This window comes from Rhipicephalus microplus, chromosome X, assembly GCF_043290135.1.
Source record: "Rhipicephalus microplus isolate Deutch F79 chromosome X, USDA_Rmic, whole genome shotgun sequence".
NCBI lineage: Eukaryota > Metazoa > Arthropoda > Arachnida > Ixodida > Ixodidae > Rhipicephalus > Rhipicephalus microplus.
In genome coordinates, this window is record NC_134710.1 from 435,488,272 (window position 1) to 435,560,360 (window position 72,089).

The 72,089-nt window shown below is 44.9% G+C and overlaps 1 protein-coding gene and 1 pseudogene across 1 annotated transcript; one reads left to right on the forward strand and one right to left on the reverse strand.

The window, feature by feature from the left end:
- Positions 1–25,304: 25,304 nt before the first annotated feature.
- Positions 25,305–28,330, forward strand: LOC142776586 (uncharacterized; annotated as a pseudogene).
- Positions 28,327–29,274, reverse strand: LOC142776587 (uncharacterized). The gene is made up of 2 exons (XM_075880498.1): positions 29,055–29,274; positions 28,327–28,508 (listed from the first exon to the last, which is right to left on the reverse strand). Exons 1-2 carry the CDS (start codon positions 29,257–29,259, stop codon positions 28,327–28,329), a joined length of 387 nt encoding a protein of 128 aa, XP_075736613.1. The 5' UTR covers positions 29,260–29,274.
- Positions 29,275–72,089: the final 42,815 nt, after the last annotated feature.

Genomic DNA, 72,089 nt, shown 5'->3' on the forward strand with positions numbered 1-72,089 from the left:
TTATTTCCCAATTAAGACGTGTCACCTGCTGAGAAGGCACTGCCCTGTTTAGTTGTCTTTCTTGTTTTATAAAACCATACACTCAACCAGCTTCTACCTTTTAATAAATCAATATGATAATATAAATGTTTTATAGCGAGATTACTATATCGCGTGTTTATTATAAACAGTAGTTTATAGTGTGCAGAACAATTGTTCATGTCCAGGCAGTGAGCGTTTGTAAAACACTGAGACAATTCATTCCTTGATATACATTTTTTGCTCTCTCTTTAAGCGAGTTGCAATGCACTGATCCGTAAGAATTCCTACCGAAACTAACCATGTTGGTAATGCATCTTAGGAATCTATCTCCTTGCATATCAGTGTATATTGCAATGACGTCAGCATAGGCATGTTTGTTTTGTATATTTTAATGTGTAAGACGAGATGAGGCAAACACATAAAAGAGCTGATCATGCATACACAAACATTTCAGACCTAATATACACAATTGCTCTGTAGGAATGTTCAGCATGTGCAGTCTTCAACACAGAACGTTTGGTCTGTTCATTTTACATGAAATATTGAGCCACAAATAAAATTTTAAAAGAGAGCTGCTGACTATATTTCAGAACATGGTGCCATAGTCACGTGTTTTTTTTAATTTTGAAGCCCATAAATACTGTGCGTATCAGCACGTCTGAATTTTGTCTTGTAAGTAGATATTTTAGATAAAATTTAGCGCTGAATAAACACACACAAGAGAATAGGAGACACAACTTGGTTGCTAAGTTTTAACACAATGTTTATTTACAGATGTGTACTAAGGATGGGGAGTTTATTGATTGATTGATATCTGGGGTTTAACGTCCCAAAACCACCATATGATTATGAGCGATGCCGTAGTGGAGGGCTCCGGAAAGTTTGACCGCCTGGGGTTCTTTACCGTGCACCCGAATCTGAGCACACGGGCCTACAACATTTTCGCCTCCATCGGAAATGCATCTGCCGCCGCCGGGATTCGATCCCGCGACCTGTGGGTCAGCAGCCGAGTACATTAGCCACTAGACCACCACGGCAGGGCAAAGATGGGGGACCACTGCCACTGTAGCTTAGCTGGTTGACGAACTGAGCCAACGAGTGGCAAGACATGAATTTTCGTTCCTTTTATTTTTTCACAATAACATACAATAACACAAATAACATTCCGGATACATTCTTCGGCATCATTTGTTATTAGTTCTTATTAATTATGTATGTAGCACGGCTGCATACGCTACCCCTGAATTCTTCTGCCACAAAATTGAGTGAGTAAATGTTACGAATCATACCACGGCGATGATACACGGAAACATTATTGTTTGGCGCAAGTTTTAGATAATAGATGACCTAATAAATATAAGAAGGTGCTTGGCGTATTTTTTCCCCGTTTAATCTATCTCTGCATAGCTTGCAGGGCTTTCGTCGTTAGAAGATAAAATAGAATGCAGTTGCAGCATGCGACAAATCATTGCGACTTCACTTGTACTGGGCGAATTTAGACTTTTTTTTGCAGCAGTGAATAACCTCTTTTAGTGAATTAATTTTATCCGTACTTGGAAGAGATATGCAGGAAACCTTAATGGAGCGTCAGATTTCCGTATGTCAAACTATATGAGTGCTTTGCTTAGACCTTGCCTTCTGCACATAAAAAAAGCATCAAATGGCCCTTGAGCTCCCAAGTCCCCGTGCTTACTAGAGCGGGTATGTTGACTACTATATCCAGAGGTAAATGGCACCAAAGCCACAACATAGCTGCATCTTGCCTGCAAGCAATTGAATGAATTCTCGAAAACTCTCTTGGGCATTTTCGATGCAATGTGTTAACGATTGTTGCATGTGCCTACATGTACAAGCTCTATTTGTGACGTTGCCCCGTTTGCAACTAGAAAATCAATTACCCAAGAATCGAAGGTGTGTTCTTTGATATTTGCACTATGCAACTAATGTATGTGAATTGGAAATATAAAAGTCTAGGCTGAAAAAAAAGGATTAATCCCAGAAGGTAGGAAAGGGCACAAACAGACACGCTTAATAAAACACATCAAAGGCAACAAGACAAACAGAGACGCTAATTAAAAACGCAACAAAGGCAATTTGTTGCATTTGGGTTGTCGTGTGGTATACGACCTTGTCTAGCCGTCTTAGTATGCTCAATAAAACTTCATATATTTTGCCCTAGAGCACCGGTTTATTCACTTATTTATTTATTTATTTATTTATTTATTATTTATTCATTTATTTAGTTGTTCTATACTGCGGACTCATAGCCTATGCAGGCTGGTTAGTACAAATACAAAAAAAGTTGCAATGACACAGCAACATTTAAGGGGAGCAACGTTATTTTGTAGCTTCATTGCATGTATCGCTAATGCAGTTCCATTCAATAATGGTTCTCAGAACATTTGAAAAATTAAACAGGTCAGTTTAAGAAAAATATGCTGTTCATGCTTTTGGATGATGGTGGGCCTATTAGTTATGCAGTGCTAAAGACTGTGATGAATCCAGAGCTGGCTTTCTGCTCGGAATTCGATAGAAATTCTTATTTCGCGTATTGCCATTGTGCCTGCAATAAGAGAATAATATTGCCTTGCAATAAATCAAAGAGTGAGCACGACATGAAGGATGTCTTGAATATATGGTGAGGCTGAGGCTGAGCCAGACAACCAGTCAAGTGTGGTAATTATGAGCATGAATAAATGCCCCCCTGCACGGGAGCGAGCAGCCTAACCACGCCTTAGATGGAAACGGGACATCGAACGAATGGCAGTTGTGGGCAGTGGGCCAGCCTTACTTCGCATGCACAAAATCTGACTCAAGCACTCCCAGAACGTTCTCATGCGCTAGCGCGTTGTGGCCTGTATAAGAGCTGGGTAAGATGCTTTGGCCTCTCTCCACTCCACTATCTCACCGATCATTTGATGGCGTTAGAGAACGATATTCTGCAGACGCAAGACAAACCAGCGTGTTGTATTCTAGGCAGAACGCGTTCGCACGTGCTAGCATGAGCGGCCCTGCTTAAGTGGCTGTATATTAAATTGGCTGTAGCCTCTTCCGCTAACACTCTCTCTCTCTCTATCGCGTGATGGCGTCAGCAAATTAAATTATGCATATACCAGATCAATCAAGGTGCTCTCACATGGCGGGCATTGTACCTGCGTGATTCTCCAACAAGGGTTTGTGACGAGTAACAGCAGCACAAACTACTGTGAATGCATGGTGTGCTCCACATGACAGAACAAATTGACATAGGGTGAGGCGCCAGTGATAAACGGAGCTTTATTGAACCCAAGCGCTACTTTGCATGCTACTCATTCTTCTCTTTATTGAGAGCTGGTGTAATTTTTTTGTTGTCTCGTTTAAAAAAAATTGCGCAGAAACTCCTGTGCACATGCATACGTGCACACACACCCCGAAACACACACACGTTCACACATAAAGTGAAGCAAATGCCCGCATTTAAGCAATGTTTCATAAGTGGCGTTTATTTGTGCTGTGGTGCTTATCTCAAATAGCGACGCAGCTTGTAATGTATAGTATCATGTCATTCTTCATAGGTGAATAGTATTACCAAATCCAAGTTCAGGAATAAGTTTGACATAGGTACATTGTGCTGCTCACAGAAGCCAGCTTTTGACATGGTACTTCTCTGACTAAAGGGGAGAAGGAAACCATTTTTGAAATCCAACATCACGTGTTCTCAGCCAATGTTGTCTTCAAATGCATGCATGTCATTTTGAACGTATTTTCAAATAAGTAGAGTTCCCGTGTCACCGGAAACCCCCTAAGAAAACATGTGTGTTTGGCTAGGCACCATTCTTCAAAACTGAAACAGGACGGCACCAAAACCCATGCCACATCTCCCCCTTTCTCCCGCCAACGCTAATGAATATGTTATTTGTAACCTTTATGGGTTATATTTTAACAACTATATTCAAACGTTTGACCTCTAAATTAAGCTACCAAAATTCCCAGGGACATTCTGCTTTCACTAGACGACTCGAGGAAAACAAAAACACCTCTTTTTTTCCCTTTAAGTCAATGCATTTGTGGCTTTTATAGTATAGCCAAGATTGGTCCTACCCTATCGCGCGAAAAGTTTCTACACATCATGTGGTTTCGCACTGCGTCGAACATCAGAGGCACATTATTTTTATTTATTTTTTTTGCGTTGGCGGCATGCTTTGAACACCTCACGTCACGGTTTATGAGGTCCGAGTGACGTCGTGATGATGTAAGACATTTTGGTTATCAAGAACGCCCTTTGCATTACTCATTCTAGACATTGCAGGAGTATGATCCGAATGGTCCAATTTCGCCATTGATGAACTATTTGTGGCATTTGCTTATGTGTTGCGAACTGCAGAACTGCACTATCTTTTCAATAATCATCGTGAAAGCGTGCGAAAATGACGCCTATTGATTCCTTATCAAATTTCCGTGTACTCTTACACTACCTCTTTAGAAAACTCATCCGAGACGCCAATATATGCGTGACAAATTTTATTTCACCATAAATTAACTTACCCATTTGTCTCACTTCTGCTCGGCAGACGATAACTAACTGTTTCTTGGCGTCAACGTAAAATCTATCCGTAATATTTAGCCGCTAATAGATATGTCAGTGTTCGTATTACATACCAAGCATTTCTTGCTCAAATTCGGTGACTTTGAGCATATCTATCTATCTATCTATCTATCTATCTATCTATTTATCTATCTATCTATCTATCTATCTATCTATCTATCTATCTATCTATCTATCTATCTATCTATCTATCTAGCCACCTACTGTTTCAAGGGGCGAGGCTCTTTAAAGTGGCACCCGTTCGACCCTTGTAGTAATGCATATCATGTATTAAGGCTGGTGCACACCGGCGACTAGCAGCGGTCGCACGACCATTTGCGACTCGTCGCAAACGCTCGCTAAGCTACTGATTTCTCTAGTCGCTTCCTGATCGACTTTTCAGTCCCGCGACTGCAGTCGCGAAGCTTCTAGAACCCATCAGCGATGCTCAAATTTTGTTCTTTTGATTTTTCATCGCACTGGCTTCCTGCCGCTAGATACAAGCGTGTGCTTTCTTCTGTGCCTGTGGCACAATGGCCACCCCGGAATACTTGGCTTGGAGATGGCGGGGCGCAGGAGCTCGAGCAAAGTGTCGAGTTTACGTGGAGGCATTCGCAAGAAGCTAAACACCGTGAAAGTAACGAGAAAATAAATTGTGCGCTATCTTTTCTCCGTATTCAAAAAGGTTTTTTATCTTGAACTTGTCACCGCTTTCAATGCAGCGTGTTTGTAACGCGTTTGTGCTTCATGCCTTGGCAACGACTTAATACACCACGTTTAAGACGCGTTTGTGCTGTATTGTCGGCTGTGGCAAGTCAATTTAACTTCAAGGACTGTTTCTGAATACGGACGACTCTCGGAAATACTCCTCGCCGTCTCAGCGCAGCCCGCCGGAGGCAGGCGGCTTGCATGGCCAGTGTTGTGACTCCGGGTCCTGCCGGTCTCGTTTTCGGTAGCTGGCCCCGTCGCAGGATCCATCGTCCAACAATTCAGTGAGAAGAAGCGCCCGAACGAACAACAGAGATTTATTTACATGTGGAGAAGTGGTCAACTGACCCAAAGAGAGAACAGTGAGTGTGATACAAAACGTCTTCGGCATTTTATAGCGCCGCGCCGTTGACACTGGGCGCCCCGTCCGCATCGTCAGCCAATACGGTGTCTCCGGCACCTCGGCCACGAGAGAGGGGGAAACACACCTCACAACACATGGAGTGGCCCAACCTAACACGAGGTCCATATATGATCACGGCGCTCTAAAATGTTACCAAACATGGTCACGAACGCACAGCAGACCCCGGAGCTCTCCCGGCGAGGAGGAACCCGAATGGGGAGGTGGGGGTGGCCGCCACCGTCGGTGAAGAACCGGTTCTCCCCCAAACTCTTCCTGCTTGGCTCCCCAGGGCTGGTCGTAACAGTCTCTCGCGCGGGGGGGGGGGGGGGGTGAAGATCTCGATGGGCTGAGGTTTGCAGCCACTGTCCGGAGAGATCAGCGCCGGCAGTCGGTTTGGTGACGACCGTCTTTGATGAAGTAGAGGGCAACACCTGCTTCATTGAGGGCTCAACAGACATCACATACGCACATGAAAACACAACTACTCAGCCGGTGAGCGCCGGACAATTCCGCCAAACTCCACCAGGCAATTTTCCCCTTTAACTGATATTAAAGGAAATACACAATTTATTCAAAATGTTACTCACACTTTAAGGTGACACAAAACAACAACACTGGAAGCACGCCGAACCCGAAACCCTGGATAGCCGTGTCTTCAACGTTTTCAAACAAGTACACCTAAAAGAGTAAAAAAAAAACAATCACTAGCTCTTGTCTAGGTCAGGGAAAAAAATGCCAGAGTTCTCGAGACATCCTCTCGCGTCAGGGGCATCGACTTAAGCCATCAGCGTTGCCATGGAGTACACCCTTTTTGTAGCGTATTTCAAACGTATATTGTTGCAAAACGAGGATCCAACGCAGCAGGCGGCCGTTCTTAGAGGACATGGTCTGTAGGCAGGTGAGAGGACAGTGGTCCACTTCCACAATAAACTTGCTTCCGGCAATATAACAAGCCAGTTTCTGGACTGCCCAAACCAAGCACGCACATTCCTTTTCGCTAGCGCTGTAAACCTGCTCGCGAAGGGTGAGTTTCCGGCTAACATAAAGGACGGGATGCTCTTGATCCCCCTCATCCCTTTGACTAAGAACTGCCCCCATGGCTCTATCACTAGCGTCGCATTGGACTATGAAAGGCCTCGAGTAGTCCGGTGAACTAAGCACAGGTTGGCTCTTAACACTCGTTTCATCACGGAGTGAAGCTTTTCTATCGAGTTCGACTGCGGATGGTACACTGAACTATGCAATAATTTCACGCCACACCGCTCTAGAAAGGTTGTCGTTAAGGCACTCGTGAAAATGGTGCCCTGGTCTGATTGTATCTCAGCAGGAAAGCCTACCCGGGCAAACACAGACAGAAGTGCGTTCACTACTTCGACGGAACTTAGCTCTTTTAGCGGGACCGCCTCTGGAAATTTAATAGCTGGGCAGATTAAGGTCAGCATGTGACGGTAGCCTGAAGTTGTCTTGGGCAAAGGACCTACTGTGTCAATTACCAACCGATGAAAGGGCTCCGTGATTACGGGTACCAGCTTCATTGGAAATTTCGCCTTATCTCCCGGCTTACCCACTCGCTGACACACATCGCAAGATTTTACAAACCTCTCTACATCTTTAAAGCATCCAGGCCAGTAGTACTTCTGTAAAAGACGATTTTTCGTCTTCTTTACGCCTAAGTGGCCTGACCATGATTCTCCATGCACCAAACTAAGCAAATCCTGATGATACGCCTGAGGTACGACTACCTGGTCAAATTCTACTCCTCACCTATCTAGATATTTTCGATAGAGTATGCCGCTCCTCTCTTGGAATCTCACATTTCGTTTGGCGATTCCCTCTTCCGAACTGTCCTGGAATTGCTTAAGCGTCGGGTCCCCCTTTTGTTCGGTTATTAATGAAGCGGGACTCACCTGCAGCAGCCGACTGAAATTATCCGAAGTTGGCATGACACACAACTCTTTTGTATTTCCTAGTACCTGGAATGTGTCACCCTCTGTGCTATCCTCTGTACTACCAGGAATCGGCTTGGGAGCAACGGCATTATCTATTTGCTCGGTCAACGAGGCGTAATTGACCCCTTCCAATTCGGGAGGAGGTTCATCGTCGCCTTTAGGAATGGTTGCTTCCGCGACTACGGCTTCTGCAGCCTGTTCTCGCACAAGTCGATTTGTTACCGTGGTGTCCAACTCGCAACCAGGCCCGTGTTGCTTTGAGGCTTGTTTGCCTCAGTGAATGTTGCTCTTGCAGCCAGCGCACGTGCCTTCGATCTAGTCAGTGCCTGCACTATGCCTTCTCCCAACGTTAGACCTTTCTCCTTCAGCATTTGATCTGACTTATTTGAAAATAATTAAGGATACTGAGGGGGTAGATATGGCGAGACCGCGGCTTCCGTTTCCAACGTACCAAATGCGCCTTTAAGGACAACTTTAGCTACGGGGAGGCACTGACTGTTTGCTTCCATGGCTTGTCTAATCCAGGCACAGTGTCCTGAATACTGTCCGGACTGAACAAAAGACGGATGAACTACGTCCATAGTGGCTGCGGAGTCTCTAAGAACCCGACACTGCTTGCCGTTCACGGTAAGGTCGTACATATAGGGCTCTAACAACTTCATGTTCTCGTCGGCTTCATTTATAGATAAAAAGGCCACCTTTTCTTTCGGGCAGTGTTTCACGAAGTGCCCTGTTTCATGACAATTGAAACAAGCAGCCGGTTTTCTCGCCTCAAATTTCCTTTTGCTTGCCTCTGCCGACGCCCCATGGTTAGATGAATTGTTTTCCTCACCCTTTTGTGCGAGACTTGTCGGTTGTTTTCTAAACGGCGCCTTATTCGGTAGTAGGAATTTTTCCCTTTTTGGCTCGCTGTTTGCCCCGAGGGCGCGGCGCGTAACGAATTCTTCAGCGAGCTCTGCGGCTTTCGTTACGGTGTTCACGTCCGGTCTATCCTGCACCCAGAACCTCACCTTTTCTGGTAACCTTTGATAGAATTGTTCCAGACCGATACACTCGAGCACCTTGTCATGATTCCCATACGCCTTTGCCTCTTTGAGCCACTCCCCCATGTTGGCCATTAACTTGTAAGCAAACTCCGGGTATGAATCAGTGTTCTCTTTCACGGCGTTGCGAAATTTTTGTCTGAAACCTTCCGCTGACAACCTGTATTTCTTGAGAAGGCTCGACTTTACCTCACTGTACTCGTCAGCCTCCTCTTTCGTGAGGCGCGCGATTACTTCTGAGGCCTCCCCCGGAAGTAGGGACAACAAGCGTTGAGGCCACGTATCCTGGCTGAAACCTTGCCTTTCACAAGTTCTCTCAAAGTTGACGAGAAACAGCCCAATGTCCTCCCCTAGCTTGTACGATCTCATTAGGTCCGTCATTTTGAACCTGACCCGCTCTGCGGTACCGGATGCCTCGCTGCCTCCTGTTCTACTATTATGGCTAATCTCTAGCTCGAGGCGCTTCATTTCAAGCTCGTGCTTTCGCATCTTATCTGCCTCGGCTTCTGCCGCTTTCCTTTCGGCCTCGGCCGCGGCCGCCTTTCTTTCGGCCTCTGCCGCTTGCCTCTCCTGAATCTCCTCGACACATTCTGACAGCTCGTCATCCTCCGCCCCCAACGCGAGAATCGCCTCTATCAGCTCTGGCTTTCTTTGAGAGTCCAACACCTCCAGATTCAACTCCCTTGCAAGAAGCAACAACATGGACTTTCGCAGGGATTTCAGATTCATGGCTGCCTCCAGTACCGCTGTCTCTGTTCCACAAATATTCCTGTCCTGCAACTAATTAACCTTGACGGCAACGACAGCTCTAGATACCTGCCTTGCCTCAAGTTTTCCGTTAACTTAGTCTACAAATAAAGCTTCAAAAGCTCTTACACGGAATCCTGCCCTGTCACTGTTAACCTTGACGCCACTGACAGAAAGAGTTAACCAAGCTATCACACAATTTCTGCCTGACGCAAGTTACCTGTTAACCCAATGACCAAGACAGCCCCTCTCTACCAGCTTTTACTTAACACATAGAGTAAATGCCTGGTAAAATTTAACAGAGAAAGCCGGCACTCACCCAGTTCGCAGTCATGTCTCCGGCGTCGTGCCTCTCAGAAGTGCCGTTCGATTCCCTCTGGAAGTCGATGAGCTCGTGTCCTCCTTCTCCTGTCGTCCCGTTGTTGAACTTCGGGCTCACTCCGTCCAGTGGTCGCTTTCGGGGTTATCGGCATCCCGCCGCTGCCACCCAGTTGTTGTGACTCTGGGTCCTGCCGGTCTCGTTTTCGGTAGCTGGCCCCGTCGCAGGATCCATCGTCCAACAATTCAGCGAGAAGAAGCGCCCGAACGAACAACAGAGATTTATTTACATGTGGAGAAGTAGTCAACTGACCCAAAGAGAGAAGAGTGAGTGTGATACAAAACGTCTTCGGCATTTTATAGCGCCGCGCCGTTGACACTGGGCGCCCCGTCCGCATCGTCAGCCAATACGGTGTCTCCGGCACCTCGGCCGCGAGAGAGGGGGGAAACACACCTCACCACACATGGAGTAACCCAACCTAACACGAGGTTCATATATGGTCACGGTGCCCTAAAATGTTACCAAACATGGTCACGAACGCACAGCAGACCCCGGAGCTCTCCCGGCGAGGAGGAACCCGAATGGGGAGGTGGGGGTGGCCGCCACCGTCGGTCAAGAACCGGTTCTCCCCCAAACTCTTCCTGCTTGGCTCCCCAGGGTCGGTCGTAACACCAGCCAACTCCCACGAGCGAAAGGATGGTCACACCCACTACCGGCATTTTTATTTTTTTATGCATTTGTGATGCCAGCGCTGACACCATGACACAGCACATCAGCACCATGACAATGTCTTGTTCTTCGCTTGAATCGAACCTGACGCTGTTGGGAACGCTGTGCGAGAACGGACGAAAACAATAAATGCGACAAGCCTGCTTTGCTCCGCTCACTCAGCTGGCGGCGATCAGCTGATCAGCGCAGGTCTCCAGGGTTCTCGCTGATAACTAGATCCGGACGTGACTCTCCGCTTTTGCGACTTCCGGTCGCTTGCATGCAGCCCCTGCCGGTGTGAACATCAGTCGCTTTTTTGTCGCCAGTCGCATATGGTCGCGTGACCACTGCTAGTCACCGGTGTGTACCAGCCTTTGACCTGCGAGGTGGTGCCGGTGGGAGATTTCTTTTGTGCGTTGTTGAACAATGAAAAAATCGTAGCGTGCGCGTTAACTAAAAGCCGAATTCTCCTGTCTCTTATTCCCCATTAGCAGTCATTGGCATGTACATTGAGCACTATCTGACAAGAAAGGGTTGCTACGTTATACTCGCTGGACGTTACCTCCTTGGTTTTAGAAAGGTTCAGCGAGTGTTTGGCCGCAGCGCCATGAATACAGTGAACTAGTATATACCATGAACTCAAGGTGGTTAAAGGTGGGAAGTAGACACGAAGCGCAAGATGTAAGAAAGTGTGCGTGTGCCACCTCTCGTTTAGTCCTTGGAATGTCCGTTGAATGGCGGTGCACGTGCGGAATATATGTTGAAAAGATGCGAGACGGTGGTACTTGGAGTGTTGAATAGATGGACGAACGGACACACAGACAGATGCGTGGACAGACTCACGGATGGCTGCACCGAGGGATGGACGCAGGGGCGGGCGCAGGGGCGGATGCCTGGGCGAACGCAGTGACGGACGCACGAACAGCGCACGCATGGACGGGCGAATGCACGCAAGGACGCTCACACAGACGGACGCGTGAACAGACGGAAGCAAAAACGAATGGACGGACGGATGCTTCCCCCCACTCTTCATTATTCACTCCGTTAATATACTGCCATTTTTTTTGATGAAGCCGTGTACGATGTACTCCATTGTAGCGTGCCCCATTTAGGAGTTTTTCTTGTACTCTTTTAAATATTCTGTGAAAGTAAATATTTATTAAACAAAAAACAGGTTTAAAACAACAAATTTTGCTAAAAACCTGCGTGGTTCAACGAGATATTGATGTTGATCTTTAGAATAATAGCGTAGTGATTTTGAAACGCGTTTCTGCTCTTTACAATAAACAAAAAATTGGTAAATCCCACGTACTAGTGCGAATCGATGATATGTGAAGCACGAATGAGGAAGGTTTATATGTCAGTTTAAAATGAGAACAACGTTACGAGGTGGAGGTAATTTATGCCGTAGATAACTTTTATGTCATAAATATTATGTGCGAACGTGCTATTTACCTTCATCATCTATTCACGCAACCTCATACCAAATTTGGTATATGTGGAGCTAGCGAAACGGCCGCGAGCGTGCTATGAGCCTAGCATGTAGTCATGTTTTACATGACACGCATATCATGATTATCATGTTTGCACCAGTCACATACCTTCGTTTTCCATGCACATCCCGTGATAACGAACTTGGAATATATGAAGCTAGCGAAATAGCGGGGAGAGCATCATGGAGGGCCCAATGTACAGTGACGTGACGTGGACGAACGCACGCTGAGCGCAGCGACGCTACGCTAGCTAAACACGAAAGTTCTAAATTTTGACGCAAGACGCGACCAGCGTCTGTCGGCACAGCCCGGCGGCAACCGGTGCGAATTACGAAATGCTGAATTTCGTACCAACGACGTTACCCAGAATGCACCGCATCTGCCTAGCTTCGTGGCGAATGGACGCCGGGCGTGCTGAACGCGCATGCGTCAAAGCAATGCAGTGCGGCGCGAGCCTGCGAGTATATGCCAGGCAGATCGGCGCCTGCAGCATGGCATCACCGGCATGACGTGACGAAACGAACGCTGGAGCACACGCGCACCGGGTCCCGTCTACGTGTATTGGTGCCTTGAGTGTGGCATGTAGTCATGCACTTACGTGACACGCATCTCATAGTTATTATTTTTGCACCAGTCACATACCTTCGTCGTCCATTCACGTGACGTAATACCAAGTTTGGCGTATATGAATCTAGCGAAACCGCCCCGAGTGCATCATGAGTGGGGCATGTAGTCATGTTACATGACACGCATGTCATGATTATCAAAATTGGACATGTCATTTACATATGTCATTCGTTCGCAACACGTAATACTGAATTTTTGGTACATGTGAAGCTAGCGAGATGGCCGCGAGCTCATCATGAGCGTGGCATGTAGTCATATTGTTACATGACACGCATAACTTGATTATCATGCTTGCACTAGTCACATCGCTACGTCGTCCATTCACGTCCCGTAATACCAACATCGGTGTATGTGAAGCTAGCGAAAGGGCTGCGAGGGCATCATGAGTGTGGCTTGTAGTCATAATGTCACATTGCACGCATCTCATGATTTTCATGTTTGCACCAGTCACGTAGCTTCGTCATCCATTCGCATAACGTAACGCCGAATTCGATATATGGGAAGCGAGCTAGACGGCTGCCAGCGCATCATGAGCGTGACGTGTAGTCATGACTCATGACTTACAAGACATGCATGTCATGATCTCCACGTTAGGGTCTGTCGCTTGTGTTCGCCATGCAGCCACGTCATACCATACCAGTTTTTTAACATGTCATGCGAACGAGAGCACCTCCAGAACAGCAAGACCATGAAATGTAAATCATGACATTCATGACATAGATGTCACGATTTTCATGTTATGACTTTTCAAGTATACTCGTCATACAGTCGTGTTATGCCATACCAAGTTTGGTATCGATACCATTATCCAAATGGCCAGGAGAGCTTAAAGTCGTAGGAGGCTAGATAGATAGATAGATAGATAGATAGATAGATAGATAGATAGATAGATAGATAGATATCTGTGATATCTATGAGCCACGAGCGCATCATGAAGGGCCCAATATACTCCAATGTAGTGTTGACGCGCGCGGACGCTCAGCACAGCGACGCTATACTTTAACAAAACGTGAGAATGCTATAGGCTGACGCCAGGCGCGACCAGCGTTCGTCGGCGCGGCACGACGGCAACCGGTGCGAAACGAGACATGCTGCATTTCACGCCACTGCCTTACCCAGAAAACACTGCGTCTCCCTCTTTTCGTGACGAAGGGACGCCGGACGCGCTGAAACGCGCATGCGTCAAAGCGACGCAATGCGGTGCGCACCTGCGAGTATATGGCTGCACCGGCGCATGGTGTGGCAACTCCAGCGTAACACGATGAAATGAACGCTGGCGAGCATGCGCACCGCGGCACGTCGAAATATATTGGCGCCTTGACTGTGGCATGTAGTTTTATTCTCAAAAGACACGCTTCTCATGATTATCATGTTTGCACCAGTAACATACCTTCGTCATCCCTTGGCGTGACGTTATACCGAATTTGGCATATGTGAAGCTAGCAAAATGGCCGCGAGCGCATCATCAGTGTGGCACGTAGTCAGGTTGTTAGGTTGTTACATGGCACGCATGTCGTGATTATCATGTTTAGATGTGTCATTTACCTATGCAGTCTGTTCGCGTCGCGTAATACCGAGTTTGGTAGATATGAAGCTAGCCAAACGTCCGCGAGCTATCTATCTATCTATCTATCTATCTATCTATCTATCTATCTATCTATCTATCTATCTATCTATCTATCTATCTATCTATCATCTATCTATCTATCTATCTATCTATCTATCTATCTATCTATCTATCTATCTATCTATTTATCTATCAAGCCGCCTTCAACTTTTAGATCTCCTGGCCGTCTCAATAATAGTATCAATACCGAACTTGCTATGACATAACACTTCTGCATGAAGAACATATTTGACTAGTCCTAACATGAAAATCATGACATGTATGTCATAAACGTCATTATTTACATTTCATGGTTCTGCAGCTCTTGCAGTTATTTTGTTCACATTGATTAGTTGATATGTGGGGTTAACGTCTCAAAACCACCATATGATTATGAGAGACGTCGTAGTGGAGGGCTCCGGAAATTTCGAACACCTGGCGTTCTTTCACGTGCACCCAAATCTGAGTACACTGAATTCGTTCACATGGCACGTTGCACAACTGGTATGGTATGGCATGATTGCATTGCGAACACAAGTGACATACACTAACATGAAAATTATGACATGCGTGTCATGTAACATGACTACATGCCAGGCTCATGATGCGCTCTTGGCCGTTTCGCTGGCGTCACATATACCAAATTTGGTATTACAGTACGAGAATGACTGATTAAGGTATGGGACTGGTGCAAGTAAGATAATCAGGAGATGCGTGTCATGTAACAACATGACTAAATGCTACGCTCAGGATGCGCTTGCGGCCATTTCGCTTGCTTCACATGTACCAAACTTGCCATTACGTGACACGAACGGATGACATAGGTAAATGACTCATCCAAACTTGATATTCACGAGATGCGTGTCAGGTAACAACATGACTACATGCTACATTCTTGATGCTCTCGTGGCCGTTTGGTATTACGCTAAATTTGATATCACGTGACGTCAATGGCTGACTGAGGTATATGACTGGTGCAATTATGATAAGCATGAGATGAGTGTCGTGGAACAACATGACTACATGCCACAGTCAAGACGCCAATACATTTCGAGGTGATGCGACCAGCGTGCTCGCCGGCGTCCACGCCAGGCGCCTGTCCTGCCATTTACTCGCAGGCGCGCACCGCGCAGCGTTGCTTTGACGCATGTGCATTTCAGCGCATCCAATGTCCCTTCATCACGAAACAAAGGCAGACGCAGTGTTGCCTGGGTAAACTATCGGCGCGAAATGCAGCATGTCGTATTTCGCGTCGGTTGCCGTCGGGCCGCGCCGACGGATGCTGGTCGCGCCTGGCGTTCTCGCGTTTTGCTAACGTAGCGTCGCTGGGCCCTGCGTGTGCGCGCGTCAACACTACATTGGAGTATATTGGGCCCTTCATGATGCGCTGGCAGCCGTTTTGCTAGGTCCACACATACCGAGTTTTGTGTTACGTGACGTAAATGGATGACGAAATATATGACTGGTGCAAACATGATAATCTTGACACGCGTGTCATGTAAGAACATGACAACATACCACTCTCATAGCGTGCTAACGGCAGTTTGTCTAGCTCCACATATACTTAATTTGGAATCATGTGATGTGAATAGACGACGAAGGTAAATGACACATCCAAACAAGATAATCATGACACAAAAGTCATGTACGAGATTATTTACTTCCACCTCGTAAGGTTGTGCAGATTTTAAAGTGACATATCAACATTTCTCATTCGTGCATCGCATATCATCGATTCCCACTGTACGTGGGATCTGCCGATTTTTTTCAAGCTGAATTTTCATATATGGTGGTACTGAAAAGAATGTGTAGATTGTAGAAAACACAAAGAGAACACGTTTTATTTTTACTGTTGCTGCACATATTTCAACGCACGCGCTTCACTTGCGCATAGCATCTCGCCTGGTAAAGAAAACAAGGAATAAAGTATAAAAAAGATGTGACATGTGCACACGTTTGTGTGCTAATTTCAAACGGCATACTACTTTCCATGCCTGCGTTACGTGCATTAAATCTACACGTTGAAGTGTGCGTTTGTGCAACCAGAAAACAATGGCAAACCAGAGAAAACAAAACAACCAAAACAAGACTGAAAGGCGTCGACGCATCTATCTCCCACTTATTATTTTTGTTCGCTGCTGTTCTTTTCGCCAAGGTAGCTTTGAAATATGTAGAACTCATTAGGTGACCCGTAAAATGGGCAATCGCTGGGAACTGTGAGATACGACGGCTTCCGGTTCGGCGCACCGCGTGGGTTAGCAGTGGCACGCGCGCATTTTCGTACAGCTCTGTTGAAAAAAACACCTCTCCGTGCAAAGTCAGTGCTGTAGAAAGTAGTTTTTTTTGTTTTTGCTAACCGTTACTGTGACGATGACAAGCTACGAAAGCCATGAACGGCAAGGAAACTTTTTTATCCTACCTAAATGGTCTGCAATGTGTTTATGCTGCTTGGGGGCACTGTCAGTTTGGCTAGCAGATCAGTCGATAGAGAAAACAGTTTTCATTGTATGATACGTTACTGCTGATGAAAAATCACCAGTTTAAAGATCTCAGGGGATGGGGATGACTCTGGAAGTTTGCTAATAGTTCCTTTCGGGATCCGACATCGTTGGTCAATCGGCATGAACCACAGCACTTATTGAGTGCGTTGAGGTATCTTCTGTTTCTAGCCTTCAGCGCGCTATAAGGTGTATTTATTAGTCGAAGCCAGATGCTTATTTAAACGCTGATTTTGATCAAGCTACGCGGCACGTTGGTACATAAAGAATACAGTCAAACATTGACGCTGCCGAATAATCAAAACCCTCCACTTTTTTAACGGACTTCTTCCTTTGGGTGCCGTTCTGCACACAGTTTGACCAAGATAACGCAAATGGGCTCGTCCAGCGCTTTCTGTAAACATTTTCTTGAATGAAGCTTTTGTGTTTTTTGTCATATATATGAGTGCAATGGCTGGCGCTCATATCGTAAAGGAAGTAAATTTCACCCGCGCGTTCCCATAATATATTTCCTAAGTGCTTGCGCGACAATTTATTTCTGAATGTATTATTCGCAACAAATTCATGCGTAGGCTGCTTCTTTTGTGTGGAATGTATCTGTGATAAAATGGTTTTGGCACACTCTGGCTTCAACATTCTGTACTCAAAGGCTACCTGTCACTGTGGCTGCCCCGCCGTGGTGGTCTAGTGGCTAAGGTACTCGGCTGTACACCTGCAGGTCGCGCGATCAAATTCCAGCTGCGGCGGCTGAATTTCCGATGGAGGCGGAAATGTTGTAGGCCCGTGTGCTCAGATTTGGTGCACGTTAAAGAACCCCAGGTGGTCGAAATTTCCGGAGCCCTCCAGTACGGCGTCTCTCATAATCATATGGTGGTTTTGAGACGTTAAACCACACATACCAATCAATCAATCAATCAATCAATCAATGTCACTGTGGCTCTCTTCACGGCCACAGCCCGCCGTACACGCCGTTTGCCTTCCACGTTCGATTTGGAGCAGCCAACGGCTGAACAACTGACCATGATTTATCAGAACGAAGATAAACGGCCGGCCGCACGTGAATACCGAATAATCTGACGCTTGCGGCGAAGCGGTTCGCCGTCGTCTACTCTTCTCGAACCGGAAGGTGGTAGCAGACGGTGCATCCCACAATTCCTCGCTCTTCTACTGATCACCTATTGCAGGAGCGATAAAAACAACAACAATATTCTGGGCATCAAAAAAATAGCAAGGTTATTGACGTCGAACATGCGAATTCCAGGAATTCTGGCCCCGTCGTCTCCTGCGCTCTCTTCTTCCTGGTTTTCAACACGCATTTTCTATTTGTGGGCCACACCATCATATTCAGTGACCATTTCTGTTGTAGCTTTTTTTTTCTATACAGCTCAGTAAGAATGTTTTTTTCTTGTCTCAAGAGTTCCTTGTCTTTGACTGCTACATACAGCAAAATGTGTGCTCTCGCATCTCGCATGCATCTTCTTGTAGCGTGCCGAGGAGTATTGAACGTACTTTTGGTATGCTATGAAGAACTTTATTAGAGTCCTGAGAATTAGTACAAGACTGATGCTGGGTGCTGCAACGTCGGAACACAGAAGCGAAGCCCTTCTACCGCCACGGTGGCTTCAGTGGCGTTTCTCTCTAGAGGTATGGGCTGGCAAGCTATCGCCTTTTGGCAGTAGTATTCAAACAGTTAGGCCACACATTTCATCCCTCTGTACTCCTCTTTCTGAATGACCTGGATATTATAGACACAAGAAGAAACATTGGCATGGAAATACGAGAAGTAGGTGTCGAGACGTAACGCTTATTGGTGCGCCCCTCTTAGAGCATTATTGGACGTCATTTTTCTTTGTGTTTTTAAGAAAATTGCCGAGGTTTTCGACTGCATTGTTCATGATTTTATTAGAGCGTTGATTGGCTATCATCTTTCTTTATGATTATTGACTGTTTTGCACTTTTTGTCTGTTTTGACTGCTTTCCATTCAGGTCATAGTAATCGCATTACCGTTCAATACATGAAATATTAATCTCTATGTCTTTCTTGGCTCTTTTCTTTTTTAAATTCCGTCGTGTGTACTCTATGACGTAATGCTAGTGCTTGATATATTACTCTGCTTAAGGCAGAACAGCGCAATACACGTGTGCAGTGGCCACAAATGCCAACAGAAAGTTTTTGCGTAGCCAATTATAAAACTGTACTTTGTCTGACTCTATGAACGGCTGTTCAGCTCGACATTTAGTAATCAAGCTAGTGCAGATTGGGTCTCGCTTGCAACAGTAGACACATGAGACTACGCAACCACACAATATACGTGCTCCACCGTATACATGATTGTTATACGTTGTGCTGAGTGTATTGGTATTGTGAAAAAAAAAGGGCAGCGATACTTCATTCTGGGGCCTGCTTAGGCTACACTGATTACTTCTGGTGGAACAATTTTCCCGTAGCGAGCATAGGAAGTAGCAAACTTTGGGTTCAATGGTGTCCAATGATACACAAATCAAAATTAGCGCGTTAGTTACCACCATGTGGAAACAGTTGCCTGTGGAGGCTCAATTTCAGCTTTCCTGTCTACGAATTCCTAGTGCCGGCTTGTTGATCTTGTCCTGCGCTGCTAAAAATGCATCAGACTTAAGCTAAGCTACGTTGGCGTAACAAACAAATTGTTAAATATCTGCAGCATTGACCAACACGCCAGCCTTACGAGGTGACTGCTCGCGTTGAAAGTGGCTAATTGGTGCCGTCATATTATTGTATGCTGCACTAATCAGAACGTGAAATACTTCAGCACAAGTCGTTTGTCTCTGCAAAACGAGTAATACCGATAAAATTTTCCAGCATCTTTTGTTTGCTTTACTAACGCTCAATGCATTCATCAACTTTACACAAAGATGTTACTTGAACCATGTATCCATGAATCACGAACACATAAGCTAGCTGTGAAGACAGGCTAATGTGAGCAAGATGTCTGCGTCCCATCTTCTTACTTGGCATTGCTTATTCTGTTTTACCTGTCGTTGGTTAGTGCAAATGTGTGGCAATCAGAAAGGCACTTTTCTGCTACTATCTATCTCGGCTCTGTATCTCTCTATCTCTCTGCCAATATTTTACGTGGTCATTGCATACTTCTGTCGAAACGTGAAACCCGAAAACCAAAAGACGGGTTACGCTAAAGAACACATGCTAAGTTGTGTTTTGTTAGCTTCTGCAATTGAACTAGTAAACTGTTATACTTTCAAAGTGCATATTGTAGTCATTAAACTCGTTGTTTACTACGAAATGGGGATTATTAAGTTATTAGTTTCATACAAGTAGTCACAGCGTTGCAACGTTTCTCACATTTTAGGGCAAGTTGTATTTCTTGCTCGTGTACATACCACCTGTAAATATTAGAATAATAATCACATATTTACGTAGGACTGAGCCGATCAATGTGCTTGAAAATTTTATCCAGGCTTTCATATTTCATTTGCCGTATTGGTCTTTAAATAGTTTTTAACTCCACAAGATTGGGAAGCAAGAAAATAGAACATGTGGCATTGCTGTCGAACTTGTTGTTAACAGGAATTTTTTTTTGTTTGCGAATGAACGCTATATCAAGTGATAAATACAGTCATTTAGATGACGAAGCACGCTAGACTTTTGAGAAATAGGCTGCGTAAATCATAGTACTTTCCCCAGCGTTCTGTTTCCCGCAGTCAGATGCGTGTGTGGTATATCGATTGAAGGTTGTTTTGAAGCATGATAGATCGCACAAACGAATGTACTGCACCAGTTAAGTCACACGTGAAACACAGCGTTTGGAATAACTGCCGCTGAAGAAACACAGAAAATAATAAACGAAAGTGTATGATTGATGGAAAACAATCTTCGGTGTTATTTGCATTCTAAAAAAAGGAAGGTTCAGTTCAGATGATAAGTATACACGAACCACCTAAAAGAAACAATGGGAACATCAACCAGTATTATGTAGAAAGTCTACCTAGCACTGAAGCGATAAACACATTTCAAAAGTACGTTGTTCTCTTCCCAACTGGTACCTGACACGTTATTTCGATGTTTGTCAAGTAGGTGTGTATATAGATGCGCGCTAGGTTTGTTTATTCAAGCTTTCTTCTCCCTAAGCCTTGCCCGCACATAGGGGCAGTCACGGGAGCTGAAATGCCAAGGCTGTCGGTATAAATACTAAAACATGCTGAGTATATGATCGGATTTCAACTTTGCGCATCTTTTCGAACATGCATTTCATATGTTAAAACAAACCATGTGCGGGAACAACCTCAAAGACCAGAAGAATTACCGTTTTGTCATGCCTACAAAAGATATATTCAATAGAGCGCCGAGAAACCTATGTGCGAGAAGAAACATCTAACTGAATTTGGTCCTTGTACAACAGGAGTAGTGTGCGAGATCTCGATGCCCTGTAGGGGCTCGTACATCGCCTAGATGGGCCGGTGTGCGAACTGCCTACGAGAAACCACACGCACAATCTCGAAGCGAAGACTGGCTGCGATTTGGGAATTTACTGCGCTAGGTATGGGCGTAGCCCTCATTTCCCGCAGACGAATCAAGTTCGCAGATACCGAGATTCGCGAGCTCGCGAAATGTATGTAGCCTTGTTCGTAACATTGAGTCAGAATTTATCAGTTCTTCTTTTATTATATTGCTGAGTTTGCTTGCCTTTATTGTCTGCCTACCCGCATATATCTTCTCATTGTGTTATTCCTTGCGCTTTAGAGCATGTCTTATGTTCTGTATTTCTCATACACCTCGCATTATGCCACATAAAGACGGTAAAGGTGCCAACCATCTTCTTATAATAGTTCCTGAGGTTTAACGTTTCAAAACAACAATATGTGCAAGAAGCAGGCTATAAGGAGTGATCCGGGAAGTTCGACAACGTGGGGTTCTTGGAAATGCGCACAAATCTAGGTATATGGGTCTCTAGCGTTTTGAAGTCAACAAACTGCGTGTGCAAAAGCTGAGGAGCATTGGAATGAAAAAGCTGGGCCATACACTGTAACTTCACGGAAACATAATCAAGGATCACTGCGCATCAGATCCCGCATTCCGCCGAATTCCAAGAAGCACTTTCGTAACTATTTTTACTGAAATTAAACGCGCGCTTTACATATGAAGACAATAAAATAATGTACTACAATTTGGACAATAATTGACCCTGCCAGCCCAAGAATGAATAAATACGCCACATGGTAAAGACGAAAAGAAAAAAAGTGGGTGAATTTCTGTAGTCACTTGTTCTTATTCGCCGTCATTTGCGTCGGTGAAAGCTAAAAAATACTTTAAAAATGAAATGCTTTAGCGTTGTAATAGCCGCCAGTTCACATTCTTTGCGCGGCGTGTGTGTCAGTTTTCCTTCGTCTTGTGTTTAAAGTAAGCGCCATTTTGTATTTTTACCATGGAATCTCACCAACTAATAAATTAGCCCGTCTTCTTCATACTTTTCTCTCTTTTTCTCTTTTGGCAACATTCTTTGCGTAACAACACGCTTTATAATGCGAGATATATAGCAGCGGTCAAGCCTAAAGATCGTATGACAGTTGTGTTCATGTGCGGCTTTTTTAAATTAAAGTGTGTAGCAGTGTTAACCTACTCCAGTTGCACAAAAAATACAATATTTTCATGTTGTTCATATTAACTGTTTTCCTTGCATTTAGTACTGTGCAACAAGACTTCTCAAGAGAGTGAATGTTGCACAGTATGGTAATCGAAAAATATTGATGGCGACTGGATGTAATACTTTTTGGATTAGGTGTTATTTTAAAATACCTAGCAGTTCTTCACTGTATATCAACTATATGTGAGATTTTTCGTGCATGCATATGATTACCCTGTGCTGCACTTATTTTTACAGCCTCTCATTTTCATGGCCTAATTAAGGATAAATTTTTGCGTCTAAGTAAAATCAACCTGCATAATAAACCAAAAAGCGGTGATAAAATAAATAAAAGCTGATAGATATTCCGCTTTGCGTCCTCAGTTGGAGTCGTGGCGACAGACTAATAAACCATACAATGAGCTTTTAACGTGAGTTTTCAAAAGCTTGCCTATTAACAATCAAAAGAACAGTGAGAACACGTACGCGGCTTAGAATCTAATTAAACTTTGTACTGATACTGGCAGGCTTATTCTTATAATACATGGCTACCCGTCGGGGATCATTAAAAACTTACAATGCATGCATTCGCTCCAGCTGTGTGACATACTTAAGCATTTAATTAGTTTGACGTGGTTTCAGAGCGACGACTGGATAAGTTCAGCAAGCGTTTTGCTCAAAAGACAAATGCATAAAATGAGTTCTATGTGTTAAAAAAGAACACGATTGCGTATTCGACTATTTCTGCATGTCAGTGACATTTAAACCTCCAAGCGAACTTCTGTGACCCAGTAGTGCAAGAAAAGCTCAAAGTGGCTTAAGTAGCCCTAGCTCGGTGGTTACATATCCCGTTGCAGTAAGGAAGCCTATAAACAAAAGCATCGGCATGGAAGTGTGACCTCATATATGTTAATCATTCGCTCTGTCATGCCATAATTATTTAAAAGGGTACTAACACAGTTGCGAAGCAGACAAAGAAAAAACACTCCGGGCTTAAGCCTTAAAGAATTGAAAACTTTGTTTAACTTGACTTCTACAGCCCGCTGAAGTCAGTTCCATCTCCTCACAAACTAGTGGTGACCGTCATTTAAATACCGGCTTGTAGCTTCATCATTCAAGCTCATATTTCGTTTTGTAATGAGAGCTCACACAAAAATTAATTCGAAATCCATATTTGAAAGCTGTTTTTGTATTGTAAACTTTTATCAATTTTTGATGCATGCGTGTATGGCCTTATGTTAGAACAGACGTTTTTGTTTTACCACAGTAAAATCAATCATAGAACTAAATGCAATAACTATATGGTGTTTCGATTATGGCGTTCTCTGCAGACAGGACAAAAGGCATTATTAAATGCGAAGCATTTCTTAGCAAACTTTGGCGGCTTTGAGCGTATCTATCTATCTATCTATCTATCTATCTATCTATCTATCTATCTATCTATCTATCTATCTATCTATCTATCTATCTATCTATCTATCTAGCCGCCTACGTTTGGGTGCTCTCGTGGTCACCCCCTTAACTTGGCGTAAACCAAAATTAGCATGGGAGGGAAAGATGGTTTGACAAATATGACGCTCTAGTCAAGATATGAATAATGTCACAATCGCGCCGCGTACGTCGTTGAACACTTCCCGTTAGCCAGTGGCACATACTCACGGGCGGGTATGTGCCGCTGGTAAGCGGGTATGTGCCACAGGTGATTGCCCTTAGTACCTACCCAGGAACGAAGAGAACACAGATGGGCAATTTTAACGCGTGAGCGTTAAGCAATACCCGACATCTGTAGCGTCAACCCAATGAAGGCATAGAATAAATGGCAGTGTTAAGAAAAACCTGACATAGGCAGCGTTGGCCGCCCGACGAATGCAAATAATAAACTTCAGGGTCCCAGCATGAATCGAACCCAAGAATTCTGCGTGGCAGTCAAGCAATCTACCACAGAGCTGCGCCAGGTCTCGGAACTGCTTTTCAAAAAGACGCTAATCTTCGTGAAACGTTAATAGTGGTTGCAGTGCTGCCTACCCAATTTTGTAAAGATTACATATGTACTCCTGTTATAGAGCCATCACGTCAGGTTAACGTCAATTGTAGGGAGGTGCCATGTGCTTAAATTGATTTAGGTAGCAGTGTCAAGGGCCAGCATCTTCGCGAGCATCAGTGCTTCATAATAGCACATTAGCTTCTGGTGTTGCTAAAACACATTTCCTGCGACATCTTTGTGCCAGTGGAAAACTGGTTGTATAAACATCTACAACTCTTCAACATATGTCTCTGCGTGCAACATTTGTACATATATTTAGCGTCATTTATGACGTGTCGCTCAAAAAAAGAAAACACAACACGGTCACCTTCCCTTCGCGTGCTTCACATAAAGTTAATTTCTAGGTACGTGAGATCTGCCGAATTTTTTTAAACACAAAAGTGCATCATGCTGGTGTCCATTAGAATTTCAGTGACAAATTTGCGTCATGAAAATGACGTCATAAAAGTGCGCAAAATTGCAAGACAAAGAAAAATGTCCTTGTCAACGGGAGTCGAACCAATGACCTCTGGGCCTGTGAAAACTGATGCCGGGCAAGTTTTCCACTAAGTCATAATCATATGCTTTTTGACGTTTGAATATACGCTTTTTACCTGCCACTGTCCTCTCGCAGTGTTCTTGCTGAAGAGCAGAAATCACCGCGACATCTACGATTAAGTCAATAGAGGTTTTTAGTTTGACGTTTTTGTGGTCCGCTCCGCTCCGGGAGCACCCGCGAAGCCGCAGCGGAGCGGCGGCTGAATTTTCTCTTTTAGTTATTCGTTGCCGGCAGCGAAGCGGGCCTTTCGCAGTTGCAGCGCCCTCTGGTCGTTTTCATCGTCGCTAAACAAAATAAAAAACATTTTTTTCACGTATACAAAGCAAAACAATAACGTATAAATGATCTTTTGATGAAGTATTTAAAATCCACTTTCATTGTATTAACCGTCTATTTTTTTTTGACAAAGAAGCAAGCTCTGACTTGATAGTAGCCACTCAAAAGCCAACATGGTTCCGTTCCAGATCCATTGCAAGCATTCACTGTGTGTTGTTTGCGCTTTTGACGCGTCTGTGGTGGCGGCGTTTTCATTTTTCACCGTTGAAACTGTGTTTGCATAACCATTGATGCCTCCGACGAGTGTGCTAGAGGACCCATTTTTGATGGGTCTTTTAAAGTGGTCCGAAATCGAGGACTTGTTGTGCCTTGAAGTCTTCCAATACACTCGGCGAGACCCGCTGTCACGACATGGCCTCTTGAACATCGACAGCATGGAAAGAGGACAATTTCGCACGTATTTTAGGTTTGAAAGAGATGATGTGCGAAGCCTGTGCCGTGCACTATAAGTGCCTGAAAATGTGACAACGCCGCAGGGCGTGCACGTTTCCGGAGTTGAGGCACTCTGCCTTACGCTACGGCGTTTGGCTTATCCCAATAGGCTGCGAGAACTGGAGCCGCTGTTCGGGCGGCATTATTCAGTGATTTCTTCAGCCACTAATGCAGTGCTCGCGCACATTGACAGCACGTTTGGACATCTGCTGCGAGATGTGAATAACCACACCTGGCTGGACATCGCTAAACTCCGACTCTTTTCCGAGGTATGAAGTTTGTTAATTTGTTTTGTTACTTCTAATCTAAAATAACATTTTATCGCAGGCTGTGCATTCCAAAGGGGCGCCGTTGCACAACTGTTGGGGCTTCATCGATGGGACTGCGCGAGCCATTTGCCGTCCATCGAAGGACCAGAAGCGGTTCTTTTCAGGGCATAAGCGCTTTCACGCCCTTAAATATCAGTCCATTATGTGTCCTAATGGAATCATTTGCCAACTGAACGGTCCGTACGTCGGCAGCCGGCATGACGCAGGCAAGTTATTTTTGAAAAAACAGCGCGTAACACAGGACACAGGACAGAGAAGAGACGGACAGCGCCTCGTCCGTCTCTTCTCTGTCCTGTGTCCTGTGTTACGCGCTGTTTTTTCACTTCGTTGACCATGTACCAACCGGCCCAAATAAGCACTTTAGTAAAGTTATTTTTGTTATACTGAGCCCCGTCCTATTTGTCCAACTTCAAAAAAAAAAAGCATCATCGCGCCTATCTGAGGGAGTGCTCTGTGCTACTTCAGCAAACAAGCTATCACTTCGTACTAATGTTGTGAAGTACACTCAGTCTGGGACAACTAATTGTGGTTACAGTAGAAAGCAGCATATTATTCAAATTTAATGGTGTTGCAAAGAGAACCTGAAAAAAATGTGAACTGTTTATTTCGAGAATAAGGTGCAAGCTAAAATGATAAATGCATGCCCCAGTTACCATTATAATGCTGTGGCCAAGTTTTCTTTGTTACTCTGCAACAAGTCTTCAGTCATAACTCGTCACAGGTAATGCCATGCAGGTTCTATTTATAAATGCATTATAAATGTGTTTTACTGCATAGCACTGTGAAGAAACCTTCCTACTTGGATAGACATCAAAGCTTTTTCTTTTTTTTTTATTTGGAAAGAGTGCATCTAAAAAGTGCACACTACAGAGTCCACTTAACATTTGTGTAAATTTATGGGGAAGTGGCAAGAATTTTATGAAGCATTCAGTGTCGCATATCATGTGGCAATATGTTTTCATGTCCTCCTGTATTTCCAGGTATCCTTCGAAAGAGCAACACCTATCGCAAGCTAGAGAAGCTTGCCAAAGGCCACAGCTTTTGTTTATATGGTGACCCTGCCTATCCACTGCGACCTCTGCTGCTGAAACCTTATGGCGGGAACGTGACTGTGCAGCAGCGGGCATTCAACAAGAGAATGAGTTCCGTTAGACAAGCAGTCGAATGGGGTTTCGGAAAGATTGCAGGCTTGTTTGCTTTTCTGGATTTTCGTAAAAATCAGAGACTCAAACGCCAGAACGTGTCACGCATGTACAAAGTTGGCACAATACTTGCTAATTGCCACACTTGTATGTATAGCTCACAGGTATCTCAATACTTTCAAGTTGAACCTCCTCAGCTGGAAGAATATTTGAGACCAAAGAACTGAGCGGATTCCTTCGACACAGTTTTTTTATTTGTGTAGGCTAGAAATTTTTTTTCTAATTGATCAATCTTGTTGCTTATTTCCTGGAGAATTTCAGTAGAATCCTGGCGCTGAGCCTCCATTTTCGAGCGCTCTTCCTCCAATAATAGTTTTCTTTCTGCTATTGTCGTACGACGTTCCTCGAGGTCCAGCCGTCGGTGTTCTAGCTCCATTTCCTTCTGCCGGAGAAGGAACTCATTCTCTTCCCTTTTCAGAAGCAGCTGCAGTCCAAGGGCCTGGAGGCCTCTGATTCCTATAAAATGAAGTAGAACACAAATGACGTACTTCTAAAGTGTTACAGCTCATAACTAATTTGCTCTGGGATCAGCGCCATCTTATCACATTCGGGTATGATGAATGCCAAGCCTTGAATTAGCATTGAAAAAACAAGCAAACAAATCACATGTAGCGCATGAATGTTATTTCAATGCAATGAGAGCTATGCATCATCTGGTGCAACTTGAAAAATCATGCAAGTCTGATTTGCAATACCTGTCGGAACAGCAGACTGTCTGCAACGCCGCCGTTCCGGCGCACGAAGGGGCCCTTGAGCATCATGAGCAGCGTTGCCCCCTTGAGCCTCCTGGTCAGCGTCACTGTCCTCTATTGTATCTGTTTCCAAGGTATCCTGTGCTACAAGGGCATGAATGATCATCAGAAGTTAGGCACTGAGCATATTAGCTAAGGCATTGTGTATATCACTTTTTAATTTATGTTTTGTAGTATTTTGCACAATGATTACACGGTGCAACTTGCCTTGCAGCATCGTGCATAAACACTTTCATGTGCGAATTTCTGCTAGTAGTAGTATTAAAGAATATACATTTGCATAGTAGTAAGGGTGCACTTGCTTCTCATGGGTTTTTTGCCTACGAACATTTGTTTAATGTGCCTTGTTGTACACGTTGTGAATAAGTAAATAAAGATATATTTTACGTCTAATGTACTTTGCACATACCTGGTGTAGCAGCCGGCACGTCTGGTGCAGCAGCCGGCACCTCTCCAGCTGGGCTGGTTGTGGTTCTGTCGCCTGCTGTCCCGTCACCTCTATCTCTGTATGGTGGCTGACTGAGCTCATCCTCATAGATTGCCAACAGCATATTTGTTGCTGTTGCCTCATCTGCACATAGAAAACGAGGCACATGAATGAGAATGTCATTAGTAATACTATAGGACCCCTGAAGAAATAATTCACACAGAATAAAAACTACCTTTCTTCCCTATATCTGTCAAAATAGATATTTGTTTTCCCAGTTAATGAGCTTAATTCACAAATATGTTCACTGCAGTTATGAGAAACATTCAGCAAGCTGAAACAAAGCATTAGATTATTTTTAAATTCAGTCATTTCTCACTGAGTGCCGAATAAGTACATCACACATCCACAACGTGGGAATGTAGTATATTGACTGCCTGAGGATCAATGCCATATAATGAACAGGCACAGTGGCCAGCATATTACTGAATAATGTAATATTTATAGTGCAAACTGTCCAGCTAGGTAACCTGTCTGACTACTGTGTCACAACAATTCATTCTGTGAACACTGCCATTGAAATATATGCCGTCACTCCCGATACAGATATCGCCAAGATGAACACTTCACAGTTTTCATAGTACAAGTTTAGGGGTGGGTTGCTGTTACCCTCCACTCCAGATTACTTGCCATTTTTCTGTCCGTCGTCTGAGGCCCGGACAGCGGGTAAAGATGCCATTGCAGCATCCCTAATTAGCAGAGCCTGGGCTCTGCGCGCCTTGGACGATGCTAGTTGTTGAGTGGGCTGTCGTGGCCCCACGCCGTTTTTTTTCGACAGTCCCATGCCGTTTGCCTTCCGCGGCACGGTTCTCGGGGCATAATCGACCTCCCTCATGAGGTCCGATATGTCCTGAAGCAGCTGCTTCCGCTCTCCATATTGTTCTTCGGTGCCGGACCTACGGAGCAATCAAGCACGTTACGATGCGACTGCTTCATCTACAGCACTTGAACAGCGTTTACTAATAAAGTAAGGAAGCACTCACTTCCTCAGGTTCACTGTGTCCTGCTGTCGAAAATATCCGATGAGGAGGTCCACTCGCTCTTTGATGCCGCGAATGGTCAGCTCGCGATTTATCGCTCTCATGACGTTTCGAAGCACGTCCTCCCACGCGGCGGGATTGCTGAATGGGTCAGTACACACCACTTCTTTCAAGAGGCATAAATCTTCATCAATGCGGAAGCGTTTTCGCGGCTTGCGCTGGGCAGGTGACAGCCAAGCTGCAGCACTTGCGGAAAACGTGCCATCTCCGGAGGCAGCCATCTTGAAATGAGCAAAGTTGTTGCACGCACGAGAGAGGGCGCGTGCGTTGTCCCCCTTCCGCTTGCAAAAACGGCAGCTACGCACCGCGCTCCGCTTAGGCTGCTCGTAAGCGGAACGTATTCCCCGCTCCGGTAACCCGCTTAAGGCCTTAGCGGAGGGCGCATGCGCACTCGCGTTCCCGCTCCGCTTAGCTGCTAAGCGGAGCGTAAAAACGCCAAACTAAAAACCTCTAATCAACCTGTCATACGCTCCGCTTAGCTGCTAAGCGGAGCGTAAAAACGCCAAACTAAAAACCTCTAATCAACCTGTCGTTTCAAAGCGTCGGTCCTATTCGGCGTGATTTCAACAGAAGAAGTGCAATCCGGGTGGCGGCCTTCCCCGAAGCGTCGGCGCTATTCACATTTCATGCATAGCCAGAATACTTCTGTGACGCCCGCCGGCTTCGCATGGCTTTAACTCTGTATTACTCACCCACGCTCATCCCGCGTAGTGCTGCGAAAAATCGCGGCAGGCCAAACGAACGACAATACTCAGGTTGTGTTTCTCTCTGGTCGGGCCGACAGTGGTGAATAAATCAAACATGCCACTAACTAACTACTATTGCTACCACAAGCCTCTATGATTAAAATGATTTTTAATCATTAACGATGGACGTTAACCACAGGGTTGTAGATGTGTGACCAAGTGACAACGTGAACGCATCAACGTTCAGTGGTCCTGTATTTTTGAAACACCAAAGGATATTTAGCAAGCTCCCTTATAACAATAAACAGTAAACATTAAACAATTTCTGTAAAGACATGCTTACCTTTCGTGTTTTACCGATTTATACTTGAGGGATCGACCAAGGAATTTTGAAGGAAAAGGCCGCACCTTTATTGATGCTACAGAGAAAAATTCAAGGTGAACATGTGTTCAAGGTAGGTATGCGCAGTTATGTTTTTGGGAGTTACCGACTCTGTCGAAAAATTTGAAAACTGCAGTAACAGAGTGGTATGTAAGAACCTGTGATGAAACTTTAGTTTATACGACCGGCTCTATTTCACAGCTGCAGTATGGCACGAAACAAAGGACCACAGCTAATTACAAACTGCTTGTGGTTTTACTCTTCACATATAAAAAAATGCAACTTTTATTGTGCTTGCAAAAATTGTTTAAGAAATTTGAGTGATATTGATATCTGGGGTCTAACGTCCCAAAACCACTATATGATTATGAAAGACGCCGTAGTGGAGAGCTCTGGAAATTTAGACCACCTGGGGTTCTTTAACGTGCACACAAATCTGAGTACACGGGCCTACGACATTTCCGCCTCCATCGAAAATGCAGCCGCCGCAGCCGGGATTCGAACCCACGCCCTGCGGGTCAGCAGCCGAGTACATTAGCCACAAGACCACCGCGGCGGGGCAAATAAAATTTGAGTGCTTCGTACTCAAGTTGTTAAGCAATAGCCAAACATATGCACCTTTTTGGGCTGGCTGTCAACTTCCAAAGAGGTAATTTTCAGTCAAGCAGCAGCAAGGAACACGTAAGATTGAAAATGTTCTCAAAGCAGGAAGTGACGCGTATGTACACGATTGGTGTTAAGCTCCACTATCCATGCAGTTTGCACCCCACGTGGTAATCCATTAGAACTATGTGGTACCCAAGTTGTCCGGAGCAATGTTCACATACAATAGTCGGGTAATCTATATACAGATCACATAAGTACTTTCTGCTATACCGAATGAAGTTTCTATGCACTTTGTCTTGGTGTCTTTTGAGATTGGCTCACATATTGCCACGTTCCTTTTTCCCGTGGCAATATTCACGTCTTCTTGGTAAAGTGACTGAACACCAAGACAGCTTACCGGTTACCACAAGCGTCGTAATGCCGACAATCGTTCGTATCGCAATCCTGGTACAGCATTGGTAAAGATTTCATACTGTTGAACCATGAGTAGGCGTTGATTGACATGGTTGGTATGGGGGGTTTAACCAAGGAGGTGTAAAGAAATATTTTTAAACCTCCTTGAGTTTAACGTCTCAAAACCACTATATGACCATAAGAGACGCAGTAGTTGAGGGCTCCAGCCCCGCCGTGGTGGTCTAGTGGCTAAGGTACTCGGCCGCTGACCCGCAGGTCGCGGGATCGAATCCCGGCTGTGGCGGCTGCATTTCCGATGGAGACGGAAAAGTTGTAGGCCCGTGTGCTCAGATTTAGGTGCACAATAAAGAACCCCAGGTGGTCTCAATTTCCGGAGCCTCCACTACGGTGTCTCTCATAATCATATGGTGGTTTTGGGACGTTAAACCCCAGATATCAATCAATCAGTTGAGGGCTCCGGAAATTTCGACCACCTGGGGTTTTTTAACAAGCACCGAAACCTGAGCACACAGGCCTGCAGCATTTTTGACTCCATCGAAAATTCAGCCTCCGCAGCCGGACTTTGATTGCATGAACTGCGGGTCAGCAGCCGAGTACCTTAGCCACTGGACCACCAGGGCAGGGCTTGTGAGCAAGCGTGGTGTTAATGGGTCATATCGACGGAGTATAGTCTCAGTGTCCTAACAGCAGTAGAATAAATCACTTTGCCAAAAGACAATAAAATGATGCGTACTTTTACCATCGACAGGTAGTTTATACTTAACGCTAGCTGCTGAGGTTAGCATAAAAAATTACACCCATATAACATTTTTGACAATAAAGCATTGTCTGAATGCATGTAAGGATGTCACGTTAGAAAATCAGGCGACTAGTGAGAGAACTAGGAAGAAGCAAAGTTCAAAACAGACAGCTTGAAGAGTGAGGGCAGTGATAACTCTGCTGGCTGCTCAAACATTTGGTCTCCATATTTAAGAATACTCTAGGGCTGCACTGGTCCCATGAAGAATGTTTCCGGTCTACCACTGATTTGTGAAGGCGATGTGGAGGCCTACTTTAATCAGCCACATCCCGCAGAAAATACATTCATTCTGGTAGAGTGTTCCGAATGTATGCAATGCGAAACACAACAATTCTTAGTGTGTGACACGTCTACCTGCTTCAAGCTGCTTTTGAGGCAAGAGCTACCTGATTTTTGGCCATACTCTAATACATATGAGCATACATGCCTATACCAAAATGTCACCACATATTCATTTTTACCCAGCCATATTTACGCCGTTTTGCAAAATTCGGCACACATATGCTCGTAAGGGTACCACGAACTATGAGAAAGTACCATGGAAGCTTACGACACAGATTGCGCCAAGGTATAGCGTTCACTCGGCACCACCTACACGTTATCGACCGTACAAACATGCTCGTATTGTGAAGAATTCGTTACTACAGAACACCTGTAAAGCGTCTGTACAAAATATGCTTATGAAATAAAATATTTCTCGGCCCCCTACTCGAAAGTGGTCCATCGCGTATTTTAGACGATGAGGGATTATTATAGACGACGATGGACGAAGAGGAACCTGCCTATAGCCTTAGAATCTTCGGTCCTACATCTTTTGTTTGGCAGTATTGGCAGTCACAAGCCAAAAACAGTATCAGTCTCAAATCTACCCACCTCAGCTTGCCCACCAGTGATAATTTTGTTTGCTCAAGGTTTTCCAAATTGTCTGCCATAATTCCTACCAAATGCTTCGGGCTTTCAGAAATTTATTTTCTTTCACATAATACCCAGCTAAGTTGCCACCACAACTGAAACACGGCCGTGATCACGTTCGCCATTTTGTAGCGACCATTAAAAATCAAGAGGTCATTAAGCTTACTTGCGAAGACTTCATCATATATTTGATTGAATTAATTTGGTTGCTGAGAATTCTTATTTTACCCCCCAGAACTCGTATAGTGTTACCACAACAGCGAAGCAATGATAGGAGAGCGACAAATTGTAATATACGAAGTGAGGCTGGCAGCTCCTTTGAGTCTAATCTAGCGTGAATCTAGATACGATTGACAAAAAAAAATTGGCAGATCCCACGTACAGTGGGAATCTATGATATGCGAAGCATGAATGAGAAATGTTCATATGTCACTTTAAATTCAGCACAACGTTACGAAGTGAAGGTGTGTGATGAGGACATGGCTTCCATATCATCATTATCATGTCTATGTGTCGTTTACCTTCGTCATTCATTCACGTCACGTGATACCAAATTTAGTATATGTGAAGCAAGCGAAACGGCCACAAGCACGCTATGAGCGCGGTATGTTGGCATGTTCTTACATGACGCGCGTGTCAGAATTATCATGTTTGCACCAGTCATATATTTAGTCATCCATTGACGTCACGTAACAACAAATTTATATGCGGAGATAGCAAAACGGCCGCGAGCGCATCATGAAGGGCCCTATATATATATATATATATATATATATATATATATATATATATATATATATATATATATATATATATATATATATATATATATATATATACTCCAAAGCGGCGTTGACGCGCATGCACGCTGGGCACAGCACGCAGCGCTATGTTAGCATAATGCGAGCACTATAGTCTGACGCCAGACGCGACCAGCGTCTGTCGGCGCAGCCCGACGGCAACCGGCGCAACATGCGCCATGCTGCATTTCGTGCTGATGCGTTACCCAGACAACACTGCGTCTACCTCTTTTTGTGGCGGAGGGACACCGGTCGCGCTGAAACGCGCATGCGTCAAAGCAACGCATCGCGGCACGCGCCTGCGAGTATATGGCAGGACAGGCGCCTGGTGTGGCAACGTCAGCGTGACACGACGAAATGAACGCCAGCCAGCACGCGCACCGCGTCACGCCGAAATGTATTGGTGCCTTGACTGTGGCACGTAGTCATGTTCTCACGTAACACGCATCTCATGATTAGCATGTTTGCACCAGTCACATACCTTCGTCATCCATTGGCGTCACGTTATACCAAATTTGGCAAATGAGAAGCCAGCGAAACGGCTGAGAGTGCATCATGAGTGTTGTATGTAGTCATGTTGTTACACGACACGCATGTCATGATTTTCATGTTAGGGTCTGTCGCTTGTGTTCGCAATGAAATCATGTCATACTATACTAGTTTTGCAACATGTCAAGAACGAGATCACTGTTACAGGAGCAGGATCATGAAATGTAAATCATGACATTCATGACATACATGTCAAGATTTTCATGTTGTGAATAGTGAAATATTCTCGTCATACAGTCATGTTATGCCGTACCAAGTTTGGCATCGATACCGTTATCAAAACGGCCAGGAGAGCTGAAAGTCGTAGGCAACTAGATAGATAGATAGATAGGTAGATAGATAGATAGATAGATAGATAGATAGATAGATAGATAGATAGATAGATAGATAGATAGATAGATAGATAGATAGATAGATAGATAGATAGATAGATAGATAGATAGATACGCTCAAAGTCGCCCAAGTTTGCTAAGGAATTTTTCGCATTTAAAAGATAGCCCCCTCGCTTTTTTTTACTCTTTTTATGGTCGTTTAGGACGGGTTGGATCTTTGCTGCCTGCTTCGGCACCAAGATTCCCGAGCGGGATGACGATGTTGCATTTGCCCTCCAAGTGACAGAGATGAGCCGGTCCGTTTGACCTCTGCTACGGCTAGGTTTATCACCCCTGCTCGCACACTTTTACCCATGGTAGAACACAGTATGCGTGGATATTATCAGTTCAAAACTTATACGGAACATCACGGCGATGGTGAAAACCCGGTTATAGTGTCTATAAAATTCCAGCCGCAATAAAATAGACATTTGAAAATACGACTTAAGCACATTCACTTAGTAGAGCAGATGTAGAAGCACAATTCAGGTTAAATCCAACCATTCTGCCACCGTTTGGTAAACTGGCTTCTTTGCTGTAACCATTTTTACCAAATAAAAAAAAGGACGGAAATAAAATTTTACGCTTACACTCACAAAAGTTTTGTTTGATTCGTCAATAATTATAGCTTACATTTAATGATTGAGACCTCCATTTATTATAGAGTATGTTGCTACAACTTTGGCCCCCTCCAATCCTCTTATAATGCTACCTTCACATAAAAGCGTATTATAAGTTGATATAGATTCTCTAGTTGGCACCAAAGATATGCATTCTGTGATGACTGAGATTTTGACAAACACTAAGAGAGATTCTCAGTGATGATCATCAGCCGCAATGCTAATGTTTGCAGGCCTCTTTTTACAGCGAAAGCTGTATACGACTAGAAAAAATGAAAACCTCCTGGAAGCGACGTTACGAGTGGTCTCCACTGGCTGCGTAATCAGTTACGTCTTTCGTAGCGCCATAACGAAGCACACGTGCCGTTGGCTGCGTTGTGACTGACGTCATTCATGCCGTCCTATAGTAGTGACCCTGAGCAAGCGCGCATGAGTTCTCTCGTGAGACATTCTATATGGGTATGCCACGGACACGTCTAGCAGAGCACGGCAATGAAAACGTGAGAGAACTCGCATTTGCCGTGCCGATGGCGAAGTCCCGGCGCAAAAACAAGCCCGGGAGGCCCAGTACCAGCAGCAGCTGCGTACCGAAAATCCGTCAGTCTTCCAAACCGCGCAAAATCGCGAATGGCAATGCAAGCACCGGCGCCCCCTCTTCACATGAACAAAATCTCTCCACATGAACAAAATCTCCGAGAATGCACAACAAAACCATCTTAGTTATTCTGTGCCAACTGTCGTTGTGCCGAAGTGAACTACGCGAGCTTGCTGGGTGACGGCATCACCCATATAATTTAGGGACGTGGCTGCCGCATTTCGTGAGCACCCCACCAAATTGGGCAAAACGCAATTAGTGGCCGTACTCAGTTGCGACGGTTTGCGGCCTGGGCATCTCTCGTCTTCATTTCCCCTGTGGTGGTGGTGATAAGTTCGCCGGGAGCAAACTCAGCACAATGGTTGACCATTCTGTGCATTCCCTGATCTCTGCATGTTCGCTATTCGGCCACACGCTTCGTTCTGCGGTATTTTGACGAAAACCCGCGCCACATCTCGCTTGCAGCCTGCAATGCACCTATCATATGCGTGGCGGCGTCATCGTCAACCTTACGTGTGCTTATCCTTTCCTGGAATTGCTAAGAAAACGCGCATGGTTTCTCGTTTGGCTCATTTCTTGCGGCACAACTTAGGTCACCACCGAAAAGCGAAGGCGGGCTAGTGATTGGCTAAACGATAGTGGGTGTGTGTCTGCGTGCGCATGCGTTCGGATGCCACTACCACGTTGAACTCTTGAATATTGAGCTCAAGGGTACCCCGCTTCTTTATTTTAACAACACTTCATGAAATTCATTGAGCTTTCCACACTAATTATAAAGGGTTTTTCTCCCATGGAAGTGAACAAACCAAAGGAAATGTCAAATATGGATAACTTTTTGGGAAAGACAAGTAACTATCACTAGTACAATTCATCAAAAGACAGTTTACTTCCCACCGATTGCTTTTTATAGCCATGACCATATAAAAGATCATGTAGAACACATATATCTAGGCAAATTTCACATAACCACTGAATTCTCACACAATAAGACAACAGGAAGGAATATGGAATCTGAGAAACTATATAAAGAATAGGAAGACACAAATACTAAAGCAGTCAGCTAGTGCTTGCACGCCACCTGATATAAGAGAATTTGCTTTGTCGTTTTTGATGGGCCTTGTCAGCCTGGAATTTCGCTCTTCTACCAAGCTTTCTTCGTGCCCGTCGTCGAGAGATAGTCGTACTTTTTTCGCTGCTTTGGGTGAAGGAACACTGCAACGCTGTCTCTCTGGTCTTTGCTTGACAAGTACTTTAGAAATGTATGCAGGTACGTCCAGTAACAGTGTTGGCACCGCATTTGCAACGAAAGCAGGCCTTCTCCGGGAGATCCGCAGTTACCTCCGATAACGTGTACGTAGTCAAGAATAACAAGATGTTCAGCGCCAATTTTTTCGCCCACCACAGATGTCTCAGCAAGGGGTTTGTCTTTCCCTGTGAAGTTCTGCTCCCAAACCTTCCGGTGGTCTTCGTAGTGACAATAAAAACAACAGAATGGTCCATTCGTTTTCTAAGCCTTGACCGGGTTAGCCTGTCTGGCTACGCAGAGTAAAGCAATGCGTGTCCGTCTTTCCCTTCTTATCCATCAGAATACAGCAAGCTTCATCGCCTCCAAGTGCTAAATTTATCACATGCACACCATAACCTTTGAGATGGTGGGCGCGCGTTGTGTTTCTTTCCGACCGTCCCAATCGGCATGCTCCCCAGCAAAACCAACAAGTATCGCATTGCGCGCCCGGCTACCATCAGAGTTCCGGCGGTGGCTGAGACCATGGCATACAGCAAAGCGCATGGGATTCCAGCATGTGCGTGGTTTCTTTTTTTTTTCCTGCCTACAAGCCAAAAGCACTGCCAGCATCTTTTGGCTGAACTGAAGGAAAGTATTTTTTTTTCTGTAACTGCATTTGTTTTGGTCCAATTTGCGAAGATATGCATGGAAACTGCTGCATTTTCTGATAGGTAATTGTGAGAAATGATCAATTCGTCTATGACAGTACAGTTAAACCTTTTTATACGAGGCATGCTCTGGGCAGCGATTCTTGCCTTTTATATGAGATGCCTCTTATAAGCCGGGGTCCTTGTATGCATGTTTCTATCTCCCGTATTTTACTGTAGACATACTGGGGTCTCTTATACCCGTTTGTCTGTTATATGAGTGTCCCTTATAGAAGGGTTTGACTATACTACTTTTTATTCATTACGGTCCGTTTTGTCTCGGTTTTAAGTACCTCGATTTGAAAAATATTGAGGCATTCTAGTGTTCCTCCTTTCCTCTGGAGACATGTATAGGATAAAACTGGACTAATTATCGTCATTTAATTGTATTGCTCTCATATCCTGATTCTTAACTTTGCTATTATATCATGCACGGATATTTATGAGGTGGCCAACCGAAACGCAGTTACGCTCTAGTTAACTGGGTACCTGGTCATGTCATTGAAATAAAGTATGTGTGAAATAATATTGCCGGAATATTGTATAAGGTTTTGATTTTGACCTACATTCATTTCCCAAGTCTTCCACAGTGAAAGTGTCTTGAGTTGTAGTCGTCTTCTTTTTCGTCATATGAATTTTGATCAAGCTTTGGTTGCACACTGGCAAAATCAGTGCCATGTTAATTTAATTACTGTACTCTCGGCTCTATTCAATTCAACCGGTCGCACATGTAGCAAAATGGCATCTTTCTAAAGAAAACTAAGTATTCGCCCCTAGGGAGGCTACTAAAGAAAGAAAAAAGTGTAAATTGTCACTGCTATGTAACAACCAAGTGTGTCATGCTTAGTACATCAATTTCTGAAGGTGTGTTGCATACTTGTTGAACAAACAAAATCATTTTGATGATCGTTCTTACATTGCCTAATGTATCCACTGAACACCATAAAAATCACAGTACGAATAGGCTACTGTAAGTCGCCTATTCGCACTGTAATGCTTTATTTGCATCTGTAATGCTTCTGTAATGCTTATATGTAATGTAACGTATCTGTAATGCTTTATTTGCAGTGAGAATTATGTACATGCATGTTTTGATTTTTCTGGTTGCTCTATAGTTTGTATACTTGCATCGCATGCAAACATGTACCCGCATTCCGAATGCACATGGGAGTAGGAGCCTCTGTCAAGCAATACGGCTTTTAGCTCTTACTCCTCTTTCTTTATCAGAAAGAAATAAACTTCAATTCAATTCAATTCAATAAGTGACCAAAACGTGCCTGTAATCAGCTCTGGATCACCGCAGAGCCAGTGACGTTCAGTCTATAGACTTACTCTAGATGCTGGCAACCACCGCTTCTGCGGCTCGACGGGAGGATTCTTGAAACGGCGTTACAACGAAAAGCAGCACTAGTTCCATGAAAGGAAAGAAGAAGCAACCCTTTTAATCGAGTGTAACCCGGGATCATAAAACGCGGCACTCTTCTGACTTCGCTTGTGGATCAAGCTGTCTTTTTTTTCTTTGCCAGGGTCTTCCATACTATAAAGCCTGCAAACTTTGAGGTACAGTAAGTTTCCAGCACATCCAGATCTCTTGCAGAGGCATCATAATGTAAGTGCTCTGATAGGGGTGTCGCAAATCCACAGCAAGAGAGAATGTTAATTTGAGAATATATACGCTTAAGCATTGGCTTTGCCTCTCGTACACCTTGGCCCGACAGTTCTAAATGAATATGAATCTATATAAAAATGCAAAACCATTTTTTCCTCGCCACATGCAAGCTTTGTCAACAGTGCGGCAGTCTTTTTGACCATACGAAGCAGCACCGTGGCGCGAAGAGCTGGCCACGCCCACCTCTGGAAACTTCTCTCCGTGCGATTGGGACGGCTGGAGAGAAAACAGCTTCGCGCCCGCCATCTCGGAGGCCATGCACACACACGGACACGCACAAATGGATCACTACGAAACAAAATTCACGCATAGCGGTTTCTTCCAGGTTGAGCTGCGTCGAGCACTCCCTCTTTTGCGCGTGTTGCAACCTGTTTTTTTCCTTGGGGCTAGCTACAGCAGCGCTACCCGTAGCCGTCAGCATTTTTGATCGCAGCTGCCCCCAAGGGCGCCAGCTTTGATCTTGTCACTGAAAATCCTTTTATAACACTGTAGTTTAGGTAACGAAACGTTCTTACAGTTGACCCCGTTGTTGCGTAAATTGCATCCCCTCGCCATGTCGATGGTTCGTCGAGTCTGTCGTAAGCGTCCTCCTCAAGCTCCTACGGCCATCGTCAGTAGTTTCCACCTACTGTGAATTTTGTCTTTGTTGCTAATGTCCCGGTCTCATCCATCATCTTCGGCTCACTTAGTCCAGCCTAATTCGTAAATAGCCTTATTAATGACTCCCTCTGACCCCACGTCGGTGGTCTAGTGGCTAAGGTACTCGACTGCTGACCCAAAGGTCTTGGGATTGAATCCCGGCTGTGGTGGCTGCATTTCCGATGGAGGTGGCAATGTTTTATACCCATGTGCTCAGATTTTGGCGCTGGTTAAAGAACCTCAGGTGGTCTAAATTTCCAGAACCCTTAACCACGGCGTCTCTCATAATCACATGGTGGTTTTGGGACGCTGAACCCCACATATCAATTAAGCATCAATGACTCCTTCTGATGATTGGTGTGGGCCGCATTCATTCTGGCTCGAAGTGGAAGAGCTGTAATCCTCCCAGGAAATTCTGTTTAAGGGTGCAGCAAGTCCGGTCAGCCTCACTCGGGACCTCCGAGGTCGCCAGCCACTTCCTGGGTCTCTTACGCCGACATCCTTCAGAACATGGCTTCAGAACTGTAGCGACGCTGACCTTCGCAGTTCAAAGCTCCACAGCACAGTGCCAGTTCATCTTCTGTGATTTTTCATCACAGCTGTGCTCGTGTTCCTCGAGCCATTTTTTTGACCAATTTCAAACGAAAACGCGCCACGAAAGCGCACCATCGGGGTTTCGCGCATGAACGCCACATTTCGGTGCCTGGGACGTGCCTCCAGCCCTTTTACTTATGTCACGGCAAAAAAGACTTCAACGATCTGTGCCAGCGTCTCCAAAAGCCACCTGCCCTCGGAAACTTTGACGATGACGCCCCAACAACGGTTCACACCGACGACAGCAATGTCAGCTTAGAATCTGTACGTACGCAGTGGCAGGATGGCGCAGAAAGAGTCATCGCTTATGCGAGCAGAACCTTTGCCAATTGGAAGAAAATTATCCTACGACAGAAGTGTCTTGTGGTAGTGTGGGGGGTTATAAAGTTTCACCCATATTTGTATGGCCGTCCTTTTGATGTTTTCAGTGACTATCGCTCCCTTTGTTGGCTGACAAGTTAAAAGACCCTTCGAGACGATTGGCACGCTGGACTATACAAAGGAAAGGAAGAGAAAAGTGCCGCCCGTAACTGTCTATCCTTACGATGACACTTCAACAGGTCGGCACAGGGATGGGTAGTGGGAATAAAAGATAAAGGTAAGGGAATAAAGTACGAGAAGGAGAAAAAAAAAGTCGCGTCAATCCGCAATACGTACGCACGTAAGAAAACACGCACGAAACACGGAACCGACCGAGAAGACCGCTGCGAAAACCGGGGGCACAGTGATGCGCACAGTTTAACATAGGCAGGAAGAGGAGTGGGGACGCCAAACTCACATGGGAAGTCCGGTTATCCCCGCTGCTTGGAGCTCGTTGGAGGCGTAAACCGCAGCAGCAAATTTTCGTTGTTTACAGTTTATTGGGAGTAGCGGGGGCACAGAAAGTATTGATTGCACCAGCAAGGTAATTGTGGTGGCTGAAAAGGGGCTGCGAGGGGCCAACGGCTTGTAGGCAGCGGACGCTGGGACCTCAAGCTTCAAGAATTCGACATCAGTATTGTCTACAGGTCGGGAAAGCGACATTCAGACGCTGATTGCCTTTCTCATGCGCAACACGAACTTGCGAATGCAGAAGATGACGACACAGTGTTTGTAAAAATTCTAAACACGGCTACTGTTGCACAGCTACAACGAGGCAACCCGGAACTGTAACCCATCATTGGTTTTATGGAAGGTCGGCCTTTAGTTGTGCTAACACTGTTTGCGAGAGGACTATCATCATTTTGCTCGCGCAACAATGTCTTGTACAAGGTGAACTTTATGTTGAACGATAGCGGCTACTTACTTGTTTCAACTTTTCTGAGGAGTGAAGTATTACAGGCATGCCACGATAAACCAACATCCAGCCACTTGGGTTATACGCGAACGCTATGCAGAGTGAAGCAGAAATACTACTGGCCAAGAGTGACTGTGGCCGTTCCAACACTACGTCCGGACGTGCATTGACTGCTGGCAAAGGAAAGTCCCACTCGTCGGACCATCAGTCCTCCTCCATCCTATTGACGTACCGCGTGCTCCATTCGCCCAAGTCGAAATAGATCTCTAGGGTCCACTTCAAACCTGCTCGGTGGGTCGTGTATGGATTATAGTAGCCACCAACTATCATACTCGCTATGCCGTAACCGATGCTCTGGAGAGGGCACGGCAAGTGAGGTAGCTTGATTTTTTATTGAGAATTTGGTGCTGGCATGGCGCTCCGTCAGTGGTAACAACCGATACGAGAACTGCGTTCACAGCCGAACTATTACAAACAGTTATAAGACTTAGTGGCACATCTCACCGGTGAACAACAGCGTATCATCCGCAAACCATCGGTCTGACAGAGCACCTCCACAAGACACCTGCGGATATGCTTGGCGTGTACATCGATGTAGAGCATGAAAACTTGCATGAGATCTTGCCATATGTCACGTCAAGTTGCATATAACATGGTACATCAAGAAACAACACGAATGAGGCCATTGTGTTTCTTCATGGTCGTGAAGTTACAACTAGGCTAGACGTTACGCTGCCACTTGAGTTTGAAGGTGCCGAAACATATGCTGATTACATCACTCAGCTTCCTGAAGAAGCCCGGCAACTAGCGTGCATACATATCCCTTGCCAGTAGGACTACGATTTAAGATGTTACAACCTTCGTCACTGAGCAGTCTCAAAGAGCCCAGAGAGAAAGTGTGGGTCTGGACTGCAATTTGGCATCGCAGCATCTCTGAAAAGCTGTTAAGCTGATACTTGGGGCCATACAAATTTCTGTGAAGCCTCAGTGACGTTAACTATTATGTCGTTCTCGATAGTGCCCAAGGCGTCGAAAACATGCACTAGAAGTCATGCACATGGTTCGAATGAAACCGAACTTGTCCAAATGAACTCATGCGCTGCCAATGAGTACAAACCTTTATGTTTAGAAAGCATCGGGACCATGATTTTTTTGAAGGGAGACTGATGTCATCGCTAAACGCCGGCAGGATGGCAGAGGACAAAGAAGTGATGAGCATGAGCAGCAACGACCGCTCTGATATGAGGAAGGCCAATGAGCTTACTGTGCGTTTTCTACGAACTATTCACAAAAATAATCGCAAATAGAATAGAAAAGGCAGGGACACACCACTTCTTCAATGCTATTCATTGCGTTTTCACAGGAGGGTTTCAGGGCCCTAGATTGGGAAGAGTTAGGGATTTATTTATTTATTTATTTATTTATTTATTTTTTAATTATTTATTCAACAATACTGTAGGCCTTCTTCAGACCCATACAGGAAAGGTAGGAAGGGATATGAGGTATCAGAGAATATTTTAGTAACCTGCGATTCACTGGTGGAATTGCCTGATGACTATCTCAGGGGACGAATTACAGCTCATGATTTCTGAACTGACAAGGAAAGCAGAAGAGTAAGTCTAAACATTAATATCGTGATGCAACGTTGAAGGCAACCTTTACTAGGCCCAGACGACACGATGAAGCGACCACAACCGAGGCATAGAACCAAGGCAAGCCTTGTTCCCACACCAGTTGAAGACGACGACCACTCATGATGACGAACATGTGTAAAGAAAGTAGATGAGCCAAATGAATGCCCAAACTAACTCCCCCCCTCCCATGTGAAAGTGGTCATTCTGACCGCAGTTCTTTGCTTCCATATAAAGCGAAGAGGAACGCCATGTGAAAGGCTTCATGCGGGATACACGGACTATTTCTGCTGCCTGGCAGCGGTGGTTCGTTGGAAGAAGAACGGGTGCCATGAGATAATTGACAGGATGCATTTGCGCCAAGACAGTGTAGAGGCCAATGAAGCGTAATTGAAACTTGTCGCACAGGCCAGGAGTGTAAATCGGTGTAAGAAGGAGGACTTCATCACCAGGGCTGAAGGACACGGCACATGAGAGGCATAATATTCAAGCTTGCGATCCTGTTGCTTGACTTCAGTGTTGACGCGGGCCAGTTGGCGGCAATAAAGTAGATGAGACTTGAGGATGAACATAGTATAACAGGTGCAGAGAAGAACAAAACATCGATGAAAGAAGAGGGGAAGCGACCGGGGACGAGTTGGAATGGCGAGTAACCGGTTGTGCGCTGTACATAGATATTATAGGCAGAAGTGCCAAATGGCAAAATGACGTCCCAGTTTCTGTGGTTTGGTTCGATATACATGGCTATCATATCTGACAGTGCGCGATGAAAGTGCTCAGTCAGCCCGTTCGTCTGAGGATAGTAACTGGAGCTTGTTCTGTATGTAGTGCCGGATGCCTGGAGCACTTATTCGACGAGTTCTGCACAAAATACTCTTTCACTGTGGCTCAGGATTACACGAGGTGCACCGTGACGAAGGATTATGGCTCAAAGAATTAATCCAGAAATTTCCGAAGCGGATGCAGAAGGCGCGGGAGCTATTTCGACGTAGCAGGTCAGGTGGTCGACAGCTGTATCTATCTATAGATCGCCCGTGACCGTCACATGAAGCAGACCATACAGGTCAACGCCAGCTACCTCAAATGCTTGAAGGGACACGGACGCAGTTGTATTTGTCGGCTTCGAGTTGATGTAGCGAGCTTGCGACGCTGACAAAAGGAGCATGAGGCAACGTACTTCACGACACTGGTGGACAAGCCCGGCCAGTAGAAGTGACATCTTATCCGGTCGTAAGTTTTCAGGAAGCCCATGTGTCCAGCAGACATGTCATAGTGATATGTCTTGAGGACTTGTGCCCGAAGAGAGCGAGGTTGAACGGGTACCCAGCGTTGGCAATCAGGGTGGTAGATATGACGGTACAGAACGCAGTTGTCGAGCTTGAATTGCGTCAGCTCTCGGCGAAGATGGGCTTTAGAGGGTCGACAAGTCCCATCCAGATGGTGCATGATGCGGTGACAGTAAGGGTCAGCACGTTGGTGAGGTAATAAGAAACCACACTCGTTCAAAGAAGTTAAGTCCAGAGTAGCGAAGGACGAAACAAGTGGGTAAGGGATGGCCGAATGCTCCTCACGTGCAGCAGTGATGCGTTTGGTAAGTGGCTCTGAAGGGAGCGGGCAACGCTAAAGCGCGTCGGCATCTTAATGTTTTTTCCGTGACTTGTACGTAATACTGAAGTCATATTCTTGTAAGCAAATAATCCAGCGACCAAGGTGGCCGGACAAGTTCTTGAGTGTCCAAAGCCACCACAAAGTGTGATAGTCCGTAACCACAGTAAAGCGGTGGCCGTGGAGATAAGGTCGAAACTTTTTTATAGACCATACGACCGCTAGGCACTCCTGTTTGGTGATGTTATAATTCTTTTTGGCCGGGGTCAGTGTACGGCTTACGTATGCGACGACCCTCTCACGGGAAAAATAATCTCGCTGTAGGAGAATACCACCAATGCCATGACCACTAGTGTCCGTATGCCGGAGTGTAGGCGCAGTTTCATCGAAATGACAGAGGACTGGTTCGGATGTGAGTGCACACTTCAGTTGGTCAAACACCGATTCATGTTCAGGGGACCACACAAAGGCGACAGCTGATCCGAGTAACTTGTGCAACGGCGAAGCTATTGAGGCGAAGTCCTGAATGAATCAGCGAAAATAAAAAGCCATCTGAGGAAACTGCGCAAACCTCTGGCTTTTTCAGAACGCGGGAAGTGTTGGACAGCGGAAAACTAGTCTGGATTGGAACGAATACCATCCTTGCTTACGGTAAGGCCTAATACTTTGTCTTGCTCGGAAAATGGCACTTCTTGGTGTCCAGCTGAAGGCTTGCTTTGCAAGGCACGTGAGAACTTTGTCCAGTCATTGCAAGTGCTGGGGGAAGGTTGACGAGAAAATAACGATATCGCCTGAATAGCACAAGCAAGTTTTCCATTTCAAGCCTTGTAAAATTGTGTCGATCATCCACTCGATGGTTGCTGGAGCTTTCCAAAGGCCGAATGGCAAGGCGTTGAATTCAAACAGCCCAACTGGTGTTGAAAACCCTGTCTTTTTTTTTTGTCATCCTCGTGCATGGGTATTTGCCAATAACACGAACGCAGGTTTAGGCTTGAGAGGTACTCAGCAACCTGCAACGGATCAAAAGCATCAACTATGCGCGGCATGGCGTAAAGATCCCTGCAGGTAATCTTATTAAGTGCCCTGTAGTCTATGCAAAATCGCACGGAGCCATATTTTTTCTTTACTAAAACAATGGGAGATGACCAAAGGCTCGTGGAGGGACGTATGATGTTTCGTTGCATCATATCGCCAACATATTCTTATATGACCTCGCGCTCGGATGATGAGATGTGATATCGTCGATGGCATACGATAGAAGTGCCATCAGTCTCGATACAATGCTTCTTAATGGAGAAGAGAAAAGGGCATCAAACAATCTCTTGTGCTTTTGTAGTGAGGCTAGCAACTCATTTTTTTGTGAAGAGATCAGCTCCGGACTAATAGTTGTAGTAAGAGCAGAAACGAATTTTGAGCGTCAAATAGAGGGAAGGTCAGAACACGCTGGCATAAGTAGGACAACGGAGACTGGCTGAGATTAGGTAACGCAAGCCATTGTGGTGCCTTTAGGAACGAGAATTTTCTGAGACGTCTGGTTTGTAGCGTAGAGAAGTGCAAAGTCATTGTGTAACCGCACTAGACTTGACTCTTAGAAAAAAGGTGGTTGGACTTACTAACTTTGGGGTAGTAATGGTTTGTCACATATAATACAACCCTGGCAGTAAGCGCAGTTAGTAATGGTGAGGATGGTAACAGTTACTACCTCTGCTGTTACTACCAGCAGTTAGTAACTGTTGCTACCTTAGCCGTTACCACCCATAGGTAGTAACTTTTAGAGGTTTCAAAAAAAGTAGTTACTGATACTACCTAGTTCATTCATTTTGGTAAACTTCACTGCTAATGTTGGCTAATCAATGTCATATTACTATACCAATTCGGGTAAGAAGCGTGGTGCGCCATAAATGCGAAGAATGCAAAGACCAAACAAGTTCACTATTTTTTACGTACACATGTACTAAGAAGAGAGCATGGGGTATATATAGCCCCTACCTCGCAGGGGCATGTCTGGCACAGGGGACCACTTGCGCTTCAGGTTGAATTATAACAAATATAAACCTATAGCACTGTACTATACTACCTGGATACTTGTGTTCGGTGACGTAGCATAAGACTTTTAATCAGCCTTACTTATAAAAAAAGATATGTATTATTTATTTATTATAAAATGGTCACAAAAAGGCATTGTGTACAGTGGTCGGAACAAGGTACCGAACTCATTCTCAGTGCATTTGAATGCTTCACACGACTAATATATCATCAAATAAAAGGTAATATTCGTTTTGGGGGTTTGACGCGCCAAAACAATGATAATATTTAGAGACACGCCGCAGTGGAATAACTGTGACTGTCCTCGAGGCTAATTGTGACCATCTGGTTATTTTCATTTGCCTGTCTTGTTAATGTTTGCTGTAGTTTACTAAGTTTGTTGTAATTGTCTATTACGGTGCGTGTAGCACTTGATTATGGTTCGTTAACTTGTACCTCTCCGTTTCGACAAGATCCGAATGATGTTTACATATCTCGGTTGAGTAATTAGGAACGAAATGTAATTTTTTGATCTATGTATACCTTCTGCGACAATTTTCCGTTAATGATAATACGTTGAGACGATTTTTCTCATAAATTATGAGAATCGCCATCACAGAATATTTTGGATTAGATAGTCAAAAGATGGGTAGCAAAGAGGTACTAACGGGGCAAGAAAGGTAATGACAGCTGCAGTTACTACCTTTTTCATTTCAGTTACTGTTTACGAACGTAGGTAGTAAAAAGGGCGCAAAATGTTAGTAATGGTAGCAGCTAGTAACTGTTTACTAACGTAGGTAGTAAACAGGTAGCAAAAGGGTATTGACGGTCGATGAAAGGTAGTAACTGCAACAGTTAGTACCTATTCGCTTGCAGTTGCTACCTTTTTACTAACTTTTTTCAAGAGTGTATACCTGTTGCGAGACAGCGTGCAGATGGTTGGACAAACACGTCACTTGAGTCGATCACGTTAGAAGCAATGGTAACTATTCGCTTATGACTAGGTGGTAGCTCGGTATTTTCCGCAGCGAGCAAGGGAACGGGCTTGTCATTCGCATAAAGGCATTGTCAGTTTACATTATATGAACAACATTTTCTCGACAGCAGAAGGAAGCGTTTGCTGTAGACAGAAAATCCCAGCCTAATATAAGCTGGTTTGCAAACTAACTCAGCACGGCGAATTGTACAAAGGGGAGAAGACCAACAATGAAAACACAAGCGTTGCACATGGCGGCAGGTCTAATGGCGTTCCCTTGAGCAGCGAGCAGTGTAGGTCTATCATAAGGGGTGGTGACTTTTCGCAGACGTGAGCACTAGGAACGATCAATTACCGACAAACAAGCACCCACGTACACGCCTTCTACTAAAACAGATATTGTACTATATGGACGAACTGAAGGAATTTTGTCTTTTTGTTCAATGCAGCTTTTCCTCCAAAAGCTGCAGAGGTTCATTTTCCAGGCGTTGGTTGATGAATTGTGAGACAGGTTGCAATGGAGACGTAGAGCGGCACAGGGGTGATGGTGAGCGGCGTCTAATAGAGCACCAAGGAGAGGTTGTCTTGGAAGTTGCAGTTGGCGACGAGGAGCGACGTAGCGGCGGATCATAAGGACGGCGTTGGAAAGTGGCCCCACTTGTCCCATCATTCCGTTTGTAGGGGTCGAATCTATGACGCGCGTCCTGCTGACGCTTCCGACAGAAGCGTGCAGTGTGGCCCTAATAGTCACAGTAATTACAGATCGGACGAGGTGGCCACCATGGTTAGTGAAAGGGCTTACTAGGTGCTCTCGGAGTCATCGAAGCCAGCGGGACAGGCGTCGAGTGTGCAGGAATTGGCTGTACGACAGGTGGTGAACCAGCGAAAACTTGTGCGTACGTCAGCTGAGGTCGAGGTACCGGAGAGTCTACACACGCTGGCATAGTCATGGAAGCCAACGTCGCTTGTATAACGTCGTGCAAAAGAGTGTTGGAGGGGGGAGGTGGACTCGGGGTCACTGAGAGGCCGAAAGATGGCAGCTTTTCCCGTAAAATTGCCTGGGTCATATCACGCAAGTTGGATCAGTTTTGGTGGTGTTTTCAGGGATGTCCAGCGGTAACTATAGGGACTTAAGTTCCTCTAGGCGTTGGCACGTGGCAAAAACGTCAGTGACTGTGGTCGGGTTTTGTATGACCAAGGCATTGAACGCGACTGTGCCGATCCTTTTCAATAAATGGCGAACCCTCTCTGATTAGGACATGGACGTGCTGAAACGGTCTCAAGGAGCAAGCACATCCTCTATGTACAAGGTGTAAGACTCACCACGTTGTTTCTTGCGAGCTTCCAGTGTCTTCATCACGAGTGCTGAACGAACAGCCGGGGGTGCCGAAGATTTGTCGAAGCTGTTGCTTGAAATGTGTTCAGTCTGTCATGTCGGTTTCATGATTGAATAACCACGTTTTTTTCTACGCCTGTCAGATAGAAAGAAACACAGCGGAACTTGGCAGGATCTTCCCAGTTGTTAGTAGAACTCGCTCGATTGAACTGGCCCAACAACTCCTCCACATCTTCATCTCGAAGTCCGGCGAACTTAGGCGTATCCCGCTGGCGCGCAGTGAAAATCTATGATGGATAGGCCGCAGTACCTGGGGCCGTGGAGGTATATGCAGGAGCGCTAGTTGGCTGGTTCTGAGGTATGGTACCGGACACCAGGCACAGGCTATGACCTTAGCGGAGCTCCAGGAGGTAGAGTGGGCTGGTAGAGGTCGGGAGATTGCTAAGCACACTCCACCACTTGTGATGCAACGGTGAGGGCAACCCGGGGGCAGTATGAAGCGACCACACCCGAGGCACAGAACCCAGGCAGGCCAAGTTCCCACACCAGATGAAGATGACGACGACTCATGATGATGAACATCCATAAAGAAAGTAGATGCGCTTAATGAATGCCCACAATAGGCATAAAACTAACTTGATGTGCAACAGTCGCAGGAAGAAAGAGTGCTTTGTGATAGGTGAAGATACGTTGGAAATTTTAAAGGAATATGTCTACTTACGAAAGGTAATAACCACAGAGGTGAACCATTAGAGTGAAATAACTTGATGAATAAGGATGGGGCGAATCTCATTCGGCAAGAATTCTCAAATCATCAATGCTAATCTACAACTAACCCTCTGGAGGAAGGTATATAACAGCTGCCTCTTGCTAGTACGTACCTATGGAGCAAGAATTCGGTGGTTTACCAAGAGGGTTTAGATTAAATTGAGGACAAAGCTTGGAGCGATGGAAAGGGCGGTAACAGGTGTAACCTTCAGAGACAAGCAAAAGAGCAGAGTAGAGCATGGAACAAACAGGGGTTAAAGATATCATTGCTGGAAGCAAGAAAAAAAATGTACATGGGCCAGGCATGTAGCCTGTAGGTAGGATAACCGTTTTTTATTAAGGGTAGTAACTGATTCCATTCTCAGAATAGGCAAACGCATGAAGGGAAGACAGAAAGGTGGGCCAATGAGATTAAAGAGTTCACATGCATCACGGGGCAGCATAAAGAACAAGACCAGTTTGAGAGGCGGATCATGAGAGAAGCCTTTGCCCTGCACTGGGCGTAGTCAGGTTGATGATAATATTCACATTACGGCATCCATATGTATTGGAACACCTGCAGGCTCATATCAGAAAAAAGTTGACTCAGAAAAGTGTATCGGTTCTCTTCTGTCTCAGAAAAACTGCATGGCACAAGTAATGGAGCAGCACCTCGGTTCTGATTTTTTTGTCTATATGAACAAAAAGATTTTGTAAAATTTATTATTTTTTATAATGTTCCTTAATTATTTATCCTCAAAGTGTATAACCTTAATATACCGTAATGGACCCACTGACGTAATGAACCCACCACCCAACTTGTTCCTTGAAGAAAGAAAAAAAATAATGCATCTGTTTCATTTGTTTCGCTGTGATAGCCAGTGTTGTAGACAATCGAAACAATGCTCAATCAAGCCATTATATCCCAAAGTAATGACACAATAAATGTCAAAGCTTAGTTTCGCCACCATATTAAACGGTTGCGAGCAGTTAGAACGCAGACGACGTCAATCAAAATTTAAAAGTTGCACTTTTTGTGGCAGAGCAGCACCTGTCGAATGCAGGAAAAACCTTTTTGCTTCTAGTGCCACGCAAGCACAGCGACACACGAACAAAGCAAAAAAAATTACATGACCTCCGAGATACACGACCTCCAAACACGCCAAGCGCCCGTCATCTCGGAGGCTTTGCAAAGTCAACCATGTGCCGCCATCAATCGCTGCGTTTGTGTTGACGGGTTTTTCGTAGTTAACTTAGTTGGGGACACCTGCTGCACAAGGAACGTTCGGCCGTTACGCTAGCTACACAGCTCGTTTTAAACTTACAGTTGATTGTACATGCGCTGAAGCACGGGAACCGAACGGCTGGACAACACTTCGGCATCAATCCGGGCGCATTAATTACGGGAAAAAACGAGCCTTTTGCTGCAAAAATGATTTATGGCACATTTTGTGGGCCGAAACAAGCAAAACCATTATGCGGAATTTTCGCTATTGTACGTCCTGTGAGTTTTTTTCTCCCGCGTAATGAACCCCCCCCCCCCAAATTAGCATTAACTTTCATGAAAAAAGGTGGGTTAATTATGCGAGTAAAGACGGTATATATTTTTTATTGAACTGTATGCCAGCAGGCCACCAAAAAATCACATTTCTCGCATTTTCATTTATTTCAGTATATTTTGTTGCTCTACAACTTATATATTTGGAAAGAGCATTTCATTGTGCAAATTTGGTATGCTGCAATACAAGCTGCAGTACTTTTCAAACTGGCAAAAAACCATCTCCTGAGACTTATGACAACCGTTTTTGCCAAGTAATGAAAGAGGAAAGCTAAATTAACTAAGGGCAACAGACGTACATTTGCCTAGATCAGTACTTCTTTTACAGTGGACGTGATCGAGGCTTTTGGCAATTTTTAGAGTAGTAAAAAGTTAGACAGAGCACACAAAAACGACAACAACCAGCACAAAACTGATTTATGATTACTAAGATGCGCATATGCATAGGTTACAGAAATATATAGGATCACATGCATATATCCATTAACACAGGCCAAACAAAACAAAGAGGCTGCAAGGAACCTCTCTAGAACACCACATCCCGATTATTTTTCTGGTAAGGCTTTGAATGGTCTATTGATGCAGCTGCCTCGAGCGATTGTTGCTGCCTCAGTAGACCTTTTTCAAGCACAATAGCGCCACTAACAGGTGAACTTACGAAAAAAAATTGATATGCCGCCGCGACGAGCGCGCAGGCCTCACTCTTCAAATTTTCATTTGCTCCGTGCCAGCGCTCACAAACTCCAGTGTTTAGAAGCGACATCTTGTTTTTTTGCACTGTAACGGCGGGTTGAAATGAAGCCTGTAGGGAAAAAAGAAAGAAGTAGGACCAGGAAAAAAATATTCACACCAGAAACGCTCACTTATGACTGAACGGTTATCGCACTTATTAAAAAACATATATAAGAAAATGGGCATGTATTGCGCATGTCAAAAAGGATCACAAAAATGCAAACAACCAAGACAGATATTTACAGTTGATTAACAAAGTTACGTTTCTTGTGTTGTAACGATAACGAAGGTTAATTGACTTAAACATGGTGTGATGTTCTTTATGATATGTCTCTGAGATTTCTCGTGTGGTCTGGTTGGGGTGACTGTGCAATATTGCCAGGCTTTCAAAGTTTAAATAGCACTTGTATGACTTAAAATGCAGAGTGCATTGACGTGGCTTCATTCAATGATTTTGATACTCTCTGAAGTGCGTGTTGATACATCAATCAGTCTAACCCATGTTTACTATATATGAACACAAAAGGAATTCGGTAAGCAACTCTTGCACAAAAACTGAAACAACAATTGGCATGCCTTTCATAGTACTTTTCTTTGCCCACTGCTGACCCATGCAACCTTTTGCGCTGTGTGGAAGAAATGTTACTAAGCTTATGGTGCGGACATCTCGACCCTCACCTCGTTTTTCTGCCCAAATTCCATTCAGACTGTGCAGAACGTAAGCATGGAATGACTGCAATATTCCTAGCTTCTTCGTGGATGAAGGTCGTCTTAAGTAATCTTTTGTTGCAGTGTGAGTGAACTGTTCATAAACTGGCGCACTACGGTAGAGGCAGGACATAACGTCTTTTTTGCAGCCGAAAGCTATTGCTTAGACAATGTGCCCACGTTTTTTTTGTTTGTTGTTTTTTTCTTCGCCGAGTGTAACCTATTTAGATATTGTCAGTTGGGTAAGCAAGCGCGGTTGCAAAGGCGAGGAGCGGAAGCGCTGCTGGCGCTTTGGGATTGGAGAAGGAGCGTCGTCTGCTACCTCTGCATGCGAAGTAGTGGAAAATTTGTTGCCAAATACGCAGACTTCAGCTAAAGCAGCTAGATGAGGGCCGAATGAATACTACTTAGTGATAAATAAGAGCTGTGCCTGTACCTAAAAATTGTATGATCATTTCTTTGTCTGCAATGACGTTTGGCCAGCAAGTGGCACACTGAGCCTGTGCCGTCCCCCCCCCCCCCCCAAAAAAAAAAATTTTCCCACCATTGTTCCCAGAGCGAACAGTGACACTCCACCACACTTGTCTATCTGGCACCCTCTTCAAGGTGGTGCCCTACCCTGGCCCCCGAAAAATATCCTGCCTGCGCCCATAAATAAGGTTCATCTGCGCCTTCAGGTTGCAGACGATTTTAAGCGAAGGAGACTGTTGTATTTACATATTGTATAAACTGCATGTAAGAATATATTTAGAAACGGTTGTGCTTCTTTTTGAACAGCTAAGAAAAAATCGACAGGCCAGACAGGCAGTCTTGCGCGAATTAGCACCACAATCCTACTGTGCTTTATATCGGTGAGCTTACAAGCCTCACAGCTGGCGCAGCTGACATAAATGGTATAGTTTTTTTTCTGAAAATTCATTTCATACACAAACTCCTTGGATTTTAGCTGAAATATTCTGAGGAGTTAGGAGAAGGGCTTACAAAGTTATGGAAGAATTAATTAAGAAACATTTCAACACAGTGTAATCGATGACATAAAGCCAGTATTTAAAAACATTTAATTTAGAAAAGCTCTTTCACATTTTGTATTTCACGCGGGGCGGGACGATCAAGCATGCTTGAGTCAATTAGCAGTAGGATAGTAAACGTGCCGATCTGTAGCTTTGCTGGGCTGTCGAAGTAGCTATGCCTCCAATGAAAACACTTGTGATCAGTGTCACTTCTTCAAATTCCAAATAATTCTGCATTTATGAAGACTTGGACAGCTGTTATTCCATGAGAAGCTTTCAAGGTGACAGTAAAGACCTACATCTCGAATCCAAGTACCTAACCTCTTGCTGCTAGCGCATAGTAGGCGGAAGCGTCAAAATTCCACGTTGTGCATCGGCACTTGACCCTGTGCTGTTCCTAGAATTTTTCTGAATATTCCTGCATACTTGTCACAATCAGCGGTATTAAAGCGCAAAAAGGAAACCCCGAAAACTAGAAGAAACCGCGAGTTTCTAAGACCGTGTGTCGGCAATTGGTGGTGATGTGTCTGACGTTAACAAGCGCAGCAATGTTGACGAAGCTACTGGAGTCCCCTCCGATCAAAAGCTATGTCCAGAGGTAGCAACTTGGTCTCCTGCAGTACAAGACCGAAGAAAGTTTCGATCTAGGAATATCGAGCTTATTCAGGAAGAAGTTCTTTTTTTTCTTTCGAAGTTGTTCAAAACAAAGGTATTGAAATCGACAAGGCAGTGGTGATAACAAAAAACTTCACATGTGTCCTCAGTTGTAGAGAAAAGCTTGTTCCCTCGTGCGCGAACATTATTTGGGAAGCCAGCTGAAACTCACGAGCTTGCAGATGGTATCAGCGTATCTAGGTTATGTTGATCACCTGAAGATATGCACGAGCTCTCAAATTAGCGCATTCCCTTCAATTTCGACTGCAACATCACTCTGAAGAAGTTGCAGATGAGCACTTTCGAGTTGTCCCGGAAAGACTTATGCTCACCATGCAAAAACAAAACGAGGAATTGGCAAGCTCTGTAGAAGAAGAAAAAAAGGATAAGTCTACAATACTAACGAAGCTTCAACGAAAATTATGCTCGACTACTAAAAAAATGAGCGAGACAGTTATTAGGGCCTCAGTTTTTCGAGAAAAAGGGAACAACAACATTTAGAAAATGAAAACACAACTTTCAAAAAGTTCTACCAGTCGAGCGGACTAATTGATGACCGGCCTTCCTCTAGCACAACAACCTATGCTGCTGAGCGATACCTTTTTGAACTCAACTTTGTCAGGCCTTCCATTGATAATTTATTTGTTTGAGGCGTGATGATGTCGGCAGAGATAGTGCATTCACCTTGGACATCAACCTATAAGCAGCAGCATGGTTCTATATTTTAAAAAGCTATCAAATAATCAGCCACTCCGTTTTGTAGCGCTCCTTTGGAAGACTTCGCTTTGGAGCTCTTCAAGCACTAAGAGCGAATTTCAAAAACAAACAAAAAAAACGATTTCTGGATAAGCTCGGCATTTCATGATTGGAACATTGTTCGGTAATGTAATGCGAGGAATCATGTTGCTACCTCTGGACATAGCTCAGGATCGGAAGGGACGCCAGTAGCTTCGTCGACATCACTGTTCTCCATGTTAACGTTCAACACATCGCGACCACTTGCCAGCGCATGGACCTCAAAATTCCCGGTTTCTCTAAGTTTCGGTGGTTTCCTTTTGCACTCTAATGCTACACATGCTGCACGCTTGTGTTTTACACAAGCGTGCAGGAATATTCGAGAAAATTTGAGGAACAGCAGCGTGTTTAAGTGTCCACCTACCACACGGAATTTTCACGTTCTCTCTTAAGGTGTGCTCGGAGCAAGTGATTACCGTATTTACTCGAATGTAAGGCGACCACGACTGTAACGCGAGAGTGCCTTTTCAGTGCCGAAAGGAAAAAGAACATGAATGTAACGCGAGTGAAGAGCCGGGGGAAAAAGTACCTTTATTTGCAGCACATATAGATGGCAAAGACATTCCAGTTTCTAAATATGAAGTGAGTTTTTGTCATTCGTCAGTTTCATCGCCATCATCGCCGGTGGTCGAGCCCTTTTTGTCACTTTCTTCTTCTTAGATGAGGTCATCCTTAGTACCATCTATATAGTTCGATATGCAGCCCTTTTTAAACGCACAAACTATCAAGTCATGCGGCAGGGCGTACCAAGCTGCAGACACCAACTCGGCAATTTTCGCGGCGCTAGGTGGCTTTATTCTCCCCTTAGGCGTCAAATCCTGACCTTCTCGCATCCATTCTCCGTACAACTGCCGCATTCTATCCTTGAATGGTTTGTTCAGGCAGACGTCTAATCGCTGCAGCATGGACGTCATACCTCCGGGAATAACGGCGAGCTGCGTCTGAGTTTCCCACATCAGCTACTTCACTTCCGGCGACACGTGACTGCGAAGAGAGTAGAGAACTAAAATGGAGGGGGGTGGAGAAGCGCACCTGGCCGTCGGCACCACACAGTCTTGACCCAGCCAAGCATAAGTGGAGTGCCCATCCAATCTTTTTTTTGGCAGCGGACAATCACATCCTTGGGGAACAGCTTCTTTGGGATGGTTTTGCGCCGGAAAATGATCTATGGCGGCAACTTGCGTCCATCCGCCAAGCAGGCTAGCATCATGGTTAGCAGCGTCTTCTCGTCATGCCGCGGTGGTCTAGTGTCTAAGGTACTCGGCTGTTGACCCGCAGGTCGCGGGATCAAATCCTGGCTGTGGCGGCTGCATTTCCGATAGAGGCGGAAATGTTGTAGGCCCGTGTACTCAGATTTGGGTGCACGGTAAAGAACCCCAGGTGGTCAAATTTTCCGAATCCCTCCACTACGGCGTCTGTCATAATCAAATGGTGGTTTTGGGACGTTAAACCTCACATATCAATCAGTTAGCCGCGTCTTCTCGTTGCCTGTTGTCACTCGGCTTACCAGCTTTTTGCTAGCAACTTTTCAATAGTGGGATTGCTTGGGAAAGGTCTACTATGATTCTACTGCCTTCGTTAGGCTGGTATGCAAGAACCCTTGCCTTTTCAAATAATGACTGGTGCCCACTTTCAGAACAACGAGAGGTCAAAAACTGTCCATTATTGAATTTCTTAATTTCTGGTAATGGTCCTGTAATCTTACATAAGCGGACGTGCCCGTCTGACCTACGTACCTTTGTATACATGCACGACAAAGGTATACTGTACACTATTTTTGTTGCACGCTCAACACGGTGTTTATTTTGCGATTGCCCACAGTAATTTCTGTGAGACTTGTTCGGACGCATGATTGAGACATAACTGAAACAGATGTCTGCCCTGGCCCTTGTCTTTCTCTGTACCTTATCTGAATTTTCGCGCTGAGTAGTTTAATATTAGAATGTCAATTAGCCCAATCTTATACTGTAAGCATCGCCACGGTGGTCTAGTGGCTAAGGTACTCGGCTGCTGACCCGCAGGTCGCGGGAGTAAATCCCGGCTGCGGCGGCTCCAATGGAGGCGGAAACGTTGTAGGCCCGTGTGCTCAGAATTAGGTGCACGCTAAAGAACCCCAGGTGGTCGAAATTTCTGGAGCCCTCCACTACGGCGTCTCTCATAATCACATCATGGTTTTGGGACGTTGAAACCCACATATCAATCAATCCTATACTGTAAGTGCCATGCAGTTGGACCTGCTTGTAACACAATGGCTCTTGCTACAGCCGCAGTGCTCCTTTCCTCTTTCACGCTGAAGATTGTTTCATTTAATTTAACTTCGCTTGTGTGTAACACTATTCGAATTCAAGACCGTACCACTGAATGGTCACTGCATCGTACCTTGCTAATCACTTCCACATCCTGCACGATGCCTGGGTGTGCACAGTAAAGTCTATTTTGTTCTTATTTTTGCCATTAGGGCTCCTCCATGTCCACTTGCGGTTTCCTCGTTTTCGGTAGAAGGTATTCAAAGTTCGTAAATTATTGCGTTCTGCGAATTTACTAGTAGCTCTCCTCTGGCGTTTCTAGTACCGATGCCATAATCTACTTCCTGGTCTCCAGCCTGCTTCTTTCCTGCCTTTGCATTAAAGTCTCCCATCAGTATAGTATACTGTGTTTTCACCATACTCATTGCCGATTCTACGTCTTCACAGAAGCTTTCAACTGAAGCGTCATCATGACAAGATGTAGGTGCGTAAGCCTCTACGCACCATCTTGTATCTTTTATTCAGTTTATTACGATACCTACCACCCTTTCAATAATGCTATAGTATTCCTCTATGTTGCCAGCTACGTTTCTGTGAATTAGGAACCCCACTCCCAGTTCTCGTCTGTCTGCCAAGTCCCTGTAACAAAGGACGTGCACATTTTTTAGCACCGTATAGGCCTCATCTGTCCTCCTAACCTCACTGAGCCCTATTATATCTCATTTACCACCCTCTAGTTTCTCGAATAGTACAGCTAGACTTCCCTCACTAGACAACACTGATACGCAAGAAGCCAATCAATGAGCTAGCACTGAGAGGGAAAGTACAGGAATTCAGTCTTGCTTCAGAACAAGTACTCGACTCTTAGTGAGGAAGCTAACCTTAGCGTAGATACAATGAATGATAATCTGACGAGTATTATTACGAAGTGTGCTGTGGAAGTTGGAGGCAGGTAGTTAGACAGGACACTGGCAAGCTTTTCCAGGAAACGAAGAATCTCATTAACAAGCATCCAATTATGGAAGTCTCAAGTAAAACAAACAAAACAGAACTGGAGAGCTTTCAAAGTTGATTAATAGGCGCAAGGTATGCGACGTAAGAAGGTATAACATAAAAAGAATTGAACACGCTCTGAAAAACGGAGGCAGCGTCAAAGCAGTGAAGAGAAAACTTGGGATAGTCAAAATCGGATGTATGCATTAAGGGACAAAGAAGGCAAAATAAGTACCAATATGGATAGGTTAGTTAAAATAGCGGAAGAGTTTTACAGAGATCTGTACAGTAGCCGGGACAACCACGACCTCAATACTATAAGAACTGGCAGTAACCCAGATGACACCCCACCAGTAATGATAGAAGAAGTCAGAAAAGCTTTGAAGAGCATGCAAAGAGGCAATGGTGCTGGTGAGAATCAGGTAACATCAGATCTGCTGAAAGATGGAAAGGAGATTGTATTAGAAACACTAGCCACCCTGTTTACGAGGTGTCTCCCGACGAGAACTGTACCAGAGTCTTCGAAGAACGCTAACATCATCTTAATACATAAGAAAGGAGATGACAAGAACTTGAAGAACTACAGACCCATCAGCTTGCTCTCTGTATTATACAAGCTATTTACAAAGGTAATTGCTAACAGAGTAAAGAAAACATTAGAACTCAATCAACCAAAGGAACAAGCATGATTTCGAACAGGCTACTCAACAATCGACCACATTCATTTTACCAATCAGGTAATAGAGGAATGCTCAGAATAGAACCAACCACTATATGTAGTTTTCATAGATTCAGTAGTAATATCAGCCTTCATGCAGACACTGCGGAATCAGGGCGTCGATGAAGTATATATAAACGTCCTGGAAGAAATCTACAGGGCATCAACTATCAACTGCTACCATAGTGCTTGATAAAGAAAGCAACGTAATACCAATCAAGAAGGGTGTAAGGCAAGGGGACACAATCTCCCCAATGCTATTTACCGCGTGCTTTCACGAGGTTATCAGAGGCCTAAAATGAGAACGGTTAGGCATAAGAGTTAATAGAGAGTACCTTAGTAACCTGCGCTTTGCCGATGACATTGCATTGCTGAGTAACTCAGGGGATGAATTGCAACTCATGATCACGGAGTTAGACAAGGAGAGAAAGGTGGGTCTTAAAATTAATCTACAGAAAATGAAAGTAATGTACAACAACCTCCAAAAAGATGAGCGCTTCGAGATAGGTAATAGAGCACTTCAAGTTGTAGAAGACTATGTCTACTTAGGGCAGGTAATAACCGCGGAGCCGAACCACGAGATTGAAGTAACTAGAAGAATAAGACTAGGGTGGAGGACATTTGGCAAGCACTCTTAAATTATGACAGGTAGATTGCCACTATCCCTCAAGAGGAAGGTATATAACAGCTGTATCTTGCTGGTACTTAGCTACGGAGCAGAAACCTGGAGGCTTATAAAGAGGGTTCAGCTTAAAGTGAGGACGACGCAGCAAGCAATGGAAACAAAAATGGTAGGTGTAACCTTGAGAGACAAGAAGAGAGCAGAGTGGATTAGGGAACAAAGGGGGGTTAAGGATATCATAGCTGAAATCAAGAAGAAATGGAGATGGACCGGGCATGTAGCGCGTAGACAGAATAACCGCTGGTCATTAAGGGTAACTGACTGGATTCCCAGAGAAGGCAAGCAGGTTAGGGGAAGACAGAAGGTTAGGTGGGCAGATGAGATTAAGAAGTTTGCGGGTATAAATTGGCAGCAGCAAGCACAGGACCGGGTTAACTGGCGGAACATGGTAGAGGCCTCTGTCCTGCAGTGGACGTAGTCAGGCTGATGATGATAATGATGATGGCTGTGGCACCGGATGCAGGGCGGCAACTATTTCTTCAATATCTACTATGACCTAGTTTGCCCCCTTCAGAGAGTTCACCAAGTCTCCGGAGGAGTTGATGGTATATAGTAAGAAAAAAGATGATGCTTTCAAAGCTGCAAGATTCACTACACTGGCAGACAACGACATGTTACTTTTGCCTTTAGTCATTGTGAACTCTCCTGCGCTGTCTATATCATTGATGATGCTTCAACACAAGCTGTTCTGAGAGTAAGAAATGTCTCGTTAGGACTGGTTGCTCCATGTGTAGAAGAGAGATCATAGCCAATGTGGAAGCGTTCGTCTTCAAGAGTATCTGGCGTGCTCACTGTTGCTGCTTTCCGGCTGTCAAAGTGAATCATGTGCCATGAAAACATTGTAAGCGGTTTATTTGACAAACAAAATTTCACAGTGCAATGGTTACACACTCATGTTCAATTAATATCACTGTCGTTGTTAGTGAATTGAGATGTATGGCCTATAAATGTTTTTAAAAGATTTCTCTTGCAGGAACATACTATGCTATCAGCCTCTGCCTAGACAATCCACAAGAAAAGTGCATGCATTACCTCCAAGTTGTGTCCCGAATTCTAGCAAATGGAGACCACTTTGTGATTGTGTCATGCAACTGGTCACAAGAAGAGCTCAGAGATCACTTTGACAGAGGTTGGTATGACTCGTGGTATCAAAGCGTTCAAGCGCACCAAGTGCACTGTATTGTTCAGATAAGACCAATTCTGGCACACTTGCTCACCTGCTTACTTTTTATGCTTATGCCCGTGCACTGTAAAATGTTAGTTCTATCCCGTGATTTATTCACGTGCAGACGTATTGGAAGGCCGAGAAATGTCAGCAGACCAAGGAACGCCAGCAGGCTGAAATCCAAGTAAGTGCAGTCTCAGGTCGCGTGCTTATATCACCGGCATTGTGGCTAGCCTTGCTGGCTGCTTCGTCGTCGTCTGGCATTGTTCCCTACATTGGCCTCCGTTGAAGAACATAGCCATCTTGGCAACTTAAGACGTAGTCACTATAGCGGGATCATAATATGGCTTCAGACGACAAACATGTAGATCTACCACGACGACATAAGTCATCAGACGGTGTGAAATGCACAATCTAATAAATGACTGGTGACGTACGAGCAAGAATGCGGTAGGGGCCGTGGTATCGGGCCCGTAATTTCGATGAAAGGCCAGTAGTACTCGGTGGAATCCAGAGCCAAATGAGGTCACCATTTGTGAGAGTAGGGAGAGGTCGGTCGGTATTGTGCAGTAGCTTCTGGTGACTTTGGTCCTCGGTTGTCAGTGAGCGGGCCAATTTTCTGCAATCTTCAGCGTACCTGGCAACATGGAAAATTGGGGTGTACTAAGATGGTTTAAGTGTTAAGGGGAGGATAGTGTCCAGCGTGCACTATAGTTTGCGTCTATAAAGAGAAAGAAAGGGGAAAACCCTCTAGTCATGTGCGTAGCGGTGTTATACGCATACGTGATGATTGGAAGTGGTGTACATTGTCAACATATCGCCGAGAGTGCGATTAAATGATTCTGTGAGGCCATTTATCTGCGGGTGATTGGCTGTCGTCATGCGATGAACGATGTTAAACCGAACAAGCAAGGCTTGAATGGTGTCAGGCTTGAAAACAAGTCTCGTGTTGCTGAAAAACTTTTGGGGAGCACCATGGGAAAGAACAAAGTTGCACAAGATGAAAAACGCACCTTCTCTTGCGGTTGCTGCGGGTAGCACTGCTGTCTCACCGTAACGCGTGAGGTGGTACACGCCGCCAATTATCCACCTATTTCCAGAAGACGACAAGGGAAGTAGTCCATATGAGTCGATACCGACGCGGTAAAATGAACGCGCTTGGCAAGGCAGAAGCTGAAGTACTGGCCGGGCATTGAGTTGGAGCTATACATCTCTGGCATGCAGTACAAGCACGTAGGCACTTGCAAACAAATGTGTGCATGCCGCACCAGTAGTACCGCTGACGCAGGCCGTTATACGTTTTAAGAGCGCCAGCGTGAGCGCTTTGCGCGTCGTTGTGGAAAGCAGTACAGAATTCCGAGCGCATCTGGTTAGGTATCACTAGCAACCACCCCCCACTTTCAAACGTGTAATTCTGCCAATAGAGGAGGCCATCTCGAATAGCGAAATGCGTGGCTTAACGTCAATTAGTTCTTGAGTTTGGATGAGCTAACGGGTCAGTGAAATAGTCGAGGAACTGGGAAATTTACTCATCTTCGCGTTGCTTCAATGCCATGTCTGCGAAGTCAATTGGTGTCATGACAGCTGAAGAAGGTGACGAGGAGGTTGGATCAGCCTGTAGCGGCGAGGGGTATAGTGCATCAGTGTCAGTGTGCTTGCGGCTGGATCGGTATGCAACACGAGTGTCGTATTCCTCTAGGCGAAGCGCCCAACGACCAAAGCGTCCTGACAGATCTTTGAGCGATGATAGCCAGCATAAAGCGTGGTGGTGCATGACGACTTCGAAAGGACCGCCATAAATGTATACGCAAAATTTCGCTAGAGCCCAGATAATTGCGCGGCACTCTTTCTCAGCGACCAAATAATTACACTCGGCTTTCTTGAGGGGTAGACTCACGTAAGCGATGACGTATTCTTGGTATCCTGGTTTTTGTTGAGCCAACACTGGCGTCGATGTGGATCTCTGTAGGTGCATCAGGGTCAAAATTACGTAGTATTGGAGGCAATATTATTAACCGCCGAAGCGAGGTAAGGAATTTGTCGCACTCCTTTGATCAAGCAGAAATACCTTTGGAGGTTGTCAGCAGATTGATAAGAGGCGCGATGATGGTAGTGAAGTCGCACCATTAAATTGACGAATTGACAAATTGACGAAAGTATGAGCACAGCTAGATAAAACTTCAAAGCACCTTCATGGAATTGGGCTTCAGATATTCGGCCACAGCGCGGAGTTTCGCATGGCCGAAGAGAGCATCCTTCTTGCAGACGACGTGACCCAGTATAGAGAGCTGGCGTGTGACAGAATGGCACTTTTTGATGTTAAGCTGATGGCCAGCAGAGGTGCGGCATGTGGGAATAGCACGAAGACGAACAAAGCAAGTCAGAAAGTCGTGAGAAGAAACGATGATGTCATCAAGGTAGCAGAGGCACGTCTTCCACTTGTAGCCGAGAAGAATGGTGTCCATCAACTGTTTGAACGTAGCTGGGGCATTGCAGAGTCTGAAGGGCATGACGTTAAACTCGTAGAGCCCTTCAGGTATGACGAATGCATTCTTCGATTGGTCAGGATCAGCCATTGGAACTTGCCAATAAATTGAGCATAAATCCAAAGAGGAGAAATATTCTGCTCCTTGCAAGCAATCCAGAGCATTGTCGATGCATGGCAACGAGTACATATCCTTCCGCGTTATCTTTTTTACCCGGTGGTAGTCGACACAGAATCGAATAGACCAATCCTTTTTGCGCATCAACAAAACAGGGAACAACCAAAGGCTATGCGATGGCTGGATGACACCACGCTTGCATACCATCAGCTTGTTCGTTAATAATCTGCTGCTCTTCCGCTGAAACTTGATATGGTCATTGGCGTAAGGAATTATGAGAACCGGTGTCAATGTGGTGCGTGATGTTCGCTGTGTGACCTAAAGATGGTTTAGCGCAATCGAAGGAAGAGCGGAACTCTCAAAGAAGGGGCAAGAGTTCGCGTTGTGTTAGCGATGGATTAGCAGCAACAGAATGGTGGAATGAGTCTGGCGCAGGCAGTGTGGTCACAGGTGGCGTCATGGAAAATATGTGGAGTTGAGGTTGGTTATAAGCTGGAGGTGAGAGGGTGAAGGAGGTCAACGTCTTGTATGCTGCTCAAACATTCTCCGCCAATTAAGGTGAATAGCGACGATAGCAAGTTCACAATAAGCATAATGGTCGCACTGGATTCCATGGTGAGTGTGGCAAAAGGCAGTTGTAGGCCGTGGCGGCAAAGAATTACGTCAGACAGAGTAAGCGAAACAAGTTTGGCAGAAGCAACCGTACAGGTCAGTGCTACAAGAGTGGATGTTTTCGGTGTTATGTTTGTGCACATGTCTGCAGCAAAACAAGTTTGCAAGCATCTGAAAGGGAATCCACCAAACAAGTTGGCAGCGGTGTAAGGGCGATTTCTGCACGTGAGCAATTTATAATAGCCCGATGACGTGAAAGGAAGTCCCATCCAAGAATGACTTTGTACGAGCATGATGCCAGTACAAAAAATCAATGACATAAAGTTCTCCTTGTATAGTCACACGCGCAGGGCACACAGTGGAAGGTCCTATGCACTGCGAGATGGCCATGCGTAGCATAAGCCCCGGAGCATCAACCACCTCCTTTAACTTGCGCCATAGGGCCTTGCAGATTATGGAAACGGCAGCCCCTGTGTCAATAAGCGCCTGTGCAGCAGTCCCCTCAACATTGACGTCGATAACATTTTACGGCGAAAGAGATAGAGGTTTTGGACAGTTCGACTTGTATGCAGCTGTCGCCTCCATAGCTGCAGCGATCAGTTTCCCTCTTCTGTAGCAGGTCGGTGACGCATAGGTGACGAAGAGCGTCATCGAAGGGATGGTGACCGGTGGTTCGCGTAGCGTCGTTAACCATCAGTGGTGTATCTTGGTGGCACCCTTGACAATGCCGCAACCAGCCTGCCCACGGTGTCAAATGTAGGAGGAGCTTGGCGACAGTGGCGGGTGGCGTGTCTAGCGATACCACAGGCTACACAGATTGGCGTATCATTGGGCATCCGGCAAGTGCCTGAGCGACAGTAAAACGGAGCCTAAGATCTTGCGAAGAAATACGGCACAGCAATATGGTTTGTAGACATGACATAGGGCGGCATGGCTGGTTAAGCATAGGGCATACGTTGTTGTGCAGGCCGATCAGTGATGGCGGCGTACGTGAAAGGCACACTGACAGGTGGTTGCTGATGCATCGGTGGGAGGGCCTTAGCGACATGGGTCCGAATGGCATGTTGAAGGTTCGGAGCTCATGTGTCAATGGCAGAAGTGACAGCTGGTGTGCTATCTCTTCGCGGACGAAGTCCTTGCCTGTCGCAAGCAGCGTCTGCTGATTGTTAGGACGGGCAGCTAGCAGCAAGCTTCCGAGCGTGTCAGGTGTTAAGAGGGCTTGACGAGCGATTGCGCGCTGCCTAAGCAACTCGCCGAAGCTCTGACAGAGGGAGATGAGCAAAGCGAATGTGGGGAAATTTCTCGCAAGCAACATTTGAAAGGCGTCATCTGCGATTCCCTTTAAAGTTCGCCTGACCTTTTCTTCCTCAGGCATGGGCGGGTTGACGCGGTTGCATAGATGCAACACATCTTCGATGTAGCCCATGTAGTTCTCAGCTGGTTGCGGTGCACGTTGGCATAAACACTGTTTGACGGGAAGCTTGCGAGCCGCAGGTCGTCCAAATGTCCGTAACAGCACTCTTGAAAGCAGACCATGTGGGAATGTCAGCCACTTGGTTATTAAACAATAGTTTCACAATGTCCGTGAGATCAAACGTGACGTAGCCGGACTTACTTTGATCGTCCCATTCGTTGCTGACACCTACTTTGTCGTACCTTGCCAGCGAATCTTCCATGTCCGCTTCAGCGGAGCCGGTGAACACAAGCGAATCTCGGTGAGGATACACGGCGCCGCAAGTGACGTGGATGGCAAAAGGTCCCACCTGGAAAGGAGTCTCGACGGCCATGTTGGAGTCACTACAAAGGGGAAGCTTGCGGGAGCGAAGTTCCAGGTTCGTGCGGGAGTTCACACACCTTCACCAAATGTGACGTGATTTATTCATGTACACAACTATTGGGAAGCTGAAAAACATCAGCAGACCGAGAAACGTCAGCAGGCCGAAATCCAAGCAAACGCAGGTTCAGGTCGCGCGCGTATATCACCTCCACTGTGGCTTGCCTAACTGGCTGCTTCGTTGTCGTCTTGCATTGTTCCCTACAGTTCATTCTAATTACTTCAAGTAATCTTAAAGGGGTTCCAAACTTAATTCTTGCTGCCAAGTTTTTCAGCCAAATTGGGCAGTAGAAAAAAGTGATGAGTTGAACAAGTTCTTCGCAAACTACCGCGTCTAGTGGCCACACCATGAACTAGAAGAAGTGACGCCGCACTCACCGAAATGGGGCATCTCAACAATGCCAGCTGTCACCCCGGTCTCTAAAGCCGCTTGTCTCTCACTAGAGTTCCCAGAACAACTACGGTAGCGAACAGTGCTTCCGGCTGCGGTGAAGCATCAGAGGTTTCGTGAAAGGGGGAAAGTGGGATGGAAGGAGATGGGGAGAAGAGAAGGACAGGGACCTGAACTGCGCCTTAAAAAATGTGACGCCAAGGCTCGCCTGTATTGACGTGGGCTGAATATCCACCATAAATAGAGCCTACTGTTAAAAAATATGGGAAAATAATATTGTTTATCAGAGCAGTGGCATCTTCAGTGTTGAATTTCAATGTTTTCATCAGCTCTTCTTATTTTTGTCAAGTATCCCTTTAATCTGCCGAGTTCCCTTGGGTTTTCTAGTTTTTATAGATGACGACAGCATGCACTGGTGCTTTCGTGCGTGTTTCGGGATGCTCATTAAGTTTATCAAATGCTAGGAGTGGTCTCGAAGTCTATGATGAGCATTCTTTCTTCTGATAGTTCGTAGAAGTAATGCTTTCATTTTTTGATTTTTTTAGTGCTGGACATACTACGTCTTCAGGCAAACATTGTGAGCAGGTGCTAAATTGTGCATGTAAATGTGCTTTCGTGCGTGTTTCGGGATGCTCATTAAGTTTATCAAATGCTAGGAGTGGTCTCGAAGTCTATGATGAGCATGCTTTCTTCTGATAGTTCGTAGAAGTAATGCTTTCATTTTTTTGATTTTTTAGTGCTTGACATACTACGTCTTCAGGCAAACATTGTGAGCAGGTGCTAAAGTGTGCATGTAAATTGTTTGCATGTTAATTGCGGTTGTTAAAAATTAAACCACTAGAAAATTGCCTACCTGGTTGTGGGGAAAAGTGCAGTGGGTATCTTTCAGTCTTCTGATGTTTATAGTAACTCTACTGTGCTGCTTTATTTGAGAGTGGGCCAAAAATCTGGGCAAATGAGCACTGACACAAACATTTTGCATCTTGTTCTTTTTTGCTGCAATTGGTAGTTAACAATTCACTTTTCACGGCTGGGAAGCTTGCTCACTGGAGTGCGCAAAGTGTACCCGCAGCTCAATGTGGGGAGGCGTTGAGCAAGATCGACTGCGATATTGAAAACGATCAAAGATGATACCCAATCGATTTGGCTTAATAGATGTAGCACAACACGGAAGCTCGTCTCACTTGACCGTAGTGGCAATATATAACAAGAGGTCACATTATCTTTTGGATGACAGTAGATTGAAATCTACTCAGACTCTAGGTCAGCGTTCAGGGTGTTTGCCATGGGCTCCTTAGCAAAAGAGGCCTGTGAAATTCTTACTGACAGGGCAATAACTATGCACATGATCACTTCGTTTCCAGGGCACTTAGGCCAAAGCTTGGACTCGCTAACAATTTCAATGATATCACCCAATCCCAAGCGTGCATACGAACTATTCGAGAGCAATGCGAAGCCTCGTCATGGTTGGGGCTCCAAGAGCTCCAAGACTTTTGATTAACACTTAATAAATTAATGTAGCACTTCTACCTGGAAGGGAGCATGCTTCCCTGCCACACGAAAAGCTCACAACACCACAGGCTATGACGATTGGGATGCTCCAGGCTAATTTATATTCTAAACTCGCTTTCACGCACTGCTTATTCTCAAGTGACTTTAGCTCACAGTGTTCACACTGTAGTGTGGGACGTGGGCTGTCTTTTGGAACTGTACTGCATTGCACTGTACAACGTCTAATACTAGACCGATTAAAACTTCTGAGTTACATTAGGACTAGTGAGCAAACACAAAAAGCAGATTTAGTAAATGTGCTCAAAAAGAGGCCACATGCCTTGGCAGTGCCCCTCGTAAAGTGAGGACAAGGACCTCACAGAAGAAAAATAGAGTATCGGCATTATCATTGGGCTTTCCAAAGAGCCTGCTATGCAGAAGTTAGGCTAGGTCTTGTGCGAGAATTATACAACTGTATCTATTCACACAGAAAAGGAAGACTATACAACACATATAGAGCAACGTTTCCCTATGAATGTCGGCGTGTAATATTGTGTTAGTTCAATATGAGAGGGCCCGTCAATAGGCTCAAATTTTTTTGTACCACCCAAAGAAGCTCGGCAATTCGTAGAGCAGACTGTGGTGATCACGTTTTCCGAATGTTAGGAGCGCTGCGCAACGTGCAGAGCGTCCATTTCGAAAAACAATTCCCGAGATCCTCTCCTATGCCTGACCAATCCTCCTTTCGTGCGCAGTGACGCAGAGTTGCTGATTGGTGACTTGACCTAGCATGCAGCTCGTAGATTGGTCTAAACCAGTCACGAAACGGCCTACACCTTCTCCTCTTTGTGAGGGAGAAGGGTGGCGAGGCCGAATAAAAATTTGAAACCAGCTGAAATCGATGTTCTAAATGCTGCAAATTTCTTAATGTAACACGTATTCGCAAAATTTTTGTGGCAGCATGTTCGCAAAGCAAAAGTGCATATATTTCTCTTATAACAATTTTTGGACTTTGCTGTTGTTTATTGGCGCTTTACATAGTTAATTTACGCAGTTAACTTAACATTCTCAATATAAACATTTGATTAATTAAAGAACTGTATAAGCCAGCAAATGCTGTGGAGGAAAAGTGCACCAAAATGGCTATCTAGCTAACAACTGCTTTGGCAATGCCATTCTTTGAAAGTGCACAATAGCTGATTGCTGTATGTCTGCAGCACATGATTACTAGGAACACTCTGCGTGGCATGAGGGCATGAATGTGGTCTCTGAAAAACAGTGGCGGCACACAAAATTTCATGATGTAACCCCCAGTGAATTGCCATTTCGTCCTAATATGGCCTGAATGGCAATTCGTAAAAACGCTAAAAGCTGTAACATCTGCATCCAAGCTATGTGGAAGTGATAACCAATGTGAACATATTCACCTGATTTAAGCAAGGACCACACGGAAAAGAGTAGAACTATGAACTGGTGCAAACACGAGTAAGTGATGACTGAAAATGTATCAACTTGCCGAACATGAACTTTCGAAATATGACATTTCGCTAAATAATCACATGACAACCAACATGCACTATACGCTTCTTCATATACAAGTGCACTGCAGGGGAAGCTGTGCACGAAGTTTGACTTGTGAAGTAATACCACGTTTCTTGTGGTTGGATTTTGTCGTTAACGCTCACTCAAGCCAAGCATGAGCCTTTAAGTGACATGCGACACAGCTTGCGAATGAAAAGTCATAAAAAACAAAAACAGCAAGAGAGAGGCAGTTGTGTAATAAACGATCACACAACATTATTTATATCTTCATATCCTACTTAGCATAAGAATGAAACAAAAATATTTTTTGGTTAAAGAAGTTTCGCTAGCCTCCACAGCATATCGCACCTGATCTGTGATATGGATACTTAATTATGACCTGCTGGGACACAGCATGTACTCTCGTATGTACTTGGTGACAACTTTTCTTGACAGCGTTGTGAAAGCTACAGAAACAAAGCACATTCATCCCACCGTGCCAAATAAGTAGTACTTAAGTTTACTGATAATTCTCTCATTTTCCTTGCTGCAATAAATGCTGCTTTAATTATTATCGGACTGAAACAGTCATGGGAAGTTGTACGTAAGATACAATTATTGTTCAGCTGGCAACAATGCTTTCTTTTGTTTATACTTTTAGACAGCACCATCTCTTTAGCTCACCCGTTTTTTCAAGAAAACGTGGCGTCTATGACGTCATTCTGTGGCTGAGAATGCGCTGTTTAGTTCTCCATAAAAAATATACTCGTAAAGAACACTAAAATATACAGTGAACAATCGAGATGATCTTCTCATTCATGATTTTATTTTATATGTTTTTCTAAGCACGTTGATATTGCAAGCAAGCAAAACCGCAATCAGCCGCAAGCTGCCGTACTACTTGTGGAACAATACTAATGTGCGGAAGCACCGCTTTCGTAGCTTTGGTTCCAATGTCAAAATAAGTTGTGAGAGAGATATATTACCAGCATACAAATTCAAATATTTGCTTACTCAAATGCGCAGCTGAGTCACTCTACGCATTCAGCAAATAATGATATTGTTTGAATCGTAGGGGATTCGTTAACACATTACTCAGAGCAGATTTCTTGCTTGCAGTGTCAAGGTACACAAGCTGGTTCTGTTCAAACAGACATGGGCAGATTAGCTATATATGCATCTGCTTCAATGGTGATTATGTTGGTTACGTCACTTTATATCGTTGCTTGTCAACATACAGAGCCGCATGAACACGACATCAGGGCCCAATTACAATGTAAAAATTTTTATCTGTTTTATTGCATTTCTTGGCCCTGGCAAGTATTATTTTCAATGTGAAGTTACTTAGGAGAACACTGAAGTCAAACAATTTACGTGAGAGTGAAAGCTTAATGTATGACAACGTCTAAAACGACTATTTCTTCAACGGCAGTGCCCTACTTATTGAGCAATTAAGGTAAATGCACGAGAACACATGCCCTACAGTAGGACAGATGATCCCGATGACATCAGAGTTACAGCCTACAGATAATCACTAGTAATCGAAATAGCTTCACTAAATAAATAACATTCTGTGCATAAAGAGACGTAATAAAGTGCTGCTTGTTCATTTATGTTTGATTTATGAAAAAAAAGAACCGCCAGACGTTACTATAGGGAAAGGCACGAGTGATTCAAAAGACTAATTTTCGCTTGGTTAAACTAGGCAGGTCATGCCATCTAGCGAGGTATAGTAAAACCAAGCACAT

Excerpts from the sequence above, each read along its gene's own strand:
- LOC142776587 (XM_075880498.1), bottom strand. The coding sequence starts at position 29,259 with ATGAGGGAGGTCGATTATGCCCCGAGAACCGTGCCGCGGAAGGCAAAC. Across the intron at positions 28,509-29,054 it reads AGACGACGGACAGAAAAATG|ATGAGGCAACAGCAACAAAT; the intron begins GCAAGTAATCTG and ends TTCTATGTGCAG.